The following is a 60,948-nucleotide window of genomic DNA, read 5'->3' on the forward strand; positions in this document are numbered from 1 at the left end:
ATTTATAAAATAAAAATAAATTATTATTTTATTTATATTAAAATTATTTTAAATTTTAAAAATACATGTACAACTTGTTAGAGTATTAGTTGAGTTAGTTAATTAATCTACCGGCCAATTAAATTTGTGTATGGTGTCTAAATATTTGAACCACCATTTAAGTCTTGACTGTCGTGTTTGTGTAAAATTGTTAAAAATGTGTTTACCAAAAATTTGATTTATATACAAATAGAAAATCAAAGAGTGCTTAAGGTAAAATCAATTAAATCTGTGCATGGTGTCCAAGTGTTTTGGCCACCTTATTTCACATACACAGAATATCAAGTTAGATGATTTCAAAAATTTTATTATTTTTCTAATTTCAGATACACGGAATACCAAGTTAGATAACTTCAATATACACGGAATACCAAGTTAAATGACTTCAAGAATTTTATTATTATTCTAAAGAAAAAGAAGCTATAAAATATTATTTAGAGAAAAAAAATTGCATATCTTTTATACTAAGTATTCAGAGTAAATCCCCATAGTGGTCCTGAGATTGAGGCCATGCATCAAAATTGTCTTTAAAATTTCAATTGCACCAATTACTAGAGGTGTGCATGGCCCGGTCCGACGCGAAGACTCGACCCGGTCCCGAACACTTTAGAGGCTAATTTGATGTGATTTCATCGGGTCTAAGACCGGGTATGGGTCTCAAAAGTAGACCCGGTCATTATTTCGGGTCGGGTCCGGGCCATAGCTCGGGTCATCCAAAATCGGCCCGGTGGTCCGGTCATCATACACAATTAATATTTTGTGTTATTAGTGATGGATGATGGCTATTATTATGTGAAATTTAAGTATTGTAAACCTTAATATTTTGTGTTATTAGTCATTATATATAACACTATAAATTAATGTTTTATGTTTAAAATGCATAAGACTTTGGACTAATGCATAATCTTATGTTATTTGTATTGATTAATATTTGGTGTTATTAGGCAATATTAGTATTGATTATGGTTATACTTTAATTTTAGAGAAGAGTTAGTTCTTATTATATTTTTCTAAGTGAATTTTACCATGTCAAATAATGGTTGGAGTCTTGGAAATTTGGATATTTTTACATGCTAACTTACAAGAAGGTATCAAGGTAATATAATGTTGACGGCCCGATTTTCATCCGGTTTTTACCCGGTATAATCGTGGCCCGAAAGTGTATAGGTTTCATCGGGTCTAGGGTCGGGTTCGGGTTTAACAAATAGGCCCGGTATATATTTTGGGCCGGGTCTGGGTCACATCAAACCCAGTTTCACCCGGCCCATGCACACCCCTACCAATTACATACCTGAGATTGGAAAATTTGCACCATAGTAGTCCCTGACCCACCCATTTTCCGTTAACGACGCGCTGACGTGGCTTCATGACGTTGACTTTTTAATGACATGTGTCACCTCATGGTTTGGCCACGTGTAACGGTATGATGACGTGTCGGTCAACAACACGTGGCATGCTGACCTGAATGGGTATGCCACGTGTTGCAATGCTATTTGTCAACGTGTCATCCACTATGTCATCGTTACATGTGCACCAAATTGGTCCCTTGCTTTGCATCAAATGACTCATTTTAGTCCGTGAAATTGAATGTCGTGCACCAAATTAGTCCTTTCATCATTTTTTCTCATTTTTTTTTATAAATTTAAAATTCTCATTATATATTTGAATACACTAATTTTAATTTTATCTTTTCACAAGTTATTTAATATAAGTGTTTTTATAAAATATTTTTAAAATATTAGTTTTAATTATACAATTTTTTCTACAATATTTTATTAAAAGAATTATGTGACATATTGATATTGATTTAATAAAGAGTGCAAGTTAAGAGTATAATAATATTTCTTAATGTATTTTTTTAATATTTAACACTTTAATAAATATTTTAAGAATTCTTGATAAGGCACTTATTATCTAATATAAATTCATTATTCCCATCCATTTTAAGAATGTCCAATTTCCAATATAATTAACTTCTCACTAAATTAATGAGATAGATTTATACTGTCGATTATAATAATTCATTTTATCTATAACTTAGTTAGGCGGCTTTTTCATATATTATATTATTAATCAATACAAGTACTTATTGTAACCATAACTTGAACAACATTAAAACAGATACAAATAAATACAAGAGACAATAATAAAATTTTGGTTTTAGTTAATATGTACTCTAATGATACAAGTTAACATTATTAATTAAAAAATTTATTATAAAATATGCATAATAAAAAATATCATTAAAATTAGTGTATAAAAAAACATTGAGAATTTTAAATTTATAAAAAAATGAGAAAAAACTCATGAAGAGACTAATTTGGTGCACGACATTCAATTTCAGGGACTAAAATGAGTCATTTGATGCAAAGTAAGGGACCAATTTGGTGCACATGTAATGATGACAAAGTAGATGACACGTGGACAAATAGCATTGCGACACGTGGTATACCTATCCATGTCAGCATGCCACGTGTCGTTGACCGACACGTCATCATACCGTTACACGTGGCCAAACCATGAAGTGACACGTGTCACCAAAGGTCCACGTCAGCGCGTCGTTAACGGAAAACGGATCATGAACTACTATGGTGCAATTTTTCCAATCTCAGGGACGTAATTGGTAAAATTGAAATGTCAAAGACATTTCAGTACACGACGTAAATCTCGAGGACCATTATAAAAATTTACTCATTTAAACTCCTAAAAAATCTATTTCTTTGTATTTTTACATTGAGATATTTTAATAAAATTTTAGTATCTTTATTTCCCTAAATATAAATATCTCTCTAATTATAAAGGTTTATAAAATATAATAAATTTTATAAGTACACCTAAATATCTTAAATTCGTAAATAATAATAAATTAATAATCTTAATCACGCTAATTTGTTCATCTGATAATTTTTTTTTAAGTATTGATCATCTTTTTTTATGAGTACACCTAAATATATTTAGAGTATTATGTGTATTATTTTTATGACTAGTAAAAATATTATTTTATTCAAGAATTAAAATTAATATAATAAATAATATTTTTTTATAAATTTTTTTATAATTGTAATTATAATCCTACCGTCTTTTATGACATTTTTATTTTTTAATTTTAATATAAAATTATCAAATCACTATTATTTTAAATGAAAATTTATAAAATAAAAATAAATTATTATTTTATTTATATTAAAATTATTTTAAATTTTAAAAACACGTGCACAACTTGTTAGAATATTAGCTGAGTTAGTGAATTAATCCACCGACTAATTTTAAACTGTGTATAGTGTCTAAATGTTTTGACCACCATTTAAGTCTTGACTGTCGTGTTTGTGTAAAATTGTTGAAAATGTGTTTACCAAGAATTTGATTTATATACACACGAAAAATCAAAGAGTGCTCAAAGTAAAACTAATTAAACTTGTGCATAATGTCCAAATGTTTTGGTCACCTTATTTCAGATACACAAAATACTAAATTAGATGACTTCAAAAATTTTATTATTTTTCTTATTTCAAATACACAGAATATTAAGTTAGATGACTTTAAAATTTTTATTATTATTCTAAAGAAAAAGAAGCTATAAAATATTATCTAGAGAAAAAAAAAAGTTGCATATCTTTTATACTAAGTATTTAAACTTCTAAAAAATCTATTTCTTTATATTTTTACATTGAGATATTTTAATAAAATTTTAGTATCTTTATTTCTCTAAATATAAATATCTCTTTAAATATAAAGGTTTATAATATATAATAAATTTTATGAGTACACCTAAATATCTTAAATTCATAAATAATAATAAATTAATAATCATAATCACTGTAATTTTTTCATCTGATAATTTTTTAAAAGTATTGATCATTTTTTTTATAAGTACACCTAAATATATTTAGAGTATTATGTGTATTGTTTTTATGACTAGTAAAAATATTATTTTATACAAGAATTAAAATTAATATAACAAATAATATTTTTTACAGAAATTTTTATAATTGTAATTATAATCCTACCGTCTCTTATGACATTCGTATTTTTTAATTTTTATATAAAATTATGAAATTACTATTATTTTAAATGATAATTTATAAAATAAAAAATTATTATTTTATTTATATTAAAATTATTTTAAATATTAAAAACAGATGTACAACTTGTTACAGTACTAGTTGAGTTAGTGAATTAATCCATCGGCCAATTAAATCTTCTCATAGTGTCTAAGTGTTTTCACCACCATTTAAATCTTTATCATTCTATTTGTGTAAAATTGTTGAAATTGTGTTTACCAAAAATTTGATTTATATACACACATAAAGTTGGAAAGTGGAAGAATGCTTAAGGTAAAGCCAATTAAATTTGTGCATGGTGTTTAAGTGTTTTGACCATTTTATTTCAGATACATGGAATACCAAGTTAGATAGTTTCAAAAATTTTATTATTATTCTTAAGAGAAAGAAACGGTAAAATATTATCTAGAGAATTTTTTTTCATACTTCTTATACTAAGTATTTAAACTTCTAAAAAAACTATTTCTTTATATTTTTACATTTGAGATATTTTAATAAAATTTTAGTAACTTTATCTCTCTAAATATAGAGGTTTATAATATATAATCAAATTTATTACACTGAAATATCTTAAATTCATAAATAATAACAAATTAATAATCTTAATCATGGTAGTTTCTTCATCTTATAATTATAAGGTTTTAGAAGACTCAGAGAAAGTGGTTGAATCTATTACTTTCTTTAATTTTAATAAAATAACCCTTTAAAACAAACTTTTATTTTGATTCTATTTGAACTTAGTAGCAGAAAATTTATGAGACGATTTCATTTTGTCTCATGAATATCAGAAAATAGAATAGAGAAGGGAAGAGAGAAGCTACACCATCATGTATTCTGGTTCGGTTGCCTTGTGCAATGCAATCTACATCTAGTCTCTACCACTGTTCACTATATTTAAAGTATTACATACACCAATTTTACAGGATTGACACAATTCTTTCACTCTCAAGTTCTAATCTAACTTGACTTTGTTATGCTAATACCTAACTCTTCACTCTTAGTGCTAACCCAACTAAGAAAGGGATACCTCACTTGTACAAGATACAAGACACATAATCAACCTAAAGAAATCTGAAATCACTCTATACTTTTCACTCAAGTGTATCACTCTGTCTCTTTTCACTCTTAGGCTTTTACTTGAGCTCTCTCATTCTGTCTTTTACCTCAAGAAATTATAGAAAGATAAATATTAAAAAGAAAATTACAATCTGTAAAACATGAAGGAGATTAATGCTTCAATAGCCTCTTTGCTATGTGATAAACCAGATTTACTTGCCTCTGATTTAGTTCCTCATTCTGGCGGAATGCTCCTTTGACTAGGAAGCACTGTCCAAATTGATGAACTTCTTCACATAATTCTTCTCAGAACATAAACCTCAAAAACCCCGATTATCTCTCATTGGCTTCTAAATGATGAAAAATCTTCTTTTGTATCTTCTTGTATGTTGCTAAGTTGCTCTCTCCTAGGTCAACTTCTCAAGCCGTGAGCTTCACCAAATTACTTTTTACCTTTCTTCCATTAATTCTCAAATTAGAAACTTTGATGTGACTTTCTCTTAATTGACCGAAAGTCTCAGAGAAGCAAAGAGAATCAGTCTTCCAATGGTAAATCAGATATGAACCATTGAAATACTACTTGGTCCCCAAGACACGCATTTAATCATAGATTCATAGCAGTGTTGATCAGAGGTCATCTTTTCCATGTATCCCAATATGGACTGGCAGAGAGTTGGGAAAGAGGAGAAGAAAGCATGATACATGCAAGAGGAAATAAGTTACCTTTGACCTCTGCCTTAACTTGGTGTGGTTTGAAATGGGTGATTAGACTTGTGCCTTTCTTGCTTAATCCTTCTCTTTATTTCTTCTTTGGTGAACAATTTAGAGACTAAACTTTCTCTCTCTTTCTCTAAGTTCTAACCGAATAGGAAAAAGGTGAACATTACTTTTGGTGAAAGCAATTTGGAGGGATTTGCTTGAGATATGAAATCGGACTTGGGTTGGTTATGATTCATGCAATCTGTTTGGTTTCTTTGGCCCATCTGATTTCATTACTTTTATTTCTTTGGGCTGTTATTGTTTTGTAACCCACCAGCCTTGTTTTTATTTTCCATCCAATTGGACTGTTGCTTTGTTTTTTCTTTGGTCTGCCACACTTAATCAAATTCAATTAAAAGCTAATTGATTAATTTATCCAATAAAATAATATTTGTCATCATCAAATTAATTTAGTTAATTTATTAACTCAACATAATTTTTTTTCAAAGTATTAATCATCTTTTTTTATAAGTACACCTAAATATATTTAGTGTATTATGTGTATTGTTTTGATGACTAGTAAAAATATTATTTTATACAAGAATTAAAATTAATATAACAAATAATATTTTTTACAAAAATTTTTATAATTGTAATTATAATCCTACCGTCTTTGATCGCATTTTTATTTTTTGATTTTAATATAAAATTATCAAATCACTATTATTTTAGATGAAAATTTATAAAATAAAAATAAATTATTATTTTATTTATATTAAAATTATTTTAAATTTTAAAAATACATGTACAACTTGTTAGAGTATTAGTTGAGTTAGTTAATTAATCCACTGGCCAATTAAATTTGTGGATGGTGTCTAAATATTTTAACCACCATTTAAGTCTTGATTGTCGTGTTTGTGTAAAACTGTTAAAAATGTGTTTACCATAAATTTGATTTATATACAAATAGAAAATCAAAGAGTGCTTAAGGTAAAACCAATTAAACCCGTGCATGGTGTCAAGTGTTTTGGCCACCTTATTTCACATACACAGAATATCAAGTTAGATGATTTCAAAAATTTTATTATTTTTCTAATTTCAGATACACGGAATACCAAGTTAGATAACTTCAATATACACAGAATACCAAGTTAAATGACTTCAAGAATTTTATTATTATTCTAAAGAAAAAGAAGCTATAAAATATTATTTAGAGAAAAAAAAATTGCATATCTTTTATACTAAGTATTTAGAGTAAATCCCTATAGTGGTTCTGAGATTGAGGCCGTGCATCAAAATTGTCTTTAAAATTTCAATTGCACCAATTACATCTTTGAGATTGAAAAAATTGCACCATAGTAGTCTCTGACCCACCCATTTTCGGTTAACAATGCGCTGACGTGGCTTAATGACGTTGACTTTTTAGTGACATGGGTCACCTCATAATTTAGCCACGTGTAACGGTACGATGACGTGTCAGTCAACAACACGTGGCATGCTGACCTGGATGGGTATGTCACGTGTCGCAATGCTTTTTGTCAACGTGTCATCCACTATGTCATTGTTACCTGTGCACCAAATTAGTTCTTTATAATTTATATTTATTAAAATAATTAAAAATTAGTTTTAGTTATTAAATACTATTTTCTTTATAAATTTAAAAAAAAATATTTTTTAATTAAAATATTTTAAAAAAATATGCATACTAACATCATAATACATTAGGTCAATTTTGTTAGCGTCATAATATTACATGTTTTAAGATAATATATAATAATGATAATGATAATAATTTAATAAGCTAATCCAGCTATTATCTAATTATATATCAATATATCAGTTCAATTGGATTTATCACCATCATCGATTTAGAATTATTACTCCTTATATTTTAAATTTATCTATTTAATATACTAAAATTAAATTTTCTCCCAAATAATAAAAATAAAGTGTCAATTCCTCATGAATCTATTTTTCTTCTAAAATAAATGCATTTAATGATAATATATAATTATACTAATTTAAGAAAATATCATTATTATAATTATATAAAATCAATATTTAATACATTATTAAATTACTTATCAATTATTAATCAATAATAATAATAATAATAATAATAATAATAATAATAATAATAATAATAATAATAATAATAATCTACTTCTACTTAATATACTAAAATTGAAAGCACTATTCTCTCTTCTAAATTTATTTTAGAAAAATATCTTTATTACAATTATATTACAATTAGCATTAAATGAATAATGCCTAATTATATTAATTTAGAAAAATATTTTTATTATAATTATATAAAATCAATATTTAATACATTATCAACTAATGAGAGTGAGGTGTTAATTCTTTATAAATTTATTTTCTCTCCAAAATGAAAGCACCTCTCTTCTAAATTTATTTTAGAAAAATTATAATTCCACACTGAATATACGTGACAAATTAAAAAAATTTGGCAAGTTAATAGAATCAAATCATATTTCTATAACATATATAAGAATGTATATTTCTATTATATAAAAATTGAATTTCTACGCTTAATGATAGAGCTGACGTAACATATTTCTGAGCGTGTTTTTTAATTTATTTTTTATAATTCATTGAATATAATTTATTACAATAAAATAATTATATCAATTAATTAATTTGATTAGATATTTAAATATCACACAATTTATTATAATTTATATCAATCAATTAATTGTAATTTATTATATCAATTATTTTAATTCATTAATTTATAAGGTACATAATAACATAGATAATTTGCTACTTACACTGATTAAATACAATAAATATAGATTAATTTAGTTAAAAAAATCATTGTCTCCTATTTTCCTATTTATTTTTTTAATTTATTAAATCTAATCAATTATAATAAATTAATTATATCAATTAATTAATTAATCAATTATTTCTTAATTTATTTTTTTGAATTCAATAAATTAAATAAAATCAATTATACTAATTATTTGTATTAACTAATTGATTTGATTAATTCTTAAAAATATTTTTATTTTATTTATTTTATTTATTTAAATACATGAATTATAACTAATTAATTATTTAATTTTATTAGAATAAATATCAATTTCTATTCCTAATATAAAAATACAAAATTTTATTCTTTCCATTTTTATATTACCACTATAAAAGATCATATATGCTAGAAGAAAATATCATTTATTTATCAATTACTCTTTTATTGGGTAGCTTTTATAACAATTCTTTTTCTTTCATCGTAAGAAGGCAACTATCGTGGACACAAACCATCACACATTCTCCAACTCTCGTGTTCATTATTCAGAGTAATATATGATATGTTATCTATGAAGCATTTATAAACCATGGTGTTATCAAATACTTTACTCCCTTATTGTTTTTAAAATTAGAAATAGAAAAATAAAGTAAATAATTAGAAAAATTTTTCTGAGTGATTGCGTTTGCTTTACAGCTGAAATTGTTTTTTTTTTTTTAATTGCATCCTCTAGTTAATTTTTTTTTCTTTTGATAAAAGTGAGTGATATGATGAAGTCAAATATTATACCACTCTAACTTCATATGCTACCTTGCAAAATAATATATGCATGATTTTATATTTATTTTACCCGAGTTAGTGCCTGCACCAGTAGCAGTAACATATTCGAACTTCTCCTGCTCCCTAACACTAGATAGTCTTTCATTGAAATTGCAATTATATAATTCAAATGGACTTGCACATGCCTAAGCTCAATATATATACTGATTATATCTATATGAAATGCTGGGATGAATGGTTAAAATTCACCTACTCTTTGAGCTCCTTTTTGTAAAGCATGGATAAGCATCTCATTGCATAAACTAAGGGATTGTGTGTGTATCACTATTAAATTATTTATTACCAGTTATTAAATTATTCAGTACCAGTTAAAAACCAATTGCCTATTCTAACATTTTCCGAAACAAATTAAAACAATACGATGATGACAGAGCCGTTCACTTTTTCGGCAGTGTGTAGATGGCTAGTGGTTTGCCTCTTCGTGCTACCCTTTTTTTTTGTCCTTATTCTCTGCTAACTTGTTAAACGTTAAACAACAACCACTTAAACTGCTTCACTGCTTGTAACGCTTGCCGAGAATAAAAATTAAAAAACATGCAACAAACGATGATTCGTTAGCTTATAAGTGCACAAACCACATTCATTCTGCTCCCCTAAATAATAATAATAAAACCACCAGCAGTAGTGGTCTTGTTTACTAATTACTGCTAGTAAAAAAAAAGTATTATTATTGTTTTATTAACTAAACTGTTAGTGTTACATTACAATGGAACATTATACAAATAATTTAAACTGCAGAATGAATTGGGGAACACGGAATTTGAAATCAGGTGGTTCGGAGCGTGCATTCAAGAGGGAGGCCCTAGGGAATCGGTTAATGTCTGAGCAGTAATTGTAAATCATGTAATTCTTCTGCAACCATTTGAGCTTCCTCTGACCGTTTGAATCAAGCTGTTGAGAGAGCCAAGAGTTGTTATTATCAGAGGAGTTTGATGATGATAAGTTGCATGAAGAAACACCATTGGACCAAACACAACCATTGGCTTTCAAGTTCTTGAAGGAAGCTGTGAATGGAGCTTGGCTCCAATCTATCTTCACAAGCCCTCCTCTTGTTGCCCAATCATCAGCGTTCGACAGGCTTGAATACAATTTCATTGGTTGGTAATTTGGGTAGGGAACACCAACACCTTCTAAGTTCTTGAACTCCCTTATTGGTCTCCCATCAATATAAAACCTGAGTTTTGAATTAGTCTGAGTAGTTTATTACTCTAATATTATTTCAATGAAAAATGAATGTGTGAACTTCTGTATATGGAATACTTGAGATTTAGGAGATGAGAATAAAAGAACAGGTAACAAGAAAGATGAGAGAGAATATAATAAGAAGTCGTATTACAAACACTTTTTTTTTAAGTTTAATTACCCTCGTTAATTTATTATGAATAGGTTAATGACGAATTTTTTAAGGATAAGATTCTTGGACTGGAAGCCAGAGCCAGAAGGTGTCTAGAGACAGGATAAGAATCTTACCACTATTGAAAATCTTACCTCTACCATCGCCAAGTGATATCAACTTGTTGGTTGAAATTGCTACCAGCCATGGAAGAAGAAGGCAAAGTGATTATTAGGAACAATGTTATGACAATCACAATCAATGCATCATTATTATTGCAGCAGCCATTGGACAAAACAGATTTTTGTTTATGTGAGACACAACACAATAATTCATATTTATTTGTGATGAGAAGTAAATTGGTGTGCTACAATATTTATAGTGACACATTGGTAATGTGTTAGAATTTAGTTTGTGTCATTTTTTATTTTGTTTCAGTGGTTTATTAAATTATTAACAGAGCGGTGGTGGTCTCTGTGTGAACTCTAACCTGAATTTATAAAAAATTAAAGATTTTTTTGGCTCATTCAATCAATTCTTTTGATTCGAAATGGACTATGTTAAATGTTTCGGTGACTTCTGATCTGGTATGTTCTACAGAACCTATTTTATTATTATCTTTATTGAGTCATGTTGAGCCTATTTTGATTTTGGGTTATGTTGTGATGACAAACATTTAATTGGGATGAAAGCCCAATATTGTTTAATATGGGTGCTAGTGATGCAGGCCCAAATGTCCAAGTCCACATTGCCTTAGTCCTAGACCAGCTAGTACTTCAGCAAATGTAAAAGAGCCAAGCTCATTCTCATTGCACCGATCAGCAAAGAATAAAAGGTTATGCATTTGGTAAAAAGAAAAGAAAGACAAGGACATCTGTCAACATCAAGGACAGCTGGGGCTCTAGCAAAGCAACAAGACACAAGGACACCCCACTAACCCAAGGACAATAGCAGAGCAATACTTTGTTGGTGGTTGAGCAAAACACAAATATGCAGAAGCAAGGAGCAGGTCCTCGTATGGCAGAGATCATGGAGCAGGAAGAAAAAAAAGAGCATGCCAAGGAAGAAAACAAAACCAAGGACCACAGAGGTGGTGGACGAGCTCCTCCAGCAGTAAGGGTAGTGGAGCAGGATGAAAAATGACAGCTTGCTAGCTGTGCCAGCTCCAACGGGCAGCAAGGAAAAGCAAAGAGGATGAAGCTACAATGAAGCCAAGCTGAAGATATATAACAAGCCTCACTCCAACATTTCAAGTTAAGAAAGAGAGCACACACATTCAGAGCACCATCTCTAACATAGAGCTAGAATCTCTTTCTTCTACTCAAGCTTAATTCTGATTTTTTTGTTATGGCTGTCTTGCGTTATTTTCTGTTTTGAAAAAGGCAATTATGTGAGGATCAAAAGCCAAGAGAGAAAAGGCAAGAGTGATGCAAAATAGCCACTGTTTTTCTGATGTAATCTGGGTTTATGAACTAGGATTAGTTCCCCTTGCCAAGTTGGGTTAGCACTTGGTGAGAATTGAATCTGTGTAGATTCCCCTTCCAAGTTAGGTTAGCACTTTGGGGTTGCTAAGCTTTGGTGAAGAAAGCTTAGGGGGTAGATACTAGTTGAATTAGGGAGTAATTCAATAAGTATTGGTGTATGTAATCTGAGGATTATAGTGGAAATTCCACCATGGTTTGTGGTGGAGACTGGACGTAGGATTCTTGGTACTGAGAATCCGAACCAAGATACATGCTGGCCCCTTTCTCTCCTTCTCTGCTCTTTTAATGTTCTGCGTATGAGATAATTTCAAATAATCTCCTACAACTTAAGCTTCCACTGCAACAGAGTTTGAAACTCTAAATTTTAAGCTAACTTGATTCAACCCCCCTTCTCAAGTTCATCTAGAACCATCAATTGGTATCAGGAGCAAGGTCTCAAGGAGTCAAGCTTCACAGCTTGGAGCTAAGATCCATGGCCAACAACATGAATCCCAATATCGTGGCTTTCACTCTCACTGAAGGGCAGTCCAATAATAGACATCCCTACTTCAATGGCAGCAACTACTCTTACTGAAAAGAAAGAATGAGAATCTTCGTGCAGTCGATCGACTACAACATCTGGAAGATCATTCTCAATGGTCTAGACGTTCCCACCAAACAGAATGCTGATGGAGAAGTTGTGGCAAAGGAGGACAGCGAATGGACAGATGAAGAAAAGAAGGTTGAACTAAATGCCAAGGCAATCAACCTGATGCATTGTGCAATCAGTTTTGAAGAGTTCAGAAAAGTGTCAAGGTGCAAAACGGCTAAAGAAATCTGGGATAAGCTCAGACTCACTCATGAAGGCACTAAGCAAGTGAGGGAGACCAGAATTGACATGCTGATGAAGGAGTATGAAATGTTCAGTATGAAGGAGGATGAGAGCATCGATCAAATGTTCGAAAGGTTCTCAATAATCATCAACAATCTGGACGCCATGGGAAGAAACTACTCTGAAGAAACCTTGGTAAGGAAGATTCTGAGAAGTCTTACTAAGAAATGGGAAGTGAAAAGCACAGCCATCTCTGAAAGGAATGATTTGATCAAAATCACCTTTGATGAGCTGAGAGGCAAGCTGTTGGCTTATGAAACCACTCACATGTCTCAAGACAAAGATGACAAAAAGAAAAGTATAACACTAAAATCAAGAATGACAGCCCAAGGAGAAGAATCTGATGACAGTTTCTCAGATGAAGAAATGGTGCTCTTTGCAAGAAAAATGAAAAGACTACTGAGATACAAAAACAAAGGCAAAGGAAGCTCCTCATCCAAATATGTCAAGAAAGATCAAGTTAAGTTCACATGCCATCACTGCAAGGAGCCTGGTCACTTCAAGTCAGATTGCCCTCAACTTAAGAAAGACGAAAAATCCAAGAAAGACAAAAAGAAGGTGATGATGGCAACATGGGAGGACTTGGAGAACGACACCAGCTCAGAGAGCTCAGATCAAGAAGCTCAACTATGTCTGATGGCAGATCATAATGATGAAGATGAGGTAGATCTCTCTGACTTATCTATTGATGAACTGCACTACATTATCAAAGACATTTCTGTGAACTCTAAGAAAATCTTGGATAAGTATGCTAAATGTAAGAAAGAAAATGAGGCTTTGAGGACAGAAAATGATCTCCTTTTGAAAAAGATTAAGGCAAATGAAACTAGCAATGAAAATTTTTTAAAAGAAGAAAACATTGCCTTGCAAGCTGAATTAGAAAAATACAAACTCAAGCATGAAGTTACTGCTTCCACTGATTTGATTTCTGAAAACAAAAAGCTGAATGAACAAATAAAAAATTTGAATGAAGACTTAGCAAAGTTTGTTCAAGGTTCTCAAAATCTGAACAAACTACTTGCTAGTCAAATGTTTGGATCTGAAAAATCTGGACTTGGATTCATAGAGGAAAACAAGGCTGTTTTCAAACAAAACTTTAAAAAATCTGAAGCCTCCTCTTCCAAGCTTTTCAAACCAAAAGGATTCAGCAAACCTCAAAAATCAGTAAGCAAGAATCATTGCTACAAGTGCAATAGAAATGGTCATGATCCTCCTCAATGTTTCATCTTTCTTAAGTCTTTTGGTAATGATAGTAAATTATATAAAGTTGTTCATGATTATAATGCTCTTGGGCAACCAAGAAGCTTTCACATCAAAGGATCCAAATGGATTTGGATACCTAAGGTTAGTTGAAGAACATGCAGGTTTGCCTTGCATCCAAGAAGAAAATGGACATGTGGTATCTTGATAGTGGATGTTCAAGGCATATGACCGGAAGGGATACTTTCTTCATTAAACTCAACAAGTATAATGGAGGATTTGTCACTTTTGGAGATAATAGTAAAGGTAAAATAATTGCCATTGGTAAGGTTGGCAAAGATTTTTCAACTTGCATTGATAGTGTCTTTTTTGTTGATGGGTTAAAGCATAATCTATTGAGCATAAGTCAATTGTGTGATCTTGGATATGCTGTAACCTTTAGAAAATCTGATTGTAGAGTCATAAATGAGAAAACAGGGGCTATTTTATTTGTTGCCAAAAGAAATGACAATGTTTATGGTATCACTCTAGATGATCTAAAAGTTCAAAATGTAACTTGTTTCTCTTCAATGGAATCTGAAAAATGGATGTGGCATAAGAGGTTAGGACATGCTAGCATGTTCCAAATCTCTAAGCTTGTAAAAAGAGGCTTAGTTAGAGGTCTTCCTAATATAAAATTTGATAAGGACATCATTTGTGATGCTTGTCAAATGGGTAAACAAATTAAAACCTCTTTCAAACCCAAGGAAGATGTCTCTACTAAGAAACCATTGGAGTTGTTACATCTTGATCTGTTTGGACCAACTAGGACTCAAAGTCTTGGAGGAAAGAGTTATGGCATGGTAATTGTGGATGACTATACTAGATTTGGCTGGGTGTTCTTTCTTGCTAATAAACATGAGGCTTTTTCAGTTTTTGAGAAATTCAGTAAAAAGGTTCAAAATGAAAAAGGTTTAAAAATTGTTTCAATTAGAAGTGATCATGGTAAAGAATTTGAAAATCAATTTTTTGAATCTTTTTGTGATGAACAAGGCATATCACATAACTTCTCTTGTCCAAGAACACCTCAACAAAATGGTGTTGTGGAAAGAAGAAATAGAAGTTTACAAGAAATGGCTAGAGCTATGTTATGTGAATATGAAATCCCCAAGTTCTTATGGGCTGAGGCTGTGAACACAGCCTGCTATGTTTTAAATAGAACCATCATTAGGAAGTTTTTGAAGAGAACCCCATATGAACTTTGGAAAGGGCATCCTCCTAATCTTAGTTATTTTCATGTGTTTGGCTGCAAGTGTTTCATTTTGAACATCAAAGAAAATTTAGGAAAACTTGATCCCAAAACACATGAAGGAATTTTTCTTGGTTATTCCACTAATAGCAAGGCCTATAGAGTTTATAACAAGAACTCCAAAACTGTTGAGGAAACCATGCATGTCACATTCTGTGAATCTAACTCTGTTCCTAGTGTTTTCATTGATGATAGTCCAGGTTTTGAAGTTGAAGTACCTAAGAATAGTGAACCTGTTCCACAAAATCCAAGTTCTCATGAAGTTGTACCTGCTAGCAACGAAAATCCCAATTCTGCAGGAGACAATTTGGAATTATCTCCTGTTTCTGCAGAAAATATTGATGCAGAGGCCATTGTTGACCAAGAGGAATCTGAATCCTCAAACCAGTCAAGAAGACCAAGAGAATGGAGGTTTCTGAAAAACTATCCTGAGGAGTTCATAATAGGAAATCCATCCACTGGTAGGACTACTCGTTCATCTTTTAAAAGAGCCGAATCCAACAACATTGCTCTTTTATCAAAGATTGAACCTCAGAACATTCAAGAAGCTCTTGCTGATCCTTCATGGGTGTTAGCTATGAAGGAAGAATTACAGCAATTTGAGAAGAATCAGGTTTGGTCATTAGTGCCTTATCCAAATGGAAAGAAAGTCACTGGCACTAAATGGATTTTCAGAAACAAACTGGGTGAAGATGGATCCATAGTCTGAAACAAAGCTAGATTGGTGGCTCAAGGATATGATCAAGAGGAAGGGATCGACTTCGATGAGTCCTTTGCGCCTGTAGCTAGAATGGAAGCCATCAGATTGCTACTTGCTTATGCAGCTCATTGTGGTTTCAAGCTATTCCAAATGGACGTAAAGTGTGCTTTTCTCAATGGCATAATAGATAGAGAGGTTTATGTGGCTCAACCACCTGGGTTTGAAAACAAATCTTTTCCTAACCATGTTTTCAAACTAGCTAAGGCCTTATATGGTTTGAGACAAGCTCCTAGAGCTTGGTATGAGAGGCTTAGCTCATTTTTGTTGAAAAATAATTTTCAAAGAGGAGCCACTGACACCACTTTATTTATTAGGAACTATCATGATCATTTTATTCTTGTGCAAGTTTATGTTGATGATATTATATTTGGTTCAGCTAATGAGGATTTGTGTGCAGATTTTGCTAAGCTTATGACCAATGAATTTTATATGAGCATGATGGGAGAACTCAATTTCTTCCTAGGCTTGCAAATCAAGCAAACTGCTGAAGGCATATTCATCCATCAAGAAAAATATGCAAAGGAACTTGTCAAGAAGTTTGGGCTGGACTGTGCTAAGCCTATGAGAACCCCCATGCATCCTAACATCAAGCTTGATAAGGATGAACATGGTAGAGATGTTGATGAGACACGTTACAGAGGGATGATTGGATCCCTAATGTATCTAACCTCCTCAAGGCCTGATATCATCCAAAGTGTTGGAGTTTGCTCAAGGTTTCAATCAAAGCCTAAGGAGTCACATTTCTCTGCTGTCAAGAGGATCATCCGATATGTACTTGGTACCACTAATTATGGGTTATGGTTTCCTAAGACTGATTCTTTTCAATTAGTGGATTTCTGTGATGCAGATTTTGCTGGGGATAGGATTGATAGAAGAAGCACAAGTGGCATGTGCTGCTTTCTTGGGAAATCTCTCATTGTTTGGTCTAGCAAAAAGCAAGCTACAGTAGCACTTTCAACTGCCGAAGCTGAGTATATTGCATCCTCCTCTTGTTGTTCTCAATTATTATGGCTGAAAACTCAACTAGCTGACTATAAATTGAATGTCTCAAATATTCCATTGTTTTGTGACAACATGAGTGCTATTAATATTTCCAAAATCCTGTCTTGCACTCAAGAACAAAACACATTGAAGTTCGTTTTCATTCTATAAGAGAACATGTGCAAAATGGAAATTTAGATATTCAGTTTGTTAATTCTGAGGGTCAGCTAGCTGATATTTTCACAAAACCATTGATAGAGGAGCGGTTCTGCAAGTTACGAACTGAACTGGGCATTATAACTTCATCTCTGTTTCCTTAATGTTTCTAATAATGAGATCTTTTGTGTTTTGTCTCATAAATCGCGGTGAGATTTTTTGGCAGATGATGAGTTAACTTCATTAAGTCACTATGAAGCTACTGGATTCACACCTGACCATAATAAATGATGGACCTCAAGTGCTGGAGCAGTTCACGACATCTGGGCTTTCTTTATTGAAACCATTTGGCCCATTTCAGCCTTGCTCTCTTAATGTTTTACCAACTGCATTTCATTTTTTAAATTGGGCCCCTTCAATTTTTTCACATCATTTCTTCAAATGGGTTTTCAATTTTTGTCTGTTCTACTTTCTTTAGGCATCTTTTGATTTTTTTTCTCTCTCCTGGTATCAACGTACAAAGGTTACAGCTGTAACTTTCAATGATTTACAAAACATTTTAAAGTTTTCATTTTTACCTACTTCCAAGATGCAGCCTTTACTCTTCTCTTTAAAACTCCTATTTCTTTTGCTTACTTGCTTGTGAGACATATGCATGCTTGTGTTAGTACCAAAAATGCTTTACCTTATGCCATGCTTCTTACAAAAATTTTTCATTATTACAATGTTGATTTTGGGGCTGAAATTGCAAAAGATTGTAACTCATATATCAAAGGGGGTGGTGCAGTCAAGAAAACAGCTCCCAAGCGTCGCCAAACTGATGACAGCACTAATGTTCCCTCTGTTGATGAGGATCCTCTGATTTCCCCTTCCACATCCACTACAATCAAGGTCATGACCCGCATTCTGAAGAATGTGCTTGAAGAATTTATCAATCTGACTGACCTTCTTCTCCATCATGGTGCTGAACGCAAAAGGAATCAAGTCTTGGAGGAGAATGATCTCAAGAAGACCAAAGGAAGGATTCGCATTCTGAGGGACTTTGTGGAGGATGTTGAGGTTAGCCTCACCATATATGACAATGAGGGGGAGGACGATGGAACCTCTGATGAATCCAACTCTGATGCCTAGCTCTTGTTATCTCATATGCGAATATGACTTGTCTTCCTTTTGAACTTGTTTATTTTACTTTCTTTAGGATGACTGTAACTAAATCACTCTGCTACTTGGACTATATGCACCAGCCACTAACAAATTTTGTGCAGGTTTTTCCTTTCCTCCCTTGATGACAAAAGGGGGAGAAAAGAAAAGGAATGTTAGTTTTGGCTTAGGGATTAATAGTAATAGTTAAGAACAATATTTTGATTTATCATGTTTTGTGCTGCTATGATTCATCCTTTGCTGTGCTTAGTGTTAATTGCTCTGTGCTTTCATTACTGTGATATATTATTTGGAAATATTGGTCTTGGCTGTTTTTAAGTTTTGTTCAGGAAAAGATGTAAGCCATGATTAAGGGGGAGTAATGCTAGCATTCAGGGGGAGCAACTCACAATCCGAATGTAATCAAAGGGAAGTGTTCTTAACTCATTTAAATTTGTTATTAATTTCCCTATTTTATCATGTTTGTCATCAAGGGGGAGATTGTTGAGCCTAGTTTGATTTTGGGTTATGTTGTGATGACAAACATTTAATTGGGATGAAAGCCCAATATTGTTTAATATGGGTGCTAGCTAGTGATGCAGGCCCAAATGTCCAAGTCCACATTGTCTTAGTCCTAGACCAGCTAATACTTCAGCAAATGTAAAAGAGCCAAGCTCATTCTCATTGCACCGATCAGCAAAGAATAAAAGGTTATGCATTTGGCAAAAAGAAAAGAAAGACAAGGACATCTGTCAACATCAAGGACAGCTGGGGCTCTAGCAAAGCAACAAGACACAAGGACACCCCACTAACCCAAGGACAATAGCAGAGCAATACTTTGTTGGTGGTTGAGCAAAACACAAATATGCAGAAGCAAGGAGCAGCTCCTCGTATGGCAGAGATCATGGAGCAGGAAGAAAAAGAAGAGCATGCCAAGGAAGAAAACAAAACCAAGGACCACAGAGGTGGTGGACGAGCTCCTCCAGCAGCAAGGGTAGTGGAGCATGATGAAAAATGACAGCTTGCTAGCTGTGCCAGCTCCAACGGGCAGCAAGGAAAAGCAAAGAGGATGAAGCTACAATGAAGCCAAGCTGAAGATATATAACAAGCCTCACTCCAACATTTCAAGTTAAGAAAGAGAGCACACACATTCAGAGCACCATCTCTAACATAGAGCTAGAATCTCTTTCTTCTACTCAAGCTTAATTCTGATTTTTTTGTTATGGCTGTCTTGCGTTATTTTCTGTTTTGAAAAAGGCAATTATGTGAGGATCAAAAGCCAAGAGAGAAAAGGCAAGAGTGATGCAAAATAGCCACTGTTTTTCTGATGTAATCTGGGTTTATGAACTAGGATTAGTTCCCCTTGCCAAGTTGGGTTAGCACTTGGTGAGAATTGAATCTGTGTAGATTCCCCTTCCAAGTTGGGTTAGCACTTTGGGGTTGCTAAGCTTTGGTGAAGAAAGCTTAGGGGGTAGATACTAGTTGAATTAGGGAGTAATTCAATAAGTATTGGTGTATGTAATCTGAGGATTATAGTGGAAATTCTACCATGGTTTGTGGTGGAGACTGGACGTAGGATTCTTGGTACTGAGAATCCGAACCAGGATACATGCTGGCCCCTTTCTCTTCTTCTCTGCTCTTTTAATGTTCTGCGTATGAGATAATTTCAAATAATCTCCTACAACTTAAGCTTCCACTGCAACAGAGTTTGAAACTCTAAATTTTAAGCTAACTTGATTCAACCCCCTTCTCAAGTTCATCTAGAACCATCAAGTCAGTTCTAAAGACGTATTATTGTGAGCTTCTATTTGATAATTCTTTTATGTAAATTTTAAAAACACTTTCTAATTTTCTATAGACTTTACAATTTAAGAATATTATAATATCTCACGTTTTAATATTTTGAGCTGCATGGTTAATAAAAAATTATTTATTATGGTTGTGGATAATATTTAAGTGCCATATCTTGCTAATTGTATTGCAGTATGTGTTCTCTTTTAGACATGGTTTATGATAGCACACTATAGTATCATGTTTTATGAATTATAATCCATGCTGCCAACCCCACCGGCCAGTGAAGGCACAGCAGTTGTTATTCGTCACACTGGGCATGTTCCCCCCACCCCCAAAACAAAAAAACAACAAAACACACACATAAAAGGACTGGTTTGCTTTCTATGTAAAGGGAATAATGAATTCAAATTATTCAAAAATTTTGTAGGGGATATCCTATTCATTGTAAATTATTGGGAATTCTGACTTCGTTACTAGATAATTGCTTTTTTCTTTTCCTTTACTATGCTGATACCAGATTTCAGAAACTTGTTATTTTGTGTGATGTAAATTTCAGCTTTTATCTGAAAGAAAAACTTTTCATCAATCTGTTTCTCTTATGCTTATTTATTTTTTATTTTCCTCCCTGATGAATAAGCTGTTAGGAAGGAAGCTGGAAAGTGGTTGAAGTAGATGCCCGACAATGGGGGACCATATCCATGATTTTGTCAACTCAACTTGGAGATTTTGTTCTTCTTTAGGTGGTTGGATTTCGGGTTTAATATTGAAACCTTGCAAAAAAGTGGTGAGACAAGACATTTTATTTGGAGAAGTTTTTGTTTTTTCTTATTTGCTGTCATTTTAAATTACAATTCCATGATGCTTTTTGAATTCAGGTTGGCATAGTATTTACTAGTTCTCTTTCTAGGTTGGCTGACGGAAAAGACAATTGTTATCCCGAGTTCATGGATGAATGTATATATATTAGCTCATCAGATGATGACCTTGAGGAGATAGAAGATCCAAAGAGGAGTCTCCCTCAATGGGCTACTGCTGAAAGGAATTCAGGTGGTTGATCTGTTCTAGATGCTCCCCTTCAATGGAGTTTCTTTATAAATTAGTAAGCACTTTCATGATATAAGTAATAAGTAATGTTGTGTGCAGATTATGGTGGACGGCCAAGGCACGATAGTTTTTCAAGAGGCGCAAGTACTTCAGGTGCTAGCTCTTCCAATGTTAATAATAATCATTCCTAAATCAAGCTTCGTGCTCAACCTGTATCTAGCAAAAATGGACCGAATCAGAGAGTTGCACGTCGAGAAGAACCTTCATATCATGCACAGAATGGAAACACAAGTCAGTCAACTCAACAGGCTTTCAAGCGGGCTCTTCCTCAAACTATTCATCCATATACATCAAGGGTTCCACCATCTTCGTCGTTTGCACCTGATAGCAGATTAAGTAACTTAAAGGATAACATGAACAATAGTCAGTTTTTTTGATACATATAGGAATCGTCCCCATGGAGTAGGACCTACGATAAGGCCTACAACCGTGGCCCATTTATGAGGGGCAGTGATGAAGATCGCTTCATGCATCAAAATGGTGTGATTAGGGTTCTTCCTCCATCTTTGATGCATGGTAAGTCTGTACCTCCACAGTATGCTAGTTCCAGTGAACCTGCATTCCGCTCTGGTGCAGGTGATGAACGGGCTCCTGGAAGTGATGAGAGACTAATTTATGAGGCCATTATGGAGGTATACACCCTATTTTTTATTGTGTGGTTAATTCCGTTTATTTAAACTGCAGAATGAATTGGGGAACACGGAATTTGTAATCAGGTGGTTTGGAGCGTGCATTCAAGAGGGAGGCCCTGAGGGAATCGGTTAATGTCTGAGCAGTAATTGTAAATCATGTAATTCTTCTGCACCCATTTGAGCTTCCTCTGACCGTTTGAATCAAGCTGTTGAGAGAGCCAAGAGTTGTTATTATCAGAGGAGTTTGATGATGATAAGTTGCATGAAGAAACACCATTGGACCAAACACAACCATTGGCTTTCAAGTTCTTGAAGGAAGCTGTGAATGGAGCTTGGCTCCAATCTGTCTTCACAAGCCCTCCTCTTGTTGCCCAATCATCAGCGTTCGAGAGGCTTGAATACAATTTCATTGGTTGGTAATTTGGGTAGGGAACACCAACACCCTCTAAGTTCTTGAACTCCCTTATTGGTCTCCCATCAATATAAAACCTGAGTTTTGAATTAGTCTGAGTAGTTTATTACTCTAATATTATTTCAATGAAAAATGAATGTTTATGCTGTGAACTTCTGTATATGGAATACTTGAGATTTAGGAGATGAGAATAAAAGAACAGGTAACAAAAGAAAGATGAGAGAGAATATAATAAGGCGGCGTGTTACAAACACTTTTTTTTTTAGGTTTAATTATCCTCGGTTAATTTATTATGAATAGGTTAATGGCGAATTTTTTTTTTCAAAGTTAAAAAGGACTTTTATTGCATCATAAAAGTGGTACAAGTGTCCAAATGCAGGACATGAGATAGAGAAAGTGGGGTTTTCCCAAATAAAAACTCACTAAAGGCAAAGTGAATAAAACTGAACCAAACTTAGCAGGGAGAATTGGGGAAAAAACAAAAAACCTAAGACAGTGAGTTTAGTCTAGAGAGATGAATTGTTGCACCAGGTTTACTGACATTTGAAACGTCTCTTCCGGCGTTTGGTTTGTGTGCTCAAAGACCCAAAGGTTTTTTGCCTTCCATATGTTCCAACAGATACTTGCCACAAGACCCATCAACCTCTTTCCATCATGTTGCCGCTCAAGCTTTGTCTTCAATTCCTGCCACCATTCAAAGAACTGGTCACCGGTAGGATGTGGAAGGTGCAGGTAAATCTGACTTCTACTCCAAATGTCTTGGGCTTTGTTGCATGTAATTAGGCAGTGGGTGATTGACTCTGATTGCGTGTGACAATGAGGGCAAAGTGAACTTGTACTTGGAAATCTGCGATGGATGAGTTCTAGCACTGGAATTCGACCATGGAGGCATTTCCAGATGAACATCTTCACACTGGGAGGGACTTTCAACTTCCCCAAGTGCTGCCAAATATGCTTTTGCTTCATGTGGTCAGGGCAGTGCTCTAATGGAGGGTGAAAAAATAGGTAAGCAATGTTATAACCTGAGGCCGTGTCATACATTTTAGATTTGTTGAGACTCCATTGAAGCACATCTTCTCCATCTACAGGTTGAATTGAGTAGATTCTGCTTTGAATTTCAGGGGAAAAACTGTTGGCAATCAGGTTGTGGTTCCAATTTCTATCAGGCAGCATAAGTTCTTTTACCCAGAAGACCGGATTCTGCGGGACAATAGGTTGCGACGGAGGGATACGGAACGGATACGGCGGAGGTAACCAAGGGTCGCTAAATACTCGGATAGAACTACCAGAGCCAACCCTCCAGTTCAGGCCTTTTTCAACAACCGTTCGGCCCTCTAAGATGCTACGCCAACCCCAAGAAGGTAAGCCTCCTAACTCAGCACTCATCGCATTGCTGTATTTAAAGTATTTACCTTTCAATGTTCTTGCTAGGATAGAATTAGGCTGAGTAGCAATCCTCTAGTACTGTTTTCCTAATAAAGCGAGGTTCAGAGCCCTCAAATCTTTCAGGCCTAGTCCCCCCTCCTTCTTAGGTCTGGACATTGTATCCCAGCCAATCCAAACCATTCTCCATTCTGTTCCTTTTTGACCCCACCAGTATTGAGTAAAAATTCTGTGAATTTCATTAATGAGTGTGTCTGGCAGTCTGAAGCAGGAGAGTGTATAGATTGGAACAGCTTCCCCAACAGCCTTGAGTAAAACATTTCTTCCTGCGTTTGACACCATATTCTTCTGCCATCCTTGAACCTTTTTCTGAACCTTTTCCTTAATCAAGCCAAATGTAGCTTTTTTAGATTTGTTAACTAAAGAAGGGAGGCCCAAATATTTGTCCTGTGCACCGATATGTTCAATATGTAGCTTGGCTGCCACCTGGATCCGGATATGGTTTGGGGTATTGTTGCTAAAGAATATCGAGGATTTGTTGAGATTCACTTGTTGTCCACTAACCCTCTCGTATTCACCCAGGGTGTTTAGAATTTGTTCACAACCATATTCTGTTGCCTTAGAGAATAGAATAGAATCATCAGCAAAAAGGAGATGGCTAATAGTGGGACTTCTTCTGCACACCTGAATTCCTTGAATTCTACCGCTTGATTCCGCTTTGTGTAGCAAGAAGGAAAGACCTTCTGCACAGAAAAGAAAAAAGATAGGGGGATAGAGGGTCACCTTGGCGGATACCTCTAGTTGGTTTGAAATAACCAAAGGGTTGTCCTTCCACAACAACGGAATAAGAAACGGTAGTTACTAATTCATGAATCCAGTTTATCCACCTTTCACCGAATCCGAACTTTGCTAAAATGAACCAAAGAAATTGCCACTCTACTCTATCATAAGCTTTACTCATATCTAACTTGACTGCCATTTCATGCTGCAGACCTGACTTTTTATTCTTTAGATAGTGCATACACTCATGAGCAATCAAAATATTGTCTGAAATTAAGCGGCCCTTGATAAAGGCACTTTGGGTAGGACTAATTAGTTTATTCATACAATCCTGTAGTCTATGGACGAGAACTTTAGAAATAATTTTTTAAATGACTGTAGACAAACTGATGGGTCTAACCTGTGTCATCGTAGTAGCATCCGACACTTTTGGGATGATACAGATATGTGTATGGTTGAAGCTTTTTAAAATTTTCCCCCTTGAAAGAAACTTCGAACTGCTCGAAAAACATCTGCACCCACTATATCCCAAAAGAATTGAAAGAACTTTGCAGTCATACCATCTTCTCCCGGTGCACTTTGCGGGTGAATACTAAAAGTGGCTCGCTTAACTTCCTCAATAGTGACTGGTCTTTGTAGCCTACGGTTCATGAAAGCTGTAACCTTAGGCTCAAAGTCCGAGAATAGGGGATCCGGGTCAGCCTGGGCAGTTGAGGAGAAAATGTCCCGAAAGTAGTCTTCCGCCACTGCTGCAATTGATGAATTGGACAAGGCTATTTCCCCATTCGGTCCATTCAGTCTCCAAATTTTATTCCTTCGAGTTCTGGTCCTGAATTTCCGGTGGAAGAAATTAGTGTTTCTGTCCCCCTCCTTTAACCACTTGATTCTCGACTTCTCCTTCCAGTACATCTCCTCTTGGATAAAGGCTTGTTCTAATTTATGTTCTAACTCTTGGATATCCTCTCCTCCATTAATCCCAACTCCCCTCAGCCCTTCAAGTTGTCGTTCCAATTCTTCAATTAATTTTTTTGAATTAGACCTACCCGTTTGCTGCCATGCCACTAATTGATGCCTGCATAATTTCAATTTTTGGGCTAAAACATACATGGCCGAACCATTAAAATATGTTTCCCAGACTAGTCGAATGGTTTCCCTGACCTCCTCCCTACCACACCATCTCTTTTGAAATTTGAAACGCATAATTAGGTCCTCATTCCTCCTTCTATTCCCAAATCACGTGAATGGCGAATTTTTTAAGGATAAGATAAAAAACAAGACTTATTTTTGCATTCACAAATGATGATTTATAGAATGATATTCGATATATTTTTCTTTCATACAAAAAAAGTATTGACATGAATTATTTCAAAATAATAAAACGAGGAGAATTTATATGCATTGAGTTCCGACGTACTCAAGAATAAATAAAAAAGTTAAAAATATTTATTTTAAAAAAATATAACTATTCAAGTTACAATCTTCTAATAGATTATAATTTTTGAATAAGTCATAATTACATAAAGTGCTTGTTTGGGCGTCATTATTTTGATTAAAAAAAATCTTTTTTTAATGAAAAAATATCTTTTTTTTATTTTTTAGTGTGTTTGGCAAATTTCTAGTAGTAAAAATAAAAGCACTAGAAAAAAAAAGTTAAAATTTAGATTTTTTTTTCTTTAAGAAAAGATGTTTTTTATGTAATAAATAAACAAAAAAATACTTTTATATTATTATACTCAAACATAAAATTACTTCTACTTTTTCATAAGATCTTTTAAAAAAAGATAACTAAAAAAAATCTTTTTTTTAAAAACTCACTCAAACAAGCTCAAAGAAATATAACTTTTAAAACATAGCTTTTTACATATTTTAAAACAATCTTGTTAAATGACTAATAGGCGTCTAGCCAACAACAAACTAATAAGTACTTTTGAATTACACTCCATACTAATTAATTGATGATCAATTAATGATTATTTAATTTTAAAAAAAATATATAAAATTAATAATTATTAATTATAGTTGTTTAAAATTAAGAATGGTTTGTCTATACTTCTCCCCATTTTCAAAATATATTGCTTCGGCCAGAAGACGGAATAACAGGATTGATGCACTGATGATACATGGAATACTTGTGCGGAATCAGGCGAGAATAAAAGGTGCGATTAGAGGGTTCTACAAGGATTTATATAGACAGGAATATGTTCCGAGGATTGGAATCAGGGATGGCTTAGTAAAGTGTATCCATAGGGATGAGGCTGAAGCTTTAGAAGTGATGTCGACGGATGAGGAAATCAAGGAGGCTGTGTGGGACTGCGAATCTTCCAAGGCCCCAGGGAGTGATGGGTTTAACATGAACTTCATAAAGAAATGCTGGGAGGACATTGGACCGGAATTCATTGCTGTGGTAATGGGGTTCTTTCAAAGTGCGAAGTTGCCAACGGATGTTAATGTAACGTGGGTGACACTAGCTCCAAAGTTTGAAGGTGCAAAGGAGGTGAAGGATTTTCGGCCGATCAGTATGGTGGGGTGTGTATATAAAGTGATTTCGAAGGTGTTGGTGCGAAGAATGCGATTTGTGATGTCGGGATTGGTGGGAGAGACTCAGACTGCATTTGTAAAGGGAAGGAAAATTCATGATGGTGCACTCATAGCCTGCGAGACGGTTCATTGGCTGAAGACTCGGAAAAAGACAGCAGCCATTATCAAACTGGATTTTCAAAAGGCCTATGACAGAGTGAGATGGAGTTTTGTTGACATTGTGCTCCAGAAAATGGGCTTCGGCCAAAGATGGAGGAGTTGGGTGAAAGAGTGTGTTACTACGGCTACCATGGCAGTCTTGGTAAACGGGTCACCTTCCAAGCCATTCAAGATGGAGAGGGGACTAAGACAAGGGGACTCCCTTTCTCCATTGCTATTCGTATTAGTTGTAGATATGTTGCATAGGATGTTGGGGGAAGCTGTCAGGAATGGCCGCATTGCTCCACTGCTGGTAGGGGGAGATCATATTTAACTGTCGCACCTACAATTTGCAGATGACACTGTTTTGTTCTACCCGCCGGAGACTAAAACAATTGTAAACTATAAGAGACTGTTGCGGTGCTTTGAGTTGATGTATGGGCTGAGCATTAATTTTGATAAATCGAATATGATATCGGTGAACTGTGAGCAAAGCTGGATTGATCAGGCATGTGGACTCCTGGGATGCCAACAAGCTTCTCTACCGGTTAGATACTTGGAAATTTCTCTAGGTGCGAATCCGCGCTTGGTGAAGACTTGGAAACCAATCATTGATAAGGTGGAACAGAAGCTTAGTTTGTGGAAAGCCAAGGTTTTGAATAAATCAGATAAGCTGGTCCTTATCAAATCGGTACTGAATAGTCTCCCCATATATTACCTTAGTCTATACAAGATGCCGAAAGCGGTGGCGGACAAGCTGATCGCTTTACAACGGAACTTTATGTGGTGCAAGGAGAACGGGAACTATGGTATACCTATGGTAAAGTGGGAGCTAGTTCAGGCTCCAAAAAAGGTTGGGGGCTTGGGGGTTGGTGATGCAGTGCTGAGAAACACAGCGCTTCTGTTTAAGTGGTGGTGGCAGTTTTCAAAGGAGGATTGCCCACTGTGGAAGAAGATTGTTTGTTCGTGTAATAAGTTGAACCCGGATGTAATGTTAGCAACTCAGCCTTTACCAGTAAATGGTGGGCCTTGGAAGGACATATGTCAGCTGAATATAAAAGAACCGCTGATTCGAGATAAAGTGGTAAGTGGACTGGCAATGGAAGTAGGCAATGGTATGCAAACCCGATTTTGGGAAGATAACTGGGTTCAAGGTGGTACTCTCAAAGGAAGCTATCCGAGACTCTACTCTATCTCCAGCCAGCAAGGACTTGTCATTGGGGATTGTGGTTTTTGGGATGGCCTTGATTGGATTTGAAATTTTCAATGGAGGAGGGAGTTGTTCCAATGGGAGCTGGAGCTTGTCAATCAGCTTCATGAGAGATTAAGGCCAGTGAGGTTGTCATCAGGTAGGGAGGACAATGTGGTGTGGAAGTTTGAAAATAAAGGTGTTTTCTCTACTAGTTCTGTGATACAGGCTATACAAGCGGAGACATTATCAGCTGAGATAACGAGTTATAGCTTCACGAGTTCCATTTGGAAAGGTTTCGTACCTCCGAGAATTGAGCTCTTTAGGTGGTTTGTGCTAGTTGGTAGAGTTAACACCAAGGAGCGGCTGACTAAACTAGGAGTCAACATTCTGGGTGATAGTATGTGTGTACTGTGTACCAAGGAATTAGAATCTGTTGAGCATTTATTCCTTAGGTGTGAGGTAACATGGCAGGTGTGGTGCAAGTGGTTGAGGTTACTAGGAAGAGAGTGGGTGATTCCCGGAACCGTTAAAGAAATGTTTGAGAGTTGGCATGGCATGCATAATAGACAACAAAGGCAGAAGATGTGGATGACAGTGTTCTTTGCAGTGATTTGGAACGTCTGGTTGGAATGGAATGCATGAATCTTTAAGAATGCAAGAGCAAGTCTGGAGGTCATTCACACGAGGACGGTGATGAGTTACACAGAATGGAGTGGTGGTGATTCTGGGGGAGGATGATAGTACTGGGATGCTAGGGGTTGGTTTATTTGTTGGTAGCTGGTTATGTATCTTCTTCTTTATTTTGTTTGCTCCACTTTAATGTGCTGAACTTCCTTTGTTTCAAAAAAAAATATCTCACGTATGTTAACGTTAATATTACTCACACATTGTGTACAGATCCCAGAGAATAGAATAGGTGTTAATATTACTCACAAATTGTTGCTCTCTGCCACCTGTTGTTTGTGTATACACATTGGTATGAACTACGTAAGGATCACCACTAAGATTTTCCAAGAACTCAAAGTCTATCCCATCCCATGATATTGATATTCCATCTGAACGTAACTACATGCAAAGTTTGTTCACAAATAATCATACATAACTAAATGAATATGAACTGAAGAAATAAGAAACAAGCAAATGACTTACGTAATAAGCAATGAGAGTGCCAGCAGAATTTTCAGGGAAGCTTGATTTGCATGTCAATCTTGCCATATAAATATTGATTCTTGGACTGGAAGCTAGAGTCAGAAGCTGTCCAGAGACAGGGTAAGAATCTTGCCACTCTTGAAAATCTTAACTCTACCGTCGCCCCAAGTGATATCAACTTATTGGTTGAAATTGCTATCAGCCATGGAAGAAGAAGGGAAAGTGATTATTAGGAACAATTTTATGACAATCACAATCAATGCATCATTATTATTGTTTACACAAGCAGCAGCCATTGGACAAAACAGGTTTTTGTTTATGTGAGACACAACACAATAATTCGTACTTATTTGTGATGAGGAGTAAATTAGTGTGCTACAATATTTATAGTGACAACATTGGTAATGTGTTAGAATTTAGAATTTAGAAAAATAAGAATAATAAAAATTAATTGGTAGTAAGATGGGTGTGGGAAGATGACAGTTGGATAGCAAATTTAGTTTGTGTCAATTTTTTATTTTGTTTCAGTGGTTTATTAAATTATTAATAGAGCGGTGGTGGTCTCTGTGTGAACTCTGACCTGAATTCATAAAAAATCAAAGATTTTTTTGGCTCATTCAATCAATTCTTTTTATTCAAAATGGACTATGTTAAATGCTTCGGTGACTTCTGTTCTGGTATGTTCCACAGAACCTATTTCATTATTATCTTTGTTGAGTCAACTCTAGAGACGTATTACTATGTGCTTCTATTTGGTAATTCTTTTATGTAAATTTTAGAAATGTCTTTCTAATTTTTTATAGACTTTACAATTTAAGAATATTATAATATCTCACGTTTTTATATTTTGAGCTGCATGGTTAATAAAAAATAGGGTAAAACACTATAATAAGCCAAGGAGAATAAAATTTTACACAAATAAGCCAAATGAAAAACTGGTTCATGAATCCACCAATGCACATTACTATATAGTTCGAATCAATTTCATTCGAACTCTATTCACACATAATTCGAATCATGTTGATTCGAATTATACACAAACGCGCACACACACTAATTCGAATCATGTTGATAACATGATTCGAATTACACTAACACACGCTGCACATAGTAATTCGAATTGACCAGATTCGAATTACTCATGATTTAATTATGTCCATTTTTTTATTAAAAAATTAATAATTGATTAAAAAAATTAATAATTTAAAAATTAAAAAATATATATTTTATTTCATGAATTAAAAAAAAAGCTAACAAAATATTTTATTACGAGACTTCTTTAAAATATTAATGAGCTATCAATTCGAATTTCATACAATACTCTTTTGCGCATTTTTAATAGCTCATGAATATTTTTTTATAAATTTTTTAAATAAATTTATTTAAATTATACCACAAAAAAATATTTTATTCTATACAAAATAATTTTAAAAAATGGCTTAAAAGATGTTAGGAGTACTATAAAAATTTGTAATGTCCTAATGACTTAGGACATTAAAGAAATACTCTACATAGTCAATAATAATTTAGAAATTAAAAAAATATAGTTATAACCAGTATTTACCTAAATTACTAGAATATTACAAACTTTTATAGTACTCCCAACATTTTTTAAGATATTTTTTTTAAATTATTTTGCATAGTAAATAGCTTAAAATGGCTTAAAATGCCCTTTATTCTAGGCAAAATAATTTTAAAAAAATGGCTTAAAAAAATGTTAGGAGTACTATAAAAATTTGTAATGTCCTAATGATTTAGGACATTAAAGAAATACTCTACACAGTCAATAATAATTTAGAAATTCAAAAAAAATATAGTTACAACCGGTATTTACCTAAATTACTAGGACATTACAAATTTTTATAGTACTCCTAACATTTTTTTAAGCCATTTTTTTAAATTGTTTTGACTAGAACAAAGAGATTTTTAAGTCATTTTAAGCCATTTTCTATGCAAAATAATTTTAAAAAAATAGTTTAAAAAATGTTAAGAGTACTATAAAAGTTTGTAATATTCTAGTAATTTAGGTAAATACTGGTTATAACTATATTTTTTTAATTTCTAAATTATTATTGACTATGTAGATTATTTCTTTAATGTCCTAAATTATTAGGACATTACAAATTTTTATAGTACTCCTAATATCTTTTAAGCCATTTTTTAAAATTATTTTGTATAGAATAAAATATTTTGTTAGCTTTTTTTTAATGCATGAAATAAAAAATATATTTTTTAATTTTTAAATTATTAATTTTTTTAATCAATTATTAATTTTTAATAAAAAAATGGGCAGAATTAAATCATGAGTAATTCGAATCTGGTCAATTCGAATTACTATGTGCAGCGTGTGTGAGTGTAATTCGAATCAACATGATTCGAATTAGTGTGTGTGCGCGTTTGTGTATAATTCGAATCAACATAATTCGAATTATGTGTGAATAGAGTTCGAATGAACCTAATTCGAACTATATAGTAATGTGCATTGGTGGATTCACGAACCAGTTTTTCATTTGGTTTATTTGTGTAAAATTTCATTCTCCTTGGCTTATTATAGTGTTTTATCCTAAAAAATATTTATTTATTTATAAAAAAATTATATTACTTTAAGGATAAAATTATAAAAAAAATAAATTTATTTATAATGAAAGTAATGTGATTAAGTATAATTTAGTTAGACGTGATTAAAAAATAATTAAATATTATGCCCAATAAAAATTGATATTATTGACATAATGTTATGACAATTACAGTCAATGCATCGTTATTATTGTTTACACAAGCAGTAGCCATTGGACAAAACAGGTTTTTGTTTATGTGAGACACAACACAATAATTCGTATTTATTTGTGATGAGGAGTAAATTAGTATTCTACAATATTTATAGTGACAACATTGGTAATGTGTTAGAATTTAGAATTTGAAAAAATAAGAATAATATAAATTAGTTGGTGGTAAGATGAGGTGGGAAGATGATAGTTGGATAGCAAATTTAGTTTGTGTCATTTTTTATTTTGTTTCAGTGATTTATTAAATTATTAACAGAGCGGTGGTGGTCTTTGTGTGAACTCTAACCTGAATTCATAAAAAATCAAAGATTCAATTAATTCTTTTGATTTAAAATGGACTATGTTAAATGTTTCGGTGACTGCTGTTCTGGTATGTTTTACAGAACCTATTTTATTATTATCTTTGTTGAGTCAGCTCTAAAGACGTATTATTGTGTACTTTTATTTGGTAATTCTTTTATGTAAATTTTACATTGAGATATTTTAATAAAATTTTAGTAATTTTATCTATCTAAATATAAATGTTTATAATATATAATAAATTTTATGAATACACCTAAATATCTTAAATTCATAAATAATAACAAATTATAATGTTAATCATAGTTGTTTCTTCATCTTATAATTTTTTTTCAAAGTATTGATCATCTTTTTTTATAAGTATACCTAAATATATTTAGAGTATTATGTGTATTATTTTTATGATTAGTAAAAATATTATTTTATACAAAAATTAAAATTAATATAACAAATAATGTTTTTTACAAAAAAATTTTATAATTGTAATTATAATCCTACCATCTTTTATGATATTTTTATTTTTTAATTTTAAAATAAAATTATCAAATCACTGTTATTTTAAATGAAAATTTATAAAATAAAAATAAATTATTATTTTATTTATATTAAAATTATTTTAAATTTTAAAAACACGTGTACAACTTGTTAGAGTATTAGTTGAGTTAGTGAATTAATCCACCGGGCAATTAAACCTATGTATGACGTCTAAATGTTTTGACTACCATTTAAGTCTTGACTGTCGTGTTTGTGTAAAATTGTTGAAAATGTGTTTACCAAGAATTTGATTTATATACACACGAAAAATTAAAGAGTGCTCAAGGTAAAACCAATTAAACCTGTGCATGGTCGTGTCCTAAGTGTTTTGGCCACCTTATTTCAGATACACAAAATATCAAGGTAGATGACTTTAAGAATTTTATTATTTTTCTTATTTCAGATACATAGAATACTAGGTTAGATGACTTCAAAAATTTTATTATTATTTTAAAGAAGAAGAAGCTATAAAATATTATCTAGAAAAAAAAATTGCATATTGTTACGGTGGGTAACCGGAGATTAGTGGGCTGGATAACGTTGGTTGACCCAAACGTGTGAGGGAGGTGGCCAGCTGGTGCACCTGAAACTCGGTGTTCCTCCGTTCGACTTGTGCGTCTGGAAGAATGGGGGGTGGTACCTGCAATGACACTCCAATGCCTAAGTTAGCAAGAGTGTGAGTAAGTTTTAGAAAGTATTGGGACTTAGTGATACCTGAGGGATGTCAGGGTATTTATAGTGGTGAACCAATAACCACCGCTGAAGTAGTGCCACCTTTTTAGGTGGATAACCGTTCCCATATCTTAGGGAGGTTAAGATATGGCTCTATGAAGTGGTTAGAGAGTTTCTAGGGGCGGTTACTCATTCGAATGAGTGTTATCTGCCAGCTAACCCTCGTATCCGACTTCTTTGGAGTAGGTCGTGTTCAGTACCGACTTCTGGGGATGAAGGCCGGTACTGGGGGAGGGCCAACCCCTTTGGGTTGGGCTTCTTTGCTTGGATCCTGGGTCCTATTTATTGGGCCAGGGTATGAACAGTGCCCCTACTCGAGCCCAATTTATTTTTAAGAGTTGGGTTCGAGTATTCAACTCGGGGTCGTAGCCGATTTGTGAGAGGACCGACGTGATGGTTTGAGAACCGACGTGATTTTTCGTGACCTTTTGGTTCTGACAGTTACGTCTAATCAAGCGTCGTGTCCGTTAGGGGTGTGCGTAGGGATTTAATAGCCTTGGTAACGGTGCATCCTCATTAATGATTGCCCCGATTTTACCGTTATGCCCCTAACGTTCTTATAAATATTTTCCCTCTCTTTCGTTGTTTCGTTTCTGCGATCTTTCAAATTTTCCTTGCCTTCGTTCGTGCTGCGTTCTTGCGTCTTCAAAGGCTTTTTGCTTCCAACCCTTATTTCCGGATAAAGGTTAGTTCTTTAATATGCCTCTGTAGATAAATTTGATTTGTAGACTTTAGTTTCGCATCCTCCTCCCTTTAGAGACCGTGTTGGTGACATTTCTTTTCCCCTTGTAGGTTTGTTACCCCCCTTTTTTATAAAAAGAAATGGCTTCTGTAGATGCTCTCTCTCACTGGGTTGATGTCACGGTCTTAGGGGAGGAGCCCTCAGTCGATTCTGAGTTCATTACCAACCTTCGCACTCATCACAGAATTTGTACTTCTGAGGATGACGAACCAAAATACGAATTGGTAGTCCCGGGTCCTGAAGACCGGGTTTGTTTTGGAAGAGTCGATGAGGCGGCCCCTCATTTTTTCTTTATGTATGAGTGCATGATCACCCGTTTGGGTGTTTTTCTTCCTTTTTCGAATTTTGAGATATCTGTTTTGCGTCACTGTCGAGTCGCTCCCACCCAGCTTCACCCCAACTCTTGGGGTTTTTTGAAAATTTATCAATTTGTCAGCCAGGCTTTAGAGTTCCCGACTTCTTTAAAGATTTTCTTCCATCTTTTCCATATGACAAAACCCTTCAGTGGGCTAAACAATAAACAACAGTGGGTGTCGTTCCGAGCCATACAAGGTCGGAGACTTTTTACCCTTTTTGACGAGTCCTTTCATGACTTCAAGAACTACTTTTTCAAAGTGCAAGCTGTAGAGGGTCACCACCCCTTTTTCCTGGATGATCATTCTTCTCCCCGATTTCCTTTATATTGGCTGGAGGCCTCCCCTTGCGAGAAATATGGTCTGGATGATTTAACTGAGGTAGAAGCAGCCATTGTGGGGTTCCTCCGAGAAGCGTGGGGGAGGGCCCCATACTTGGATACTAAAAAATTTCTCCAGGGGTCGCCGTCCTTTGTCCAGTCACAATTAGGTAGCTTTTTGCGTTTCTTGCTTGTTTCCGACTTGCAATTTCTTTTACCGACTTTGTCTGATTTTGGCTACCAATTTGTTTTTTGTAGAGATGGCAAAGAAAAACGCTCAAGAGTCTTACCAGAGGGTTCAGGAAGCCAAGGCAAAGTCTCGAGCCAGGTCTAGAGGTGTTAGGATGGTTGTCTCTCCTCCTCCTCCTCCTCGGAACGTTGGGACTCCTTCTCAGCCTATTGTAATTTCTTCCTCTGCTTCCTCTCTGCCACCCCCTTCCGTCCGACCTACTCCCGAACCAGAGCCAAAGAAGCGCAAGACCTTAGAGTCTGGCGCTTCTGGTGAGGCGGACGCTCTTGCGTTCGTCCGAAAGAACATCTATCCTCATGCTCGTATGAGTATGGATGATGTTTCTGTTCGGCACTACCTCACTACTGTGGTTGAGGAGAGTCTCAAGACGGCGGGGGTTTGTGGCAAACTCTTGGATATATTTGAGAAGACTCCCATCAGCTCTTTAGGGACGACCTCGAGGGTCGAGGAGCTGGAGGGTAGGCTCCGTATATATCAGGAGCATGAGAAGGAGTTGGAGGGGAAAGTCGCCAAACTGGAGGGGGAGAGGAACAGCCTCCGAGAGAAGGGGCAGAAGTTGCAAGCCCAATGCAACATGGAGGTGGAGTTGAGGAAGGCAGCGCAAGCCAGCTACAATAGTTTATTTGCTGATCTTGTGTCTGTAAAGAACGACTTACTGAACGCTCGGAAGGCCTACACCGAGTTGGAGGACTCTATTGCGGATGGTGCTGATGAGGCCTGGAGGATTTTCAAGGAACAGGTCGGAGTTATTGCTCCTGACTTGGACCTTTCTCCTTTGGACCCTGATAAGATTGTTATTGATGGTGCCATCGTGGATCCTCCTGCCCCCATAGTGAAATCTGAGTCTGATTTAAAGACTCGGGGGCAGAGGATCGTAGAGTCCCCTCCTCGCTCTAAGGACGCCCCGAGTTCTTCTACCGTTCCTCCGACTTCCTCTTCAACTCCTGCTCCTGGCGTTCCCCCTGACTCTGCTGGTGGTGATCTTCTAAAAAAGTGATTTTGGCTATTGGGGTCCGGCCTGTGGGCCCCTCTTTTTAAACTCTTTATATTTATTTGTTGGTGTTTTGAACAATTTTTTGGCCTTTTAAGGTCGTAAACAAAACAGTAATGCCCCTTTTTAATAGGGGTTTAATTTATCGTTAGATAAATACCCTTTTTGGATAAGGGTTTTGAGTTACCTTATGCGCGCATGCTTTTCGTGGTTCCTTTGACTCTTTGATCTTTTCTGGAAAAAAGTTTTTCTTTGGGATTTGCCTGCTTTTCTGAATTTCCTTGATTCTCAAGGCAGCCTTTTTCTTAGTTTTTCCTTATCTCTTTTGGTATTCCTAGTACTCAATTTTGTTTTATTGAGTTTTTCGTGACTTAGGCTACTTTTGCGATTCATTTTAATTGTACTCGGTTTCGCATTCCGCCCTGTGAGTCGGACCGATCCCGAGTTTATCATGATCGACTTCTATAGCCTCTTTACACCGACTTGTACCTCGTCGTTTTATCCTGACGACCATCTAGGTCGGTTCATGGGATTTTTACGTTTTGTCGAGCTTAAATCGGCGCGTTTCGTAGAAAGAAAATTTAAAAGGGAATTTTGAAAGAGATATTTAAAATGAAAGAGTTCTTTATTAATTGAGGAGGTACCTTATTGCTACTAAGGGCTTTTGCTAATTTATTTCCCTTAGCCCCTACTGTGATGCCTCGTTAAAAACCATTCTTCAGAAAAAACCCTTTGATTCTGGGAAAAAATCATGAAGCTGGGAAAAGAGTACATCAGGGAGTAGGGTTTGCTTTTAACTGTAGTACCTTTTCATATTACAAGCATGCCGTGACCTTGGTAACTCGGTGCCGCCTAAGTCGGTCACCTTATAATAGCCTTTTCCTAAGACCTCCTTGATTTTGTATGGTCCTTTCCAATTGGCGGCGAGCTTTCCCTCCCCAGATTTGTTGACCCCCATGTCGTTTCTGATTAAGACTAAGTCATCTGGGGTGAAACTCCTTCGAATGACTTTTTTGTTGTACCTTGTAGTCATCCTTTGTTTCAATGCTGCTTCTCTTATCTGAGCTTCTTCTCGGACTTCAGGGAGCAAGTCGAGTTCTTCTTTATGTCCCTGTATATTCCTGATCTCATCGTGGAAAATCACTCTTGGGCTTTGCTCATTGACCTCTATTGGGATCATGGCTTCTACGCCATAGACTAGTCGGAAGGGTGTTTCTCCAGTGGCGGATTGGGGAGTTGTTCTGTAAGCCCATAGTACTTGTTGGAGCTCTTCAGCCCAAGCCCCTTTCGCGTCTTGTAACCTTTTCTTCAGCCCTGCCAGAATGACTTTGTTGGCTGCTTCGGCTTGCCCATTGGCTTGTGGGTGTTCCACCGAGGTGAACTGGTGTTTAATTTTCATACTGGCTACCAGGCTTCTAAAGGTGGAGTCGGTGAACTGGGTTCCGTTATCTGTGGTAATGGAATAAGGTATCCCATACCTTGTGATTATATTTTTGTAGAGGAACCTCCGACTCCTCTGTGCAGTGATGGTGGCCAGTGGTTCTGCTTCTATCCACTTTGTGAAGTAATCTATTCCCACTATTAGGTATTTAACTTGTCCTGGCGCTTGGGGAAAAGGACCTAACAAATCCATTCCCCATTTTGCAAAGGGCCATGGAGAAGTGATACTAATGAGCTCTTCTGGGGGAGCCACGTGGAAATTTGCATGCATTTGGCATGGCTGGCACTTTTTCACAAATTCTGTGGCATCTTTCTGTAAGGTTGGCCAGTAAAATCCAGCTCGGATTACTTTCCTGGCCAATGACCTGGCTCCGAGATGGTTCCCGCAGATTCCGCTGTGTACCTCCTCCAACACCTCGGTGGTTTTTAAGGTCGGTACACACTTTAACAATGGTGTTGATATCCCCCTTCTGTAGAGAACATTTTTCACCAAAGTATAATGTTGTGCTTCCCTTCGGATTTTCTGGGCTTCTTTTTCCTCCTTAGGGAGGATGTCGAATTTTAGGTATTCGACTAAGGGGTTCATCCATCCGAGGTTTAATCCGACCACTTCAAAGACTTCTAGTGTGTCTTCCGTTTTTACCACTGAGGGTTCCTGGAGGGTCTCTTGAATCAAGCTTCTGTTATTTCCTCCTGGCTTGGTACTTGCTAGCTTGGATAGGGCGTCTGCTCTGCTGTTTAGATCCCGAGTTATGTGCTTCACCTCGGTTTCTGCAAAGCGCCCCAAGAGCTCCGAGGCTTTCTCCAAGTACCTTTTCATAGTTGGGTCTTTTGCCTGGTACTCCCCACTTATTTGAGAGGTCACCACCTGGGAGTCGCTGTATACCATCACTTTCGTAGCACCGACTTCTTCAGCCAGCTTCAATCCTGCGATCAAGGCTTCGTATTTTGCCTGATTATTTGAAGCTGGGAATTCGAACTTGAGGGAAACTTCTATCTGGGTTCCCCTTTCATCTACCAATATTATGCCTGCGCCGCTTCCTGTTTTATTGGAGGATCCATCCACGTAGAGTTCCCAGGTAGTCGGTTTGTCCTCTTGATCCCCTGCATATTCAGCAACGAAGTCGGCGAGGCACTGGGCTTTAATCGCCGTCCGAGTTTCATACTTTAAGTCGAACTCGGAGAGCTCTATTGCCCATTGTACCATTCTTCCTGCAATATCCGTTTTTTGGAGGATCTGCTTCATGGGTTGGTTCGTGCGGACTCTTATTGTGTGAGCCTGAAAGTAAGGTCGTAGCCTTCGAGAGGCTATTACTAAGGAGTAGGCAAACTTTTCTAATTTGTGGTACCTTAGCTCAGGGCCCTGTAGAACTTTACTGATGAAGTAGATTGGGTGTTGCCTGACCTCCTCTTCTCTTATCAAGGCTGCTGAGACAGCCCTGTCTGCCACGGAGAGGTATAGGATGAGGTCTTTTCCGGCTATAGGTCGGGTCAAGATAGGAGGCTGGCTCAAAAACTTTTTGAACTCCTGGAACGCCTCCTCGCATTCGGGGGTCTACTCAAACTGGTGCCCCTTTTTTAGTAGGGAGAATAGTGGAAGGGATCTTAATGCTGATCCTGCCAAAAATCTGGAGAGAGCTGCTAGTCGGCCATTCAGCTGTTGGACTTCTCTCAAACAAGTCGGGCTTTTCATCTCTAAGATAGCTCTACACTTGTCGGGATTGGCTTCGATCCCTCTTTGTGTTAGCATGAATCCTAGAAATTTTCCTGCCTCCACTGCGAAGGCGCACTTTGCAGGGTTTAGTCTCATCCCGTGTAACCTTATGGTATCAAAGACTTGTGAGAGGTCGGATAGGAGGTCCACTTCTTCCTTGGTTTTTACCAGCATATCGTCGACATAGGCTTCCATTAAGCTCCCTAAGTGGGGGGCAAACACCTTATTCATCAGCCTCTGATATGTGGCCCCTGCATTTTTCAATCCAAATGGCATGACCACGTAGCAATAGTTGGCTCTGGGCGTGATGAATGATGTTTTTTCCTGGTCTGGTTCGTACATCGGGATTTGGTTATACCCCGAGTAGGCGTCCATGAATGACAGGTATTGATACCCCGAGCTAGAGTCCACTAGGGCGTCAATGCTTGGTAGTGGATAGGGGTCCTTGGGACATGCCTTATTTAAGTCGGTGTAGTCGACGCACATTCTCCATTTACCATTTTGTTTTTTGACTAGCACTACATTGGCTAGCCATGTTGGGTATTTGACTTCTCTGATGAAGCCGGCTTCTAGGAGCGCCTGCACTTGTTCTTCTACTACTAGGGCTCGCTCTGGGCCGAGCTTGCGTCTTCTTTGTTGTACAGGTCGAGACCCTGAGTAGACCGAGAGCTTGTGAGACATGAGCTCGGGATCTATCCCAGGCATGTCGGAGGCCTTCCAGGCGAAGAGATCGGAGTTATCTCTTAGGAGCCTAGTCAACCCTTGTCTTAGGGTTTCCCCTAGGTTGGCTCCTATGTGAGTGTTTTTTCCTTCCTCTTCGCCGACCTGAATTTCCTCAGTTTTTCCCCCGGGCTGTGGTCGTAGCTCTTCTTTAACCCTTGCTCCCCCGAGTTCTATTGTGTGGACTTCTCTGCCTTTTCCTCTCAGGTTTAGGCTTTCATTGTAGCACTTCCTTGCCAGCTTCTGATCTCCCCTCACCGTCGCTATTCCCGACGAGGTCGGGAACTTCATGCATAGGTGGGGTGTCGATACCACCGCTCCAAGTCGATTAAGGGTAGCCCTGCCGATTAAAGCATTATAAGCCGACCCCACGTCGATGACTATGAAGTCTATACTCAGAGTCTTTGATTTTTCCCCCTTTCCAAAGGTGGTGTGGAGGGGTAAAAATCCTAGTGGCTTTATCGGCGTGTCACCTAATCCGTATAAGGTGTCGGGGTAGGCTCTTAACTCTTTCTCATCTAAACCTAGCTTGTCGAAAGCGGGCTTAAAGAGGATGTCTGCTGAGCTTCCTTGGTCTACTAGGGTTCTGTGTAGATGGGCATTTTCCAGGATCATAGTAATTACCACTGGGTCATCATGCCCAGGGATTACTCCTCGCCCGTCTTCCTTTGTGAATGAAATGGTCGGAAGATCGGGGGACCCCTCTTCGACCTGGTAGACTCTCTTGAGATGTCTTTTTCGGGAGGATTTTGTGAGTCCCCCTCCCGCAAATCCTCCTGAGATCATATGGATATGTCTCTCCGGAGTTTGTGGTGGTGGATCTCTTCTATCCGCATCTTCTCGCTTTCTTTTTCCATGACCGTCCGACCTTTCTATGAGATATCTGTCAAGCCGACCTTCTCTGGCTAGCTTTTCTATCACATTTTTAAGGTCGTAACAGTCGTTTGTGGAGTGTCCATATATCTTATGGTACTCGCAGTAATCACTGCGGCTCCCCCCTTTTTTATTCTTGATGGGTCTGGGGGAGGCAGCCTTTCAGTATTGCAAATTTCTCTGTATACGTCCACTACAGGAACTTTCAATGGAGTATAAGAGTGATATTTTCTTGGCCTATCAAGGCCGAGCTCTTCCTTCTTCTTCGCTTCCCTCTCCCTTTCTTTCGTTGAGGGAGGGGGCCCGATTCGCAAACTCGGGTCTCTTAGCCTAGCGTTTTCTTCCATATTGATGTACTTTTCAGCTCTTTCCTGTACATCATTTAAAGAGGCGGGGTGTCTTTTTGATATGGACTGTGAGAAGGGACCTTCTCTAAGACCATTGACTAGCCCCATGATGACCGCTTCGGTGGGCAGGTCTTGAATCTCCAAACATGCTTTGTTGAATCTTTTCATATAGGCCCGTAAGGACTCCCCGACCTCCTGTTTTATTCCCAGGAGGCTTGGTGCATGTTTTACTTTGTCCTTCTGGATGGAGAACCTCATCAAGAATTTTCTTGAGAGGTCTTCAAAACTGGTAATTGACCTCGGAGGGAGACTGTCGAACCACTTCATCGCTGCTTTGGACAAGGTTGTCGGGAAAGCTTTGCATCGCGTAGCGTCTGAAGCGTCGGTCAGATACATCCGACTTTTAAAGTTGCTCAGATGATGCTTTGGATCGGTGGTTCCATCGTAGAGGTCCATATCGGGGCTTCTAAAGTTTCTCGGAACTTTTGCCCTCATTATGTCCTCGCTAAACGGATCTTTCTCTCCTAAGGGAGAATCTTCTCTATCGCCTTGGGAATTCCGAACCTTGAGGGAGGATTCTAACTTTAAGAGTTTTCTTTCTAACTCTTTTCGTCGCTCCATCTCCTCTTTTAGGTTCTTTTCAGCTTCCCTTTGTCGTTTCCGCTCCTGCTCTAGCTGCTCGAGGCGGCTATGAATTAGCCCCATAAGCTCACTAGCGAGAGGGGGTCCTTCTTTTTCTGACTCGCGCCCCTCCGAGGAGTTTGCCTTCGGATTTTTGATTCCGGAAGTACCTTCCTTATTTTGATCATTAGCTTCCTGGTGGAGGTTCTGATCTGCTTCATTGTTTCCGGTGTTCAAATTCTCTTGATCAGAATCTGTCTCCACATGACCTTCTTTAGGGGATCTTTCCGCCATCACTGGTCAATCTCTCGGGTCCCCGGCAACGGCGCCAATGTTACGGTGGGTAACCGGAGATTAGTGGGCCGGATGACGTTGGTTGACCCAAACGTGTGAGGGAGGTGGCCAGCTGGTGCACCTGAAACTCGGTGTTCCTCCGTTCGACTTGTGCGTCTGGAAGAATGGGGGGTGGTACCTGCAATGACACTCCAATGCCTAAGTTAGCAAGAGTGTGAGCAAGTTTTAGAAAGTATTGGGACTTAGTGATACCTGAGGGATGTCAGGGTATTTATAGTGGTGAACCAATAACCACCGCTGAAGTAGTGCCACCTTTTTAGGTGGATAACCGTTCCCATATCTTAGGGAGGTTAAGATATGGCTCTATGAAGTGGTTAGAGAGTTTCTAGGGGCGGTTACTCATTCGAATGAGTGTTATCTGCCAGCTAACCCTCATATCCGACTTCTTTGGAGTAGGTCGTGTTCAGTACCGACTTCTGGGGATGAAGGCCGGTACTGGGGGAGGGCCAACCCCTTTGGGTTGGGCTTCTTTGCTTGGATCCTGGGTCCTATTTATTGGGCCAGGGTATGAACACATATCTTTTATACTAAGTATTTAAACTCCTAAAAAATCTATTTCTTTGTATTTTTACATTGAGATATTTTAATAAAATTTTAGTATCTCTCTAACTATAAATATCTCTCTAACTGAATGTTTATGCTGTGAACTTCTGTATATGGAATACTTGAGATTTAGGAGATGAGAATAAAAGAACAAATAACAAGAAAGATGAGAGAGAATATAATAAGGCGGCGTGTTACAAACACTTTTTTTTTAAGTTTAATTACCTTCGTTAATTTATTATGAATAAGTTAATGACGAATTTTTTAAGAATAAGATAAAAAACACGACTTATTTTTTGCATTCACAAATGATGATTTATAGAATGATATTCGATATTTTTCTTTCATACAAAAAAAAGTATTGACATGAATTATTTCAAAATAATAAAACGAGGAGAATTTATATGCATTGAGTTCCGACGTACTCAAGAATAAATAAAAAGTTAAAAATATTTATTTTAAAAAAATATAACTATTCAAGTTACAATCTTCTAATAGATTATAATTTTTGAATAAGTCATAATTACATAAAGTGTTTGTTTGGGCGTCATTATTTTGATTAAAAAATATCTTTTTTTTTTAGTGTGTTTGGCAAATTTTTAGTAGTAAAAGTAAAAGCACTAAAAAAATAAAATAAAAAACATTTTTTTTAAAAAGTTGAAATTTAGATCTTTTTTTCTTTAAGAAAAGATGTTTTTTATGTAATAAATAAACAAAAAGTACTTTTATATTATTATACTCAAACATAAAATTATTTATACTTTTTTATAAAATCTTTTAAAAAAAGATAACTAAAAATAATCTTTTTTTAAAAACTCACTCAAACAAGCTCAAAGAAATATAACTTTTAAAACATAGCTTTTTACATATTTTAAAACAATCTTGTTAAATGACTAATAGACGTCTAGCCAACAACAAACTAATAAGTACTTTTGAATTACACTCCATACTAATTAATTGATGATCAATTAATGATTATTTAATTTTTTTTTAAAAAAAAATATAAAATTAATAATTATTAATTATAGTTGTTTAAAATTAAAAATGGTTTGTCTATACTTCTCCCCATTTTCAAAATATATCTCACGTATGTTAACGTTAATATTACTCACAGATTGTGTACAGGATTGGATCAAACCAGAAATAAAATTGTTGCTCTCTGCCACCTGTTCTTTGTGTATACACATTGGTACGAATTACGTAAGGATCACCACTAAGATTTTCCAAGAACTCAAAGCCTATCCCATTCCATGATATTGATATTCCATCTGAACGTAACTACATGCAAAGTTTGTTCACAAATAATCATACATAACTAAATGAATATGAACCGAAGAAATAAGAAACAAGCAAATGACTTACGTAATAAGCAATGAGAGTGCCAGCAGAATTTCCAGGGAAGCTTGATTTGCATGTCAATCTTGCTATATAAATACTGATTCTTGGACTGGATTACTGGAAGCTAGAGTCAGAAGCTGTCCAGAGACAGGGTAAGAATCTTGCCACTATTGAAAATCTTAACTCTACCGTCGCCCCCAAGTGATATCAACTTGTTGGTTGAAATTGCTACCAGCCATGGAAGAAGAAGGGAAAGTGATTATTAGGAACAATTTTATGACAATCACAATCAATGCATCATTATTGTTGTTTATACAAGCAGTAGCCATTGGACAAAACAGGTTTTTGCTTATGTGAGACACAACACAATAATTCGTATTTATTTGTGATGAGGAGTAAATTGGTGTGCTACAATATTTATAGTGACAACATTGGTAATGTGTTAGAATTTAGAATTTGGAAAAATAAGAATAATAAAAATTAGGAAAAGTATATAGAACCAAAAGGTCATTAGCCAAAAACTAAACAAAATCATATTAATTTATATTAATAATTAAATTTAAATTTTTTAAATTTTAAATTTAAAAAATTTAAAATTAATTAAGTAAACCTAATTAAAACCTATAAAATCATTCATCTTCTCTCTCACATTAACCTACCCACCTCCAACAATCACACACATTTCTCTCTCACCAATGCTGCTGGAAGCGTCGGCGACTTCCATGCTCTCCGCGACGCCCTCAACAAGCGCATCCAAGACAACTGCTTCAACACGAAATCCACCTTCGATTCCAGACGGAGAGGTAGATGCCGAGGTCAACGCTGACAAATTTGGCGGCAGCGAAGAGGTCAGCGAGGACGTCCCAAGTGTGTGGCAATTCTTAAAGTAGAAGAGGTGAAAAGGAAGGAGGAGAACAAATGTTGTGCCGTTTTGTGTTTCCCATCACCTTCGCCGTCCTCGTGCACCAACTGTTCGGGCAATTGCAAATGTGTGGTTGTATGCTCATCAAAATGCGAGGGCAAATGTGACAGGTGCGAGAAATGCGAAAGCCCTAAATGCAAATGCAGGTGTGTGTTGGTATGTTCAAAGTGTCAAAGTGCAAAGTGTGATGGGAATAGGTGTCTTGTTATATGCTTCAAGTGCAAAAGCCCTACGTGTGATGGCCAATGTTGTAAGCCTCTTCCACAACAACCATGCTGTCAGGGAAGAAGAGGGACATATGACTCAGCTGCCATTGGATCTCGTTTGGGAGGGGCAATATGGGAAGTGGCGGAGCCACTGAATAACAACAACAACAACATGAAAGTACTAGTCCATCTTCAAAAAATATTCATTTAATATGAAAAAAACATCCTAATACTTAACAAAAGAAACATCCAATTATATTTTAGCAAAAATAATTAAATATTTATAAAATTTAAAAAAAAATAAAATTCTAAAAGAAATAGAGACATTCACATTTGCAATACAAAAAAATTCGAAAAATATATAAAAGAACATCCATTTAGTATGAAAAAGAAACATTTTGATACTTAGCGAAGAAACATCCATATATATTAACTCGTAGAGATTTTGAATTCACACAAAAATATTTGGCTGATTTTTGGCTAATACCCTTTTGATTCCCTAGCATTACTCTAAAAATTAATTGGTGGTAAGATGGGGGTGGGAAGATGACAGTTGGATAGCAAATTTAGTTTGCGTCAATTTTTTATTTTGTTTCAGTGGTTTATTAAATTATTAATAGAGCGGTGGTAGTCTCTGTGTGAACTTTGACCTGAATTCATAAAAAACCAAATATTTTTTTGGCTCATTCAATCAATTCTTTTGATTCAAAATGGACTATGTTAAATGTTTTGGTGACTTCTGTTCTGGTATGTTTCACAGAACCTATTTCATTATTATCTTTGTTGAGTCAACTCTAGAGACGTATTACTGTGTGCTTCTATTTGGTAATTCTTTTATGTAAATTTTAGAAACGCCTTTCTAATTTTTTATAGACTTTACAATTTAAGAATATTATAATATCTCACGTTTTTATATTTTGAGCTGCATGCTTAATAAAAATATTTATTTATTTATTTATAAAAAAATTATATTACTTTAAGGATAAGATTATAAACAAAATAAATTTATTTATAATGAAAGTAATATGATTAAGTATAATTTAATTAGATGTGATTAAAAAATAATTAAATATTATGCCCAATAAAAAATTGATATTATTGACATAATGTTATGACAATTACAATCAATGCATCATTATTATTGTTTACACAAGCAGTATCCATTGGACAAAACAGGTTTTTGTTTATGTGAGACACAACACAATAATTTGTATTTATTTGTGATAAGGAGTAAATTGGTGTTCTACAATATTTATAGTGACAACATTGGTAATGTGTTAGAATTTAGAATTTGGAAAAATAAGAATAATATAAATTAGTTGGTGGTAAGATGAAGTGGGAAGATGACATTTGGATAGCAAATTTAGTTTGTGTCATTTTTTATTTTGTTTCAGTGATTTATTAAATTATTAACAGAGCGGTGGTGGTCTCTGTGTGAACTCTGACCTGAATTCATAAAAAACCAAAGATTCAATTAATTCTTTTGATTTAAAATGGACTATGTTAAATGTTTCGGTGACTGCTGTTCTGGTATGTTTCACAGAACCTATTTTATTATTATCTTTATTGAGTTAGCTCTAAAGACGTATTATTGTGTGCTTTCATTTGGTAATTCTTTTGTGTAAATTTTACATTGAGATATTTTAATAAAATTTTAGTAATTTTATCTATCTAAATATAAATATTTATAATATATAATAAATTTTATGAATACAACTAACTATCTTAAATTCATAAATAATAACAAATTATAATGTTAATCATAGTAGTTTCTTCATCTTATAATTTTTTTTCAAAGTATTGATAATCTTTTTTTATAAGTATACCTAAATATATTTAGAGTATTATTTTTATGATTAGTAAAAATATTATTTTATACAAAAATTAAAATTAATATAACAAATAATGTTTTTTACAAAAAATTTTTATAATTGTAATTATAATCTTATCATCTTTTATGATATTTTTATTTTTTAATTTTAAAATAAAATTATCAAATCACTATTATTTTAAATGAAAATTTATAAAATAAAAATAAATTATTATTTTATTTATATTAAAATTATTTTAAATTTAAAAAACACGTGTACAACTTGTTAGAGTATTAGTTGAATTAGTGAATTAATCCACCGGGCAATTAAACCTATGTATGACGTCTAAATGTTTTGACTACCATTTAAGTCTTGATTGTCGTGTTTGTGTAAAATTATTGAAAATGTGTTTACCAAGAATTTGATTTATATACATACGAAAAATTAAAGAGTGCTCTCAAGCGAGGAAAGGGTAACTTGTTGTGAGTGAAGAATCCCGTTATCGAATTCGCGGATTTCCTTTGAAGGAAGCAGGCGCAAGGGCACCCCACCTTTGCCCCGCTAGCGGACTCACCCTCCTTTCTTTCCCCTGCCTCCGGACACCTTAGAATAAGGTAAAACCAATTAAACCTGTGCATGGCGTCCAAGTGTTTTAGCCACCTTATTTCAGATACACGGAATACCAAGTTAGATGACTTTAAGAAATTTATTATTTTTCTTATTTCAGATACACAGAATACCATGTCAGATGACTTCAAAAATTTTATTATTATTTTAAAGAAGAAGTAGCTATAAAATATTATCTAGAAAAAAAAATTGCATATCTTTTATACTAAGTATTTAAACTCCTAAAAAATCTATTTCTTTGTATTTTTACATTGAGATATTTTAATAAAATTTTAGTATCTTTATCTCTCTAACTATAAATATCTCTCTAAATGAATGTTGATGCTTTGAACTTCTGTATATGGAATACTTGATATTTAGGAGATGAGAATAAAAGAAGCGTGTTACAAACATTTTTTTTTTAAAGTTTAATTACCCTAGTTAATTTATTATGAATAGGTTAATGGCGAATTTTTCAAGGATAAGATAAAAAATACGACTTATTTTTGCATTCACAAATGATGATTTATAGAATGATATTCGATATTTTTCTTTCATAAAAAAAAGTATTGACATGAATTATTTCAAAATAATAAAACGAGGAGAATTTATATGCATTGAGTTCCGACGTACTCAAGAATAAATAAAAAGTTAAAAATATTTATTTTAAAAAATTATAATTTTTGAATAAGTCATAATTACATAAAGTGCTTGTTTGGACGTCATTATTTTGATTAAAAAAATATATTTTTTTAATGAAAAATGATCCTTTTTTTTTATTTTTTAGTGTGTTTGGCAAATTTCTAGTAGTAAAAGTAAAAGTACTAGAAAAATAAAAAAATATTTTTTTAAAAAAGTTGAAATTTAGATCTTTTTTTTCTTTAAGAAAAGATGTTTTTTATGTAATAAATAAACAAAAAAATACTTTTATATTATTATACTCAAACATAAAATTACTTCTACTTTTTTATAAGATCTTTTAAAAAAAGATAAGTAAAAAAAATCTTTTTTTAAAAACTCACTCAAACAGGCTCAAAGAAATATAACTTTTAAAACATAGCTTTTTACCAATTTTAAAACAATCTTGTTAAATGACTAATAGGCGTCTAGCCAACAACAAACTAATAAGTACTTTTGAATTACACTCCATACTAATTAATTGATGATCAATTAATGATTATTTAATTTTTTTTTTTAAAAATATAAAATTAATAATTATTAATTATAATTGTTTAAAATTAAGAATGGTTTGTCTATACTTCTCCCCACCATTTTTAAAATATATCTCACGTATGTTAACGTTAATATTACTCACACATTGTGTACAGGATCCCAGAGAATGGAATAGGTGTTAATATTACTCACAAATTGTTGCTCTCTGCCACCTGTTCTTTGTGTATACACATTGGTATGAACTACATAAGGATCACCACTAAGATTTTTCAAGAACTCAAAGTCTATCCCATCCCATGATATTGATATTCCATCTGAACGTAACTACATGCAAAGTTTGTTCACAAATAATCATACATAACTAAATGAATATGAACCGAAGAAATAAGAAACAAGCAAATGACTTACGTTGTAATAAGCAATAAGAGTGCCAGCAGAATTTACAGGGAAGCTTGATTTGCATGTCAATCTTACCATATAAATACTTATTCTTGGACTGGAAGCTAGAGTCAGAAGCTGTCCAGAGACAGGGTAAGAATTTTGTCACTATTGAAAATCTTAACTCTACCGTCGCCCCAAGTGATATCAACTTGTTGGTTGAAATTGCTACCAGCCATGGAAGAAGAAGGGAAAGTGATTATTAGGAACAATTTTATGACAATCACAATCAATGCATCATTATTATTGTTTACATAAGCAGCAGCCATTGGACAAAACAGGTTTTTGTTTATGTGAGACACAACACAATAATTCGTATTTATTTGTGATGAAGAGTAAATTTGTGTGCTACAATATTTATAGTGACAACATTGGTAATGTGTTAGAATTTATAATTTAGAATTGGAAAAGTCTAGGGGACCAGCAATTTTGTTAAATTCTGGCCAGCATGTAACCAGCAAAGAAAAGTGAGCCATTGGATAAAATCTCACATCCATCTCACACCATTAAAACCATCATTGATGGCTACAAATCACAAAGTTGCTGGTCCCTAGCATTCCTCTTTAGAATTTGGAAAAATAAGAATAATAAAACTTAATTGGTGGTAAGATGGGGTGGGAAGATGACAGTTGGATAGTAAATTTAGTTTGTGTCAATTTTTTATTTTGTTTTAGTGGTTTATTAAATTATTAATAGAGCGGTGGTGGTTTCTGTGTGAACTCTGACCTGAATTCATAAAAAATCAAAGATTTTTTGGCTCATTCAATCAATTCTTTTGATTCAAAATGGACTATGTTAAATGTTTCGGTGACTTCTGTTCTGGTATGTTCCACAAAACCTATTTTATTATTATCTTTGTTGAGTCAACTCTAGAGACGTATTAATGTGTGCTTCTATTTGGTAATTCTTTTATGTAAATTTTAGAAACACCTTTCTAATTTTTTATAGACTTTACAATTTAAGAATATTATAATATCTCATGTTTTTATATTTTGAGCTGCATGGTTAATAAAAAATATTTATTTATTTATAAAAAAATTATATTACTTTAAGGATAAAATTATAAAAAAAATAAATTTATTTATAATGAAAGTAATATGATTAAGTATAATTTAGTTAGATGTGATTAAAAAATAATTAAATATTATGCCTAATAAAAAATTGATATTATTGACATAATGTTATGACAATTACAATCAATGCATCATTATTATTGTTTACACAAGCAGTAGTCATTGGACAAAACAGGTTTTTGTTTATGTGAGACACAACACAATAATTCGTATTTAGTTGTGATGAGGAGTAAATTGGTGTTCTACAATATTTATAGTGACAACATTGGTAATGTGTTAGAATTTAGAATTTGGAAAAATAAGAATAATATAAATTAGTTGGTGGTAAGATGAGGTGGGAAGATGACAGTTGGATAGCAAATTTAGTTTATGTCATTTTTTATTTTGTTTCAGTGATTTATTAAATTATTAACAGAGCGGTGGTGGTCTCTGTGTGAACTCTGATCTGAATTCATAAAAAACCAAAGATTCAATTAATTCTTTTGATTTAAAATGGACTATGTTAAATGTTTAGGTGTATGTTCCACAGAACTTATTTTATTATTATCTTTGTTGAGTCAGCTCTAAAGACGTATTATTGTGTGCTTTTATTTGGTAATTCTTTTATGTAAATTTTAGAAATGCTTTCTAATTTTCTATAGACTTTACAATTTAAGAATATTATAATATCTCACATTTTCATATTTTGAGCTTCATGGTTAATAAAAAAATTATTTATTTATTTATAAAAAAATTACATTACTTTAAAGGTAAAATTATAAAAAAATAAATTTATTTATATTGAAAGTAATGTGATTAAGTGTAATTTAGTTAGATTTTATTAAAAAATAATTAAATATTATGTCCAGTAAAAAATTGATATTATTAAAAGATAAAATTAAAATTGATTTTTATGTATCGTTTCTGTGCCCAACGTTTTCGTCCTATTTAAGTTCCTAACGTTTGAGACTTACCCCAAACATTGAGGACAAAAACGATACTTTACTCGAATTAATAATTCAGACATTGTTCTTCTTCTATTTTTTATTTTTTATACCTAATGGCTATTAGTTACGATTCTATCAATAATATTACCTCATTATGTGATGAAAAAGTTTGAAAAATAAAGGCAATAATTATAAAGATATGAAAAACTTTGTTAAGTGTCATATATACTAGCTAGCGATAACAATGATATAACCTTAAAAAGGAAAGTAAATGTAATATTAATTATTTTAATTGAAGTTTTTTAATAAGCACAATTTTGTCTACTTACATAATCTTTTATCACTATGAAAAATGTTTTTCAATATTATTATCAAATGGAATACAAATTTAAAAAATAAGATAGTAATTTTTTTCTTGAACAATTAAAATAATTTAATAGGCAGCATTATATATTCCGTAACCATTTCTCTGACCGCATTTATGATCAAAATCTCAAAATCAAATTACATTATCCTAATTTTAATAAGTATATGAAATATGAAATAAATAAATAAAAATAAATGAAATAAATATATGACGAAGTGAAAGAAAAGCAAAACAAAGATGAACAGAGTGGAATGAAGACTGAAGAGAAAGAGTGAAGTCGTGAATCCTCGTTTCCCCCGAAGTTTCAGGCTTTAACCCCTTTCGTCACTCTTAATCGGAATCTTTTCGCTCATTCCATTCCCTAACCAGATTTTGGGTAAGTAGAATCCACTTAACTCCATTAACCCCTCGTCGTTTTTACCTTCTTTTACTCTCTTTTTACTGCGTTTTGCTGTAAACAAGAACCCTAGTCTCGTTTCCTGCATCTGCCTAATTCCTCACCGAAGATCGAATCTTTTCCCCACTCTTAAGGCAATCTTCAACCATTCACTGTGAATTCCTCGCTTGTACCGTGTTCTGTGTTGATTGCTTGCTTTTTTAAATTTCGGTTCTCTCCCCCCTTTTACTTTTCTATCGAATGTGTTTGTTCTTTCTATCTAGTTCCAATTGCATTCTGATTTAGTTGGTTGTTTATGTTCGTTTATTTTATTATTTATTTTGCCCCTAATACGTTTGCCATTCTCATTTGGGGTATGAATTTTATTCAATGGTCGAAGGTATGCGTATCTATTTAAATGATTATGCCTATGTTATAACTCTTGTTGCAGTTTTAGCTTGCTGGTTGGTGCACCATTCTATGAATTGATTGATGATGGGGTTAGCAGATTGGTAGCTTATTGGGGGGATATTATTGATGAGTTTGGAGTGGCTACTGATTCTAATTTATTGCATTTCAATTGGGGAAAGGTTTCTTGAGGTCACTGAATGTTTGAATTTAAGCTCTAGTTCTGTACTCTAAACCTAGTTAGGTTGGAAACACTCTTTTGAGGAGTGCTGCTGTTGTGGTTGTGGATAATATTTAAGTGCCATATCTTGCTAATTGTATTGCAGTATGTGTTCTCTTTTAGACATGGTTTATGATAGCACACTATAGTATCATGTTTTATGAATTATAATCCATGCTGCCAACCCCACCGGCCAGTGAAGGCACAGCAGTTGTTATTCGTCACACTGGGCATGTTCCCCCCACCCCCCAAAACAAAAAAACAACAAAACACACACATAAAAGGACTGGTTTGCTTTCTATGTAAAGGGAATAATGAATTCTAATTATTCAGAAATTTAGTAGGGGATATCCTATTCATTGTAAATTATTGGGAATTCTGACTTCGTTACTAGATAATTGCTTTTTTCTTTTCCTTTACTATGCTGATACCAGATTTCAGAAACTTGTTATTTTGTGTGATGTAAATTTCAGCTTTTATCAGAAAGAAAAACTTTTCATCAATCTGTTTCTCTTATGCTTATTTATTTTTTATTTTTCTCCCTGATGAATAAGCTGTTAGTAAGGAAGCTGGAAAGTGGTTGAAGTAGATGCCCGACAATGGAGACCATATCCATGATTTTGTCAACTCAACTTGGAGATTTTGTTCTTCTTTAGGTGGTTGGATTTCGGGTTTAATATTGAAACCTTGCAAAAAAGTGGTGAGACAAGACATTTTATTTGGAGAAGTTTTTGTTTTTCTTATTTGCTGTCATTTTAAATTACAATTTCATGATGCTTTTTGAATTCAGGTTGGCATAGTATTTACTAGTTCTCTTTCTAGGTTGGCTGACGGAAAAGACAATTGTTATCCTGAGTTCATGGATGAATGTATATATATTAGCTCATCAGATGATGACCTTGAGGAGATAGAAGATCCAAAGAGGAGTCTCCCTCAATGGGCTACTGCTGAAAGGAATTCAGGTGGTTGATCTGTTCTAGATGCTCCCCTTCAATGGAGTTTCTTTATAAATTAGTAAGCACTTTCATGATATAAGTAATAAGTAATGTTGTGTGCAGATTATGGTGGACGGCCAAGGCACGATAGTTTTTCAAGAGGCGCAAGTACTTCAGGTTCTAGCTCTTCCAATGTTAATAATAATCATTCCCAAATCAAGCTTCATGCTCAACCTGTATCTAGCAAAAATGGACTGAATCAGAGAGTTGCACGTCGAGAAGAACCTTCATATCATGCACAGAATGGAAACACAAGTCAGTCAACTCAACAGGCTTTCAAGCGGGCTCTTCCTCAAACTGTTCATCCATATACATCAAGGGTTCCACCATCTTCGTCGTTTGCACCTGATAGCAGATTAAGTAACTTAAAGGATAACATGAACAATAGTCAGTTTTTTGATACATATAGGAATCGTCCCCATGGAGTAGGACCTAGCACGATGAACGACAAGGCCTACAACCGTGGCCCATTTATGAGGGGCAGTGATGAAGATCGCTTCATGCATCAAAATGGTGTGATTAGGGTTCTTCCTCCATCTTTGATGCATGGTAAGTCTGTACCTCCACAGTATGCTAGTTCCAGTGAACCTGCATTCCGCTCTGGTGCAGGTGATGAACGGGCTCCTGGAAGTGATGAGAGACTAATTTATGAGGCCATTGTGGAGGTATACACCCTATTTTTTATTGTGTGGTTAATTCCGTTGATGTTCTAAGTTGTACGAGCCTCATGTTAAATTCCCTCATATATGATATGTTGCCAAAGTTGACTTCCTAGGAAATTTGTTATAGCCATTCAGACAACGGACTTAAGATGCAGTGTAAGGGGTTGAGGCTTGCTCTTCTTTATTTCTTTGTGGTTTTTGGTGGTAAGAATAAATTTTCTTAAAAGTTTTCTGGATGGAAAATTCAAAATTAAATAAAGTAACAACCTATCATAATATGGATCCCTAAGTCTGTAGACAATATGCAAAAAGCACAACTAGCATATATTGGTGTACTTGTAATCATGTCCTAGATCAACATACTTTTTGTGGAAGATGTTTCAAAGAATGTATTTTGTTTCTTGCAGGATCTCAGTCAAAATAGAGTAGAAGTTGATGTACCTGATGGTCACATGTGTGTCTCTCTTCTTAGACATCAGGTATTATGGCTTGTCTATTTGTAATAAACTTTCAGGGAGCCATTCGTTGATATAACTCTACATTGCAGAAAATTGCATTGGCTTGGATGCTTCAGAAGGAAACCAGAAGTTTGCATTGCCTTGGGGGATTTTGGCTGATGATCAGGTCATCTTTTACGTATTTAATTGATGTTTTTTTTTCTTTTTTTAATCAATGGCACTGATGATTTTCATCTTATTGCTTTTAACTGAACATCAAACCCTTGTTCTAACAGGGCCTTGGCAAGACAGTTTCAATGATTGCCCTCATCCTAATGCAGAGGTCACTGCAATCAAAATCTAAAACAGACGATGCATGCAATCATAAAACTGAAGCTTTGAATTTGGACGATGAGGATGATCGTGCTACTGTTGATTTGGAAAAGCTTGAAAATAAAGAAGAATCTGATGATGTAAAACCAAGTACAGAACCTAGTAGTTCAACACGAGCACCAAGTAGGAAAAGGCCGGCTGCTGGAACACTTGTTGTTTGCCCTGCAAGTGTTCTTCGACAATGGGCCAGAGAGCTTAAAGAAAAAGTTGTTGAAGAGCAGAGACTTGCTGTTTTGGTTTATCACGGGGGAAGTAGGACAAAGGATCCTACTGAACTTGCAAGATATGATGTGGTCCTCACAACATATGCTATTGTGACTAATGAAGTTCCAAAGCAGCCGTTGGTTGAGGAGGATGATATTGATGAAAAAATGGGGGAAAGATTTGGGATATCCTCTGAATTTTCTGCCAGTAAAAAGAGGAAGCAGTTATATAATGGAAGTAAGAAAAGTAAAAGGGGTAGAAAGGGATTAGACGAATCTTCAATTGAATCTGCTTCTGGTCCTCTTGCAAAAGTAGGTTGGTTTAGGGTTATTCTAGATGAAGCTCAAACAATAAAGAACCATAGAACTCAGGTAGCTAGAGCTTGCTGCAGTCTTAGGGCCAAAAGGAGGTGGTGCTTATCTGGAACACCAATTCAAAATACAATCGATGATTTGTATAGCTACTTTAGGTTCCTGAAGTATGATCCTTATGCTGTGTATAAATCGTTCTACAATACAATAAAAGTTCCGATATCCAGAAATTCTATCCAAGGGTACAAGAAGCTTCAGGCAGTTCTGAGGGCCATTATGCTTCGCCGTACAAAAGGTACTTTTCCTTTGGTGCATAGATTGTTTGCATGTACTTTTTCCTGGCATGATATAAGAGTGTCCTATCACTCCTGCTGTTCTTTTAATTAAAATTTGTCAATTAGATAATCTTTCTTAAATTCTTTTTATATTTAATGGTTAAGTTTGCCCTTTGGTACTATGACTTCAATTATAATATCAAATTCTTGCATTTGTTAAGGAACTTTGATCGATGGGAAGCCAATAATCAATTTACCTCCTAAAACAATTGAGCTGACTAAGGTGGATTTCTCCACTGAGGAGCGGGCCTTCTATATGCAGTTGGAAGCAGATTCACGTTCCCAATTTAAGGTTTCTTTGCTTTATTTGTTAATATCATCGTGGAAAATTTGTAGTGATATATTTTTATAATTATAGGATTCGGTAAGTGTGCTTTTGCTATTGAGATTTTAAATAATGTGCATCGGAGTTTTGCCTTCTTGCAGGTAGAAATTAGATTTAATATAAATTGTAATCTTGGCAGTGTGCAGAATAAATTCAACCTTGCGGCCTCTACAACTGAATTTCAATTCTATATTCTTAGTTTTGATATTCAGTTTAGTTGATATTTGATGTTTTGTAGGGAATGATCAATAAAGAGACTGTAGTCCCCCTAAAGTATTACATATATTGATATGGTCTATTTAGGATATGAAGCAGTAATGACAGTTTGTGGTATGAATTTGGTCAAGTACCGAGTACAAAATCCTCTGGTAATTTTATTTATTTAGTTTGATAAAAACAGCCCTTTAGTGCACTAATGCCACTAAACAAAGATAACAATTGGGAAATTGAAACATTATTAATTTAAGCAACAAATTTTAAGATTGTTCGTTAATTAACAACTAGATGCCTGATTGAGTCTAAAATATTTTCTTAAGATCTACTAAGATATGTTTCAAATATTCTAAGACATATTGAGCATATTCGCAGAAATTTTCTAGACATTGCAACAGATTCGTTAGTGTGTGGTGCTATTTGGACCTATCTACTTGGCATCTTTGAATCAGGGAAATAATTTGTAGGATGGGCTAGAGTGTGATTTAGCTTTTATTTAGTTAGATTTCATTGCTGTTACGGCTAAGTACTGCATCAGTTTTAAATCAATGACATATACCTTGCAGGCCTATGCTGCCGCTGGCACGGTGAATCAAAACTATGCAAATATTCTTTTAATGCTTTTGCGTCTTCGTCAAGCTTGTGATCACCCACGTCTTGTTAAAGATTATTATTCTGATCCTCTTGGGAAATCCTCTGTGGAAATGGCAAACTCACTTCCAAAGGAGATGTTGATTAATCTGTTTAATAGTTTGGAAACGACCTTTGCTATATGCTGTACTTGTGAGGTCAGTTAATTTCTAACGTGATGATTCAGACATTTGTTTTCTTTGTTGTTAATATGAGCTCTAAAAACTTGATGGAATAAATCCTTTTATTATAACGTGGAAGTTTAATTCTATGTATGGTATCTTGAATGTATTTTGGTGAAAAATTATAGTATCTAATAGGTAAACTTACAATGTTAAGTTAAACTGCTGTTGAGAAAATACACAAGTATGTGCCTACGCTTGACAGTGGTCAAAACTTGGATTGTCACATATATTGTCAATGTCGTTATGGAATTGCATGGTTAGCACACTCCCAAGCACGTTACAGGAGTGGATAAATGGAAGAAAATGAGTGACTAGATGGAGATAGATCGCATACCACGGGGGAATGTAGTTGACTAGTTGTGAGCTTTCACTAAAAACACAAATGTTTCCCATCTCAGTTTTAATAAGAAAAAAGAGAATATGGGGGGATGCTGTAGGGTATAATGTCCAAACCCATCACTTTCAAGTGAGTGTGTTTCTGATCTAACCAATTTTTTCTTCTTTAATCTCCTGAAGCTTACAGTTCTAACCATGCTTATGGATATTTGTTTTTTAGGAAAATTTCTATTCTGATGCTATGATCTATTGATTAATTAATTTGTTCACTAATCACTGGTTGATATTTTAGATTTTGATTTCTCAGTTTATCCGTCTAGGCATATAGCTGTATGGTAAACCAATAGCAATACGTTGTTGGTATGGGTTTGGTTGATTCGTACCGTGTTTTCAACAGGATCCACCTGAAGACGCAGTTGTTACAATGTGTGGCCATGTCTTCTGTTATCAATGTGTATCAGATTACTTGAATGGTGATGATAATACATGCCCTGCTCGTGGTTGTAAAGCAGCACTTGCAGAAGATGTTGTTTTCTCCAAAGCTACTTTGAGGAGTTGCTTGGCTGATGAACTTGGTGGTAGTAATTCCATAAAAGCGCATGATTTTGATCATTCACTAGTGCAGCAGAGTGAGTACAGTTCATCTAAAATCAAAGCTGTCCTTGAGATTCTGCATTCAAATTGTAAACTGAATAGTCGTAGCTCTGGTTTACTAAATTCTGGTGGAAGCCATAGAGGTTCGCCATCTGATGATGATTTATATATTGAAGATTGCGACTCAGATGTTAGGATTATGAAAAACACAAGAAAATATTCAGACTCCACAACTGTAGGACCAATAAAAGCTATAGTCTTTTCCCAATGGACTAGCATGTTGGACTTAGTTGAGGCATCATTGCAACAATCCTGTATGAAATATAGGAGACTTGATGGGCGGATGTCTCTGATTGCTAGGGACAGATCTGTTAAAGATTTCAATACTGATCCCGAGGTTTGATCTTCTGTTTTCCCTGACATTATTAATGCTGATAATTGTTTTATGCACAATTATAAATATATAGAAAGTAGTACGAGGACCTATTTGGTGGTAGCTGAAGTAATATGAAATTAAATCTTTGTTCATCGTTCTTTCGCTTGATTTTATTTTGGGAATCAGTGTGCATTCCTATCACTTCTTGATATTGCATTATTTACTATTCCAGTGCATTCAACCTGATAGTCTGTTGGTGTCTGACAACTGAAATTCCTTCCAGGTAACTGTTATGCTGATGTCACTAAAAGCAGGAAATCTTGGTTTGAATATGGTTGCTGCATGCCATGTTATTCTTTTGGATCTGTGGTGGAATCCAACAACTGAAGATCAAGCTATTGATCGAGCTCATAGAATTGGACAGACTCGTCCTGTTACTGTGACACGGCTTACTGTAAAAGATACAGTTGAAGACAGAATACTGGCTCTTCAGGTAATGATATCTGTCTATTTATTTTCATTTCATGCGTTAAAACACGGGCATACAGTTGGAATAATTGGATTTAGGGTCACCAAAGTGGGGCTTTGCTGCTTTCGATTATGATCCAACTTTAGTAAGTCCTGATTTTTCTCCCACTTACATTTTCCCTTTTTAAATTTTAATATTGCTTTCTGTTTCAAAATTTTTAAACAGAATGGTACAAGTTGATTGATGCATTTTTAGGCCAACATTTTTGTATTTGTTTTTATTTATTTATTTTGCTTTTCTCAACTTGTAAAAAGTAACAGACTAATAAATATTATAACCTGCAACAAGGGCCTAGTAGGGATCAGCATGAGTTATCTTGTGGTCCAAGGGGAAGTTATCTTGTGGTACTAATAAATTCCCATTCCACTTTAATTTGTGTGGTTGCTTGCTTTCATCACAGCATGTATGTGTGTGTATGTGTGTATCAATGATAAACTGATGTCTTGCGTTGGAAACTATGGCAGGAAGAGAAGAGGAAAATGGTTGCATCTGCTTTTGGGGAAGAACATGCTGGCAGTTCTGCGACTCGCCTTACAATGGATGATCTGAAATATCTTTTCATGGTGTAGAACTTTTAGATGATCGCTTCCTTGTTCCCACCATGCATGGTGAATGGTGATAGCTACCTCAAGATTTTGCTTTTGGAGGGTTAGGTTTGGAGAGAGTTCTGAAGGATGCATGCATGGCTTCTTTTTTTTGGTGCCTGCTGACATGTGTAGCTCAAGTTGGCTGGTGAGGTTGGTTAATCCAACCGGTAACTTTGTCTATTTTGGAGCCCTTAAAGGGCATTTTTGTCCTCAGAACATCTATGTAGCATAAAGCTGCCTGTAAATATCCTAATTACATTTATTATTATGGAAATGCTACCTTGTACAATTTTATTGTTCAGGTGCACGTTGTGCTGTTTGTTATTGCTTCCAATTCTCATTCTAAAACAACAAATTCAAATTAATTAAACATTTTCCTTAATTTGAAATAAGTTTTATAAAAGGGGAAACACGTCATAGCCCAAATTCATTATAATTATATTTAAAAAGAGATCAAGAAGTTATTTGCAATGATTTCAAATTTCATTACTTAGCACCACTCTATAATGAAAGCAAATGGTATCATAACTTAATCTACAACAACATTGT

At 34.8% G+C, this 60,948-nt stretch overlaps 3 protein-coding genes and 2 pseudogenes across 4 annotated transcripts; 4 read left to right on the plus strand and 1 right to left on the minus strand.

Annotated features, from left to right (window-relative positions):
* The first annotated feature begins 12,868 nt into the window (after nt 1-12,868).
* On the plus strand, nt 12,869-16,353 carry LOC112779130 (uncharacterized). Its single transcript, XM_025823384.1, has 3 exons — nt 12,869-14,320; nt 14,743-15,291; nt 15,649-16,353. The coding sequence occupies exons 1-3, from the start codon at nt 12,869-12,871 to the stop codon at nt 16,351-16,353; spliced, it is 2,706 nt and encodes a 901-aa protein (XP_025679169.1).
* Nucleotides 16,354-16,434: 81 nt separating this feature from the next.
* LOC140182427 (uncharacterized mitochondrial protein AtMg00810-like) lies at nt 16,435-17,705 on the plus strand. Its single transcript, XM_072228627.1, has 3 exons — nt 16,435-16,618; nt 16,751-17,375; nt 17,522-17,705. Exons 1-3 carry the CDS (start codon nt 16,435-16,437, stop codon nt 17,703-17,705), a joined length of 993 nt encoding a protein of 330 aa, XP_072084728.1.
* A 2,927-nt stretch (nt 17,706-20,632) lies between these two features.
* LOC112779620 (uncharacterized) lies at nt 20,633-22,131 on the plus strand. 2 transcript variants are annotated; one of them, XR_011877812.1, is made up of 3 exons: nt 20,633-21,259; nt 21,383-21,522; nt 21,619-22,131. XR_011877812.1 is itself a non-coding variant. In XM_029295380.2 (3 exons), exons 1-3 carry the CDS (start codon nt 21,158-21,160, stop codon nt 21,708-21,710), a joined length of 366 nt encoding a protein of 121 aa, XP_029151213.1. In that variant the 5' UTR covers nt 20,633-21,157; the 3' UTR covers nt 21,711-22,131. The 2 variants fall into 2 exon arrangements, 1 of the variants encoding a protein (XP_029151213.1); XM_029295380.2 differs by having other exon boundaries at nt 21,351-21,522.
* Nucleotides 22,132-22,291: 160 nt separating this feature from the next.
* On the minus strand, nt 22,292-50,226 carry LOC112779131 (xyloglucan endotransglucosylase/hydrolase protein 22-like; annotated as a pseudogene).
* A 2,281-nt stretch (nt 50,227-52,507) lies between these two features.
* Nucleotides 52,508-60,688, plus strand: LOC112779416 (helicase-like transcription factor CHR28; annotated as a pseudogene).
* The last annotated feature ends 260 nt before the right edge of the window (nt 60,689-60,948 follow it).

The sequence above is a fragment of the Arachis hypogaea genome, chromosome 19, assembly GCF_003086295.3.
Source record: "Arachis hypogaea cultivar Tifrunner chromosome 19, arahy.Tifrunner.gnm2.J5K5, whole genome shotgun sequence".
Classification (NCBI taxonomy): domain Eukaryota; kingdom Viridiplantae; phylum Streptophyta; class Magnoliopsida; order Fabales; family Fabaceae; genus Arachis; species Arachis hypogaea.

Bases quoted from the DNA above. Each gene is read 5' to 3' on its own strand.
- LOC112779620 (XM_029295380.2), top strand. From the start codon at position 21,158: ATGGGGGACCATATCCATGATTTTGTCAACTCAACTTGGAGATTTTGT. The intron at 21,260-21,350 runs GTGAGACAAGAC...TTTTGAATTCAG, and splicing joins TGAAACCTTGCAAAAAAGTG to GTTGGCATAGTATTTACTAG. The intron at 21,523-21,618 runs GTGGTTGATCTG...TGTTGTGTGCAG, and splicing joins TACTGCTGAAAGGAATTCAG to ATTATGGTGGACGGCCAAGG.
- LOC112779130 (XM_025823384.1), top strand. From the start codon at position 12,869: ATGAGAATCTTCGTGCAGTCGATCGACTACAACATCTGGAAGATCATT. The intron at 14,321-14,742 runs GTAAGCAAGAAT...GATGGGTTAAAG, and splicing joins TCAGCAAACCTCAAAAATCA to CATAATCTATTGAGCATAAG. The intron at 15,292-15,648 runs GTTCAAAATGAA...TTTGGCTGCAAG, and splicing joins TTGAGAAATTCAGTAAAAAG to TGTTTCATTTTGAACATCAA.
- LOC140182427 (XM_072228627.1), top strand. From the start codon at position 16,435: ATGGAAGCCATCAGATTGCTACTTGCTTATGCAGCTCATTGTGGTTTC. The intron at 16,619-16,750 runs GTTTGAGACAAG...TTCTTGTGCAAG, and splicing joins ACTAGCTAAGGCCTTATATG to TTTATGTTGATGATATTATA. The intron at 17,376-17,521 runs GTATATTGCATC...CTTGCACTCAAG, and splicing joins CTTTCAACTGCCGAAGCTGA to AACAAAACACATTGAAGTTC.